The sequence below is a fragment of the Brachypodium distachyon genome, chromosome 4 (assembly GCF_000005505.3).
Source record: "Brachypodium distachyon strain Bd21 chromosome 4, Brachypodium_distachyon_v3.0, whole genome shotgun sequence".
In the NCBI taxonomy this organism is placed as follows: domain Eukaryota; kingdom Viridiplantae; phylum Streptophyta; class Magnoliopsida; order Poales; family Poaceae; genus Brachypodium; species Brachypodium distachyon.
In genome coordinates, this window is record NC_016134.3 from 29,931,345 (window position 1) to 29,994,072 (window position 62,728).

Genomic DNA, 62,728 nt, shown 5'->3' on the forward strand with positions numbered 1-62,728 from the left:
AAGTACATTCGGCTGTTTCTAATAAACAGACACAATTACAGTCTGTCCAATGAAATCTAGGGAGTAGTAATATGTTCTCATCGACAAAGTACAGCTCCATATACCATAAGCCATCTCAGATGACACTAAGGAGGATAATATTTTGTGTTGGTCACGGAATTCTGCAAAAGACTTTTAAACTGCTGAAAATGAGGACATGTATGCAAGTAAGAGCCAACCTGCCACACATTAAAAGCTGCTTGGATGGGGTTTATGGTATCATATGGCATCTGAAAGAACCAAAGAGATATTTAGACATCCCCAGAACGGGTCAGTATGATTGATAAAACTGTGTTTGGTACGTAACTGTAAGCTCGTCGTATAAAATAAGATAACTAGTTACCTTGGATGTCATTAGCTCCCAAAGTACAATAGCAAAACTGTAAACATCTGCAGCTGGGCCATATTGCTGGTGCTTCATAACCTGCACAAGCAAATTCAAAAAGATTAAAAGAAGTTGAGTTTTTCGTGTCATTATCATTGCAAAACTATAAAAATGCAATATGTTACAGACCATTGTGTACAAAATGGACTCCGAAATATTGATTTATTCTGAAGTATTCACTTCCACAATATAAGTATCAGGCAATCGCCAATTGCAGTGAAGGAAAAGCGTCAGCAGAAACAAAAACATATGGAGTCGTGTTCACAACTTCGATTAGCTTCCATAGATGTCCAATAACTAGAGTAATACCTCAGGAGCCATCCATCTGTACGTTCCAGTTTCAGCAGTCATAACACCCTCTCGATCCTGGTAACGAGAAAGTCCGAAATCTGCCACTTTCACAACCTAGAGAAATGAGCAGAAGATAGTTTATAAAATCGCAAAGGCATGGTCCAAACATGGCAACACGGCAGAAAACTCAAGTGTGCAAGACCAAATATCCTCCACATTCACTCTTGCAAAATAGTCATCATTTCTTAACATATGATTTAATACATATGGCGTGCATACATGATCTTTATCCATTAAAAGGTTTGCAGACTTTAAATCCCTATGAATAATGCCCTTCTGATGCAAGTAAGCCATCCCTCGGCATATGTCAAGTGCGAACTTCAGAATCATTGGGAGATCCAGGACATTATGCTTATTATGCAAGAAATCAAATAGGCTTCCTCCAGACATGTATTCTGCACAATATAAGAAAGATAAGTTACTCCTGAAGGGAAATAAGACATGTATGCTTTTATAGAGAAAATAATAACACAGTCTTTATCATAGAACGGGCACACAATTTCCTAGATGCTGGCGAGCAATTGATGTTATGATAGTAGCTTTTAGCGATGTATTATGCTATAAAATCATAGGGCATGTAATTATTATTTTTGGGGAAGTCAAGTATGAAAAATAAATATTGTTGTTTTCCCATATAAAAGATCTGGCCAGTCCTAAGCTCACCTGTAATTATGTAAAAGTGAGGTGGTTTTATGCATGAACCAATCGATCGAATAATATTGGCATGATAAACTTCCCTGAAAAAAAATGTGGAAGGTGAGGTGAAGTGCTGAGGTGTATATTTTTCATGGTATTTGCAGCATACAAGCAGGTGTAGTAAACTTAATCTCAGTTGTGCGGACTTCACTACTACCTAGTATGGTGATAGTGATATATTTTTGCTAACCGTAGGTACAGCGAGGAAATAGAAACATCAACCAGAGAACTGAACAATAATGACACCACAAGTGGTTTTGAAGACTTGTGAAATACCTTAACATGAGGATTTCTTGCTTAAATTCTTTCCAAAGAATCTGAGTCGCATCCGCAGATCTTAGAACTTTAACAGAAACCTCCTCACCACCATAAGTTCCAAGAAACCTTCATATAAGAGTAATATGCATAATTTTAAAGAACCTGTACCAGATACGACACGACAAATTAGCAACTAAACTCAGAATAGTGTACAAATACTCACGTATGTCCACACGATCCAGAAGCGAGCTTCTTTATTATGCTCAGAAGTGTTATGTCAATATCCGATTCACAATCTCCTGCACTGAATGGTTGTACACTTAAGGACTCCAAGCCAAACCATGAAACCTGTATTGAGCGTCATAACATAATGTTCATTTATGAATAGAAGATCAGCACATATTAAATAGGATTAAGTTATCATCATTAACAAGATAAAGGAAGTTGTAAATTTTGTATGAACAATCAATAATGTACCATGTTTCTTGAAATTGAGTCCTCTAGCACGGTAAGCAAGCCCACTGTATCCTGACCAAGTTGACCATACCATGCAAAATTATCATCACACTTAAGCAAAGCAAAAAAGAAGTGCTCATATAAAAGTAGATCAAAAACACCCTTCGGTGTAGATAAGAAGTGATATACCATTTATGGTCACACACAAATAGAATTACATTGCCCCTTCGTGTTCATACAGAAATAACATGAGACTTTTAGCTGTATATTAGTATAAGAATACATGCCCATTTATGGCAAACCAATTGATTGTCATGCCAAAGATACCATCATGCAGCAATGCTAACCCTATCACTGAAGCCATATAACTTCATGCCAAAGAAACCATCATGCAGCAATGCTAACCCTATCACTGAAGCCATATAACTTATTAGCGATCACTAAAACTAAGATTCTTTGGATTCCAGCAGAATTGTAAATGTTGCATAAAAGAAAACCTAGAGAGAAATGTTTCCATACATGAGTTTCACAACTTTGTCATCTAGTTATTTTTGTCAAAACATCGCACTAAGAAAATAATAAAGGGATAAGTTACCTCAACAGGCCAACCATCAACTACAAAAACATCAATTGAATAGCCATCTTTTGTTGAGAAAACATGCGCTTCTCTGATGTTCAGTCCATTCTCAGAAAGCAATGTAGACAGCTGTCAGAACAAGTTGTAAACAGTCAGGTGCTAAGCAGTTCCCCAAAAATCAAAGAAGCACATAGCAAAATAACAAATATAAGCTAAAACTTCAGTAATGTATCACTAGAAATATGCCTACCATACAAGCTGAAAGGCTAAAATAAAGTGAAAATGTTTGAAACAGAAAATTTAATGTACATTATAAGTATTAATAAACAGGTAAGTGCTTTAGCTTTCAAAAATTTAAGGATATTGCTGACCTTAATAAGGAGCCTGGGCCTGTCAATAGATGAAAAGACTATCTCGTGAATTTGTGTACGCGATCTCCATATCCTGAGAAATATGTAAGAGATATAAGGTTAGTCCAAGCATGAGTAGGTTGATCATTGTGATGTAAGTGGAGTCGTGGACAAAATGTGAGTACTTTTGTGTATATTGGTACACAGGTACCTTGTTTATTTTCCATTCTGCTGATGCACGCATCGTGTACGAATGTGCTTATGTACAAAACTTAATCCGTTAGTATGCTTAGTCTCTTATTGTTAGGTACAACAAATTTGTAAAATAAATCAAAAGATATAATGATTCAGAAAAGTACACAAATGGCTGAATTATTTTCCATTCTACTTATGCGCCGATGTATGCAATAAAAATAAGTGCACTCATGTATAAACCTCAGTGTCTTAACATGCTTACTATTCGGTACAGTATACAACAAAAACTGAGAACATACAGTAAGATATAAGTGAAAATATATATCAAAGAGCATGGTGCTTTCTGATACAATATAGAAAAGAGGTAAATAAACCATGTACACTTTGGCAGCAAAAGGCTACTATGTCAGTGCCTTAGAGTTTGGAAAAGGGGTTCTTATTTGATAAAAAAAAATGGGAGTAATAACATTTTGATCTACCATGAGTTTGGAACATCATATTCATGAATTACCAAACTAAGAGGAATAAGAAAACCAATGTAACCTCTTAAACCTCATCAACAGTTCTGATTTCCAATTATGTACATATATTCTATATCTACACCTTTTCCTTTTGTTTGTATGCACCTCCTGCTGATACACTGTATACTACAGGTGTATTTTCAATAAAATAAAAATAAAAGTAAAGGTATGGTTTGAAACAACACAGATCTGGTCAGTGTCAAGACTGCTTGAAGCTACAAAAGCTCCATACTAGTGTAGTGCATACCTGGTAGGAAGAGCATCACCAGCATCACCCCCTTGTTCGCGTGCACCAGAGGTAGTTGCCGTGTCCACATATAGCTCTTCAAACTATGATAAAATTTCTAAAGTTAATTCCAAAAATCTAATTTCTACTGGTTATGCTAAGCATTAACTTCTGTAACAAACAAGAAAAGGTGCAAGTAAAGAAAAGTTTCAGATTCTTTGACCACTATATATCACAAAATGGTGCGCTGGTAAAGTATCTTGTACGGAAAATTTCTCACTAGTCAGCACAGAACTCATCCAGGCTCAAATGATAGGGCATGCACATTCAGAGATGCATTTCTCTTACCGAGCATGGCATATCATAAAATACAATCATATTTGCTTTCCTAATACAGAAAGTTAGTTGAAAGTGGAAATTGCAGCATGACACATTGGTTTGCATGATGAAGTTAACGTTGAACAAGATCTGGTAGATTGTTTCACAGAACTTGGCCAATAGAAAACTTGCTTGATTATACAAAGAATTAACAGAAACATGACGATATGCGGGTGTAATGAGAAAGACGGTAAGGAAGATCTTTACCCTGAGGTAGTGGGCATGGACTGCTGGGCGAGACCTATCGGCCTTTGCTTCTGCCAAAACCTTCTGATGGATTAACACATACTCTGCTTTCCCGGCATCCACATACAGATGATAACTATACAGTGGGTGAAGAGCAGCATGAGGACATTGACAGAGTCATTGCTGATATTGAGAAACGAACCGCAGTAATAAATCCAAATGTAAATATCAACCTACATTTAAAAAAAAAATCTACAATCACAAGAATAGCAAGAAACCAGGTATCCAGCAATAAAAAAAAAGAAACCAGGTAATGCTTAAAAAGCCTAACCCAAATATTATTCCCAGAAATGGAATGGGCCCATCATACATAGTTAAACAATTAAGAGTGAACAATTAATCAGAAGTTCAGAACCATGTACTGTATACGGTTGTCCATCGACCAAGCACTGTTCCATCGGCAGAACAGAGTAAGCACAGGCGCACAGTTCCACCGCATGAGTCTTCAAGCATGCGCAGCATGGTTTCGTCAGGAAAAAAAATTAAAAACTAGTCCAGCGGCATGTCATGTGTGTGCACGAACCGAAAAGCTTATGCTGTGGCGGGCTCAGAAATTAATCTGGCAAATCGACACCGGCATCAACCAACGCACATCGTGCAGAATTTCGTGTATCCATCACCGTGAACTACTCAAACTCAAGCGAATAAGCGATTCGGTCGAATCCGGATCAAACGCGATGAACATATCCTAAGCTACCTTCGAATTTCGATCCCGCGATCGAGCTGCGAGCAAGCCTCACCTGATGGGAAGCTGGGCGAAGTGGGCCTGGAGCGCGAGGAGGGAGTCGGAGCGGGACGCCTCCTCCGCGTGCCCGCCGGCGACGAGCCGCTCGAACACGTCCGAGCAGATGGCGAGCGGCGTCGCTCTTGCGGCCCCGCCGTCGCCGACGCTGTCTTCGCTCCCGGAACCGCCGCCCGTACTCCCCACCGCCTCCGCCATCGACATCGCCACCGGTGCGCGCGCGAGGCCCCGGTAAAACCTCCTACCACTGCTAGGGTTTCCCTCCCGCTCTCTACCTCTCTCTCGACTCGCGGTTCCGGGACGGGAGGACGGTGGTCTCGGACCGAGGCGTGCTCTCCAAGGAAGCAATGCGAGAAGGGAAGCGCGGGCGCGGGGGAGGGGGGTATTTGAGCGGAAATGCGAGAGGGACACGAGGGGCAAAATGGTAAATATAGTCTTACGGGCACCAGGGGCTTGGAGTCCGTCGGAATATTCGAGAAGGAAAGGGGCTTTGAGGTTTTTGGGTGGGACTCGTCTTATTCTCATTCTCAAAAAAAAAAAGGTGGGGTTCGTCCACGGTGCACCAGGTCAGGTGAAGCCGGCCAGTCAGTCGGTGGGTCCCGGCGCATGGCGCATGAAGAAGGGGTCCCGGCGCAGGGGATTCGAGGGCAATTGTTCCTAAAACGGCCTTTCGTTCATCTCAATTAACCTCTACGGCCACTTTCCAGAAACGCTACGGCCCACGGGCCACGGCCATATTGATGGGTGTTAACTGAAATCGTGGAATCGGCTGTGCATGCACGTATCCCGAGGCATGCGAACGGGAGATTTGATTCCTGATTTGGTTTGAAGTTGAACTGTGCTTCCTGTAATTTTGTGACCATCCCAAATTTGATTGGCTGGTTAGTTAATTTGCGTCTGAAGTTGCTGATGGTGTGAGCAATCTCAGTGATCTGATTCTGAACCTGTTTGTTTCTCTGTATTGAGCCCTGCCCTGCGCCACCGTTGGAAGGTGTCGTCCACGAGCGGCGGCGGACAGCCAAAGGAGCTATGGCGGTGCTGCTGCCGCCGGAGGATCACAATGGCCGGGAGGTGCGGCGTGGCGCACGCCGGAGTCGGAGAAGGCGGCGAAAACTTTCCCTTCTAGCTAGTGAACTCAGAGAGGACTATTATACAACAACCATCACACTCCCAGCTGAACTTCAAAGTTAAGTTGACAGACACACTTGAAATATTGGTCAGTACAGTACATGATAGAACTCCCAGCATGAGATAATCTGACAAAAGTTCACATCATTGTTCCCCATTCTAAATACTGTCAGGACAACTAGTAAGTTGTACGTGCTTTTCACGTCATCAAAGCGCTACGGCAGAAAATGGTTATGGTAAGATATGTTAAAACATGGGGTAAAGTAATTCTTCTCATGATCAATGTACAGTTGAATTTTTCAATAGTTAAAAAAAAAGCACAATCTTCTGAAAATATCGCAACTATAGAGACGAATGTATCTACATGTGAAAAGCTCTTATATCCATGTTATTTACATAAACTTGACAAAACATCACCATAATGTTGCAATCTGAAAGTTTATAGACCACCAAAGGTTCATAAAATTTATTTACAACAAAAATTGCAGAAAATAAATTACATCTTCCGTTCCAATTTGGGAAGACAACTTTGCATCAAAGACTAACACAACCTAGAGAACGGTAGTCTTCAGTTTGTCGGATACCATCATAATGCAAGAGAAAATCAGAACATTTGATCTATGTATGCATATAACAGAAGAGAGGATCCAGGCTGCAAGCGCTCCATCTGATCTTCTAATCTCTTTGACAAAAAGAGATAATGCGCGGATCATAATACCTGCAGAATGGTACAATATCTAGATTAATTCAGTACTTCCCAGCTTTGTAAAAATGAGAAGAAAATAAGGGTTTTGTAGTTTCGGTTCTAATAATATAATGAGACATACCTATCCACACAGTAATAAACCATGCTTGTAGTTATTATGGAATATAATGCAGAGTTATATCTGCATTGGATCATATCAGAACATCCTTGTAGACAATATTTTTTGTGCTTTTCCCCGATGGGTCAATTTCCCTGTTTGGTTTAAGTATTCTAGTTGTTTTTCTCGAGGTGCCTCTTGACAAAGCAACATAGAGTTGACCATGAGAGAATACCGGCTCTGGAAGATAGATGCCAACATTTGGAATAGTTTGGCCTTGAGCTTTATTGATTGTCATGGAAAAGCTAAGACGGATTGGAGATTGTTTTCTTTTGAACCTGAAAGGAAGCACATCATCTTCTGAAAGGTACAGAGGAATTCTAGGAAGGAACACACGCTTTCCAGCATGCTGCCCATTGATGATTTTTGCATCAATAGCATTATCTTGAAATGCCCTTACGATAAGTCTTGTTCCATTGCACAACCCATTAGAAGGATCCAAATTTTGAATTAAGATCACAGGACAGTTGATTTTCAATCTAAGAGCATGTGGAGGCAGACTATGAGGTGTCAACGAATTAAGGAATTCATGTGGGTACTGGTTCTGTGTATCATCCACTGCTGAATCAAAACTGTAATAAACTTTTTCTTTTCCAGGAAACCTGTCTATAAGCATGTCATTTAACTCGTCCACATATTCATTTTTGGTGGAAAGAATGGCACGCTCACTAATATAAGATGGTGATCTTCCATTCTGGTCAAGTGAAGGAAAGATGTCATTGATCAACTTACTAATGGAGACCTCTGAATTTGTGTAATCTACAACTATCTCTTCTGGTAGATGTACATAGTCTTCTCCAATTGTATTTTCTGTACCATTGCCAATTCTGAGAAGAAAATCGGAGAACCATGGATCAAATTGTGCCCTCTCATATTGCGCTGGAGTTTTATTTGTTTTATATCTTTCCATAGATAAGATTTCTGAATAGAAGCATCTACAATCTGTGCTCTAGTGCCACGCCTCACAACAGGAAGAACTTGTCTAAAGTCCCCTCCAAAAACTATCACTTTTCCTCCAAACGGTAATTTATGACCAGTAATATCTTGGAGGGTTCTGTCCAGTGCCTCAACAGCATGTCGTTTTGTCATAGCAACTTCATCCCAAATGATTAAAGATGCTCTGTTAAGTAATTTTGCAGTTCCACTTTGCTCACTGAAGTTACACATGGTGTCCTCTTGAATGTTTATTGGTATCTTAAATCTGGAATGGGCAGTCCTACCACCGGGCATTATGGAAGCTGTGATGCCGGATGTGGCTGTTGCGATGGCTATTAGCTTAATGGAGCGCACTTTAGCTAATAAAGCTCTATAAAGATATGTCTTTCCAGTACCACCTGGACCATCGATGAAAAATACTTTACTCTTCTTTTGTAATACATGGTCCATTATTTCATCAAAAGCAAAGCGTTGCTCATTGTTTAGAGTTTCATACAACTCCAAGTCCTTCTTGTCAAGTACAATAGACATCTCTTCAGCCAGTTCTCTCTGCTCTAAGCTTTCCATATCATCAGTACCCAAAATATCTGGAAGATCGAAGGTCTTGATGTCTTTCCCCATTGAATAGAGTAAATTTCCAATATCTCTAAGAACCATCTGCTCAATTTCTTCGTTGCTTACACCCTTCTGTCGATAATCATCAGCCATGGCCTCAAAGTGTTTCTCCCATAATCTACGGACATTTGTTACCTCACAACAGACCAAAATCATGGCAAAAAGCCTTCTAAGTGCGGAAGGCATTTGAAATGTTGCAGCCTCATTGAGACAGTCTGAAATACTACCATCAGCTTCGATAAGACCCCTTTTCTCTGCAGCTTCTCTAAAAGTCAAAAAAGGAACGCCGTTAACAATGCCTAGATCTTCAAACGATGTAGCCCCTTTGACATGATTTACTTCGTTTGGATGTAGACATTGGGAGGCTTGGCATTGTATTCCCTCCAATGTCAATACCACAAGATATTGATATTGAGATTATTGACATTGAATGTCAATATTTCTGTTTGGATGTTTAGGTATTCGGAACCCAAACTTGATATTGAGGTTGAATGTCAAATCATGTTTGGATGGTCAAAGTGACGAAATGCACTTGTATGATAAGTATACACATTTCAAAATGTTTTTTCTATATAAGTATACACATTGCAGTCCTGGAAATAGGTGCTACTAGCAAGAAATAACAGACACGAGCCCGATCGTTGCACTCCTGCTCTATATATGCATGCATGTATATATACCACACAAACAAAAGAATTGAGAGCAGGCAAGCAGATCGGGAGTAATATACAGTTACAAACTCTGAATCGACATTTCAACACAATCAAGTTCCACCAGCAATAAACCAATCATTCACTCAAAAAAAAAACCCAATCATTCATCTTCTCATCGGCAGAAAACACAAATAAGTTAGCACATCTCCAGCTTCGACGCCTGAAAATATATATGCTCGATCCTAAACAGGTCACAGGTAACAACACCTTCAGTTGAAGTTTAAACTGAAAAAAAATTCAAGGAGGAAAAATGTTCAGTTTCTTGTAGCCTTGTAGGTGCTTTTACTTCGAGTCTCACAGGTTACAAGGCTGGTCCTTGCAAGCACAGGTGTTACCAATCATGTAGTGAGGAGGTGCGGAGCTGCTACTGCTAGCTACGGCGCCGCCGCTGCTCGGGTGGAGGTGCGCCTCCGAAGCTTCGTCCTTGTGGTTGCGAGCGGCCTGCAGTGAGCGGGGCGGTTGGAGGAGGGCAGGAGCCTGCCGGCGCTGCACCCAGTGACCTTGAACAGCAGATCGGGACCAAGTGGTCTGCTTGTTGACGAGCTTCACCTGAATAGCCGCGGGCGCGTCTCCGGCAGCAGGCGACTGCACTAGAGAGCAGAAACGAGACAGGTGAGAGGGGAGGAGGCTACCTGCGCAGCCGGACTAGGGGAGGAGGCTACCAGCAGCAAGAGGACGAAGAGGAGGCTACCTGGGAGGAGCGGTGCGCCGCCGGTCGCGTCCGCCCGTCACCGGGTCTCTTCCACTGCTGACGTGCAGTACACGCGCGCAAAGGAAGAGCGGTGAGAGGGGAGGGAGGCGGGGCGGGAAAGTACCGCCGGGAGCAGGCAGGTCGGCGGCCGGGAGATGGCCACCGCCGCCGGAGAAGGAGGAGGCGGGCGGGAGAAGGCTTACCTCCGCCGCCGCCGGGGGCTCGGTGGGTTGGATTTGGGGCTCGCTCGGGAAGGACGAGTGCTGTGTCGTTTATTTTAGAAGGGGAACGGAAAAGAATTGCGTCGGCGAGGAGTCGAGCCCGGTGTGGATCGATTGGAACGAGGATTCCCGAATATCGCACAATGTCGAGCCTTTACCCTCGACTTTGGATCAGACCCTGTTTTGGCTGATGGGCTGGGTGTGTAACACCGAGTCTCAATGCCAAAAGGTAATATCTAAATCACCAAACACCTTGAATTTCGGTATTCCGGTCTGGTAGAATGTCAATGTTTAATTTCAAGGCTCAATATCTACATCCAAACAAGGTGTTAGTAGTATTCTCAAGTAATAGCGCTTTCCTTCAGCAGGGTGTGCAGCCACAAGTCTGCCAATCTGGATTTTTCGTTGACGGCGTCTCCATGTTTAATGACTTTTATCCCATACATAATGTTCTGGAAATTCCTTATATAAGAAATTCCTTGCATAGCTATCAATAGAGTTCATTCCGAAATATTCTGTAAGCATTGTTTTTGAAGATAAGTCTTTGCGTAAAACTTCCTGTAAATCTTCGGAATCTTTATAACGGACAAGGTGCATATTTGGCAAATGAACCTGTAATTGTAGAACCGGTGGATACATCTCACTTAGATTAAAAGAATAAATCCCTCATATAGCCTCTGGAGGTGATATAAACCTTGCATCTCTATAATCGCGGACCTCATCTATAACAACATCATCCCCTACAGCTTCAATGACAAATGAGGCATGATCATGACCTTTGTAGATATATTTAAAAAGATATTTAACTGCCTTTATGCTAGAGCAAACTTCTATATTGATATGGCAGTTGTATCACATAAGTAGGTAGGGATTGTATGGGACAACCCATCTGTTATCCAAAACCTCACCTCTTACACGTACTTGACGACCATCATCCCTGCGCCTATAGATTGGATATGAATCCTCTCCTTGGAGTGTAGTCTCTGAAAATTGTCGAGGATAATGAAACCTGCAACTTCTTTTTTCCATGCAAGCATTATTTTGGTTCAAAACCCCACATGGTCCATGCATCATATGCTTAATAAGCAAGGAATGAAGCACTGGGTATTTGTCTTTGTCAGGAATCTCAGCTGATATTATCATATCATATTGATCAGGATTAGTTATTTTATAATTTGACTTCAGAATTATCAAGAAATGTGCATGTGGTAAACCCCTCTTCTGGAACTCTATTACATGAACATGTGCACAACTTCACCAAATAATTTCCTTTTAAACAGAATATCCTTAAGGTCCGCTAATTTTGCTTTGAAGACCCTTGCTACCAAATCTGGCCGATCCTGTGGTGACTGACCTGGCCCGAGCTCTCTTGTTATTTCTTCCCAGTGTGGGTTGCAAGTCATGGTAATGAACAAGTCTGGCTCCATACCTTTGGACCAAGGCCATTGTATCTAGATACCTTCGTCTCATGTCTCTTGGTCCTCCAATAAATGTTGGAGGGAGCACGATACGCTTTCCTATCATGCTTGCACGTGTCTCTCCAGCAACAATGCTATCAAGCAATCCTTGATACAGAACCGCCCATATGAGAACCTGAGTTGATGGTTGTAGAATGAATGCCAATCTTATTGATTCAATCTTTATGTACATGTCAACAACGTATTGTTGAGTTAACCTCCCTCCGAATAATAACACATTAAACTCTCCATCTCGAATTTGTAACTTGTAGCAGTAATATTCTCTCGGTGAAACATAAACACCAGAGGTACCTAAATATGAAACAATTTATTGTTAGACAGAAAAAAGAACATTTTTAATGTTATCCCAAAAAAATATAGTAAGCTATATATGACAAATACTTGCCTTCTTCGTTGACAGCGCCTGCTTGGTCATCTACATTGGTTCTAGCATGTGCACCAGCTTTTGGTAAATTTAAATTCCATCCGATTTCACCATTTGGGAAAAAAAGTGGATATGACAATGGATCATAGCAGCCATGGTATGCTTTTATGTATTGTGGTCGATCTGATACACCATAAACCATGATATTCCTGTCAAAATGGCTTTGAGGATCATTCCCCTCAACCCATATCGCTGCTACCTGTGATGTTGTTGGAGCATTATACACTCTTTGGTCTAAAGCAATATCTGTGTTAAGCTCAATCTTATATTCATCAAGGTTTGGAACATAACCAAGGCTTCTAAATATTTTGACATAAGGATTACATGAGAGGATATTTGATAACTTTCGGATGAGATCTTTGTCAAGGTTAGGTGAATGACGAAACCTTTGCTGCAAATCTGCATCCGTGTCATAGAAGTATAACTGTAGATGCTTGGGGCCTTCTTCTTTTGGGACCAATTGATCAATTCGGTGATAAATTTGGCCTTGTGCACGAAATGTGTATACTCCACACCTATTATTGCAGAACCGTTTGTCCAGGACCACACCAAGAGAGGCAAAAGAGAAGTGAGAGTTGAAGTACCGTATGTTGTCTCGAAAGTATTTTGCATTTGATTCTTGACTCGTGTACAGTTGATGCAATTCACCAGGAATTGATGGTGTCACAATCTTTATTTTTCCGCTCATGCAACAAAATGTTGGTGTCTCGTGTTGGAACCTTTTTGCATTGCAATATCTGCAATTAGGTACTTGCTCCAGGAAATGACAATTACTGGGCAAATTATGATATATATGGTCATATGGATCCTCGCGTATGCCATCTATATTAGAGTTCAGTTCTTGGTATGATTCAAATTCAGAACCTGTAGATTTTTCAGTACGTTAGAAGATCAATCAATATACAATGAAACGTTGTATGATTGATTAATCAAAAAATCAGTAAACGCTTACTCTGTCCATTGTAAGTAAGAAATTCGCCATCCAGGTTATCATACTCGATCTTGTCTTCACTTTGCATATTTTCTGCTAATGAATCATCTGTTCATATAGTCATATATAAACTGTTGAGACAATGCCTAAGGAGACAATTAATTAAATCATTGTTATTTAATATCAAAAAATACCTTGCATGGCAGGAAAAGAATCCGTTGGCACATAAATAGTGTCCTCATGCAAGTTGTTCCTATATCCAGTTGTGTCTTGTCTAATTGTGGTACTGCAACTTGCCTCATCTGACTTTCTTCTTTTTTTATAGTCACGGCTCTCTTGTAAGAATATTTCTCCATGTTCAGATGTTTGTTCTGAGTATACATTAGTGCCATGGTGCCGCTTAAGCGTCCCTAGATTTGTAAAGTTATTGTTTGCAGCTTGATCTTCTGATGAAATTAGTGATACATATATGCCAGACGGACTGATCTTGAACCGAGTTCCACTCTTTGGATGGCATATATTCAATTGATCAGGTGTAGATATGTCAGAATGATCACGACTTGCAGTATCATCTCGCCTTAATCTTTTGTAGTTACGATTTCTTTTCAAATAGGCTTCTCTTTGGGCTGGAGTCATTTGCAGATATCTTTCCCGATCACGATAATGCTTGCGCTGAGAAGGAGTCATTTGTATGGCATTCTTGTCTTCAATTGGATAAAATTTCACCTCTCCAGCAATAAGTACTATATGCACAGCAAACAAACAACCACAATTTATCATTGTTTATGTATAGTGAAAAAATGTTTACTGAAAACAATAATTGATGATTGTTCTAAACATATATGTACCTTGTTTCCCTTTTGACGATGACGAAGATGTGGAATCAACCTTCACAACACTTGTAGTATCTCTGAAAGGATCTTGGCTTTCCATGTCATTGGACCTTGATGGATCGATAATTCTTCGGTGTAATGTTATCGGTTCTAAATGCTTGGTCATGCATATGTTCTACAGGAAATGTCCTTGATGCAAAGTACTGAAATAAGTGTTCAAATTCTGTAGAGAAACATCAAATATTACTTTCGTGTATGTATACATAAAATAAAATAGAAAATGCAAGCATAAGGAACCCATCAATGAAGAATGGCTTTCTCTATACCCATATGTTTCTACTAAATAGGAATAATTAATTTTCCTGCAGCTAAATAACAATGTCTCTTTTCATGCACTTGACTCTTCTTAAACCCATAATGATGAACTTATTTGTGACAATCTATTGGGTGTCCGGAAGATAGATCAGGAACTCTTGATGGTCTAATGTTTTCCCTAACCTTCATTTAAAATGGTTTGGGTGTTTAAAAAATGGCAAGAGTGGGTATAAATAAGTAAGCAGAAGACAATTCAACTTGCAAGCATAGCTACCGTGCTCCTAAATTTCAATGTACTGCTTGCTCATGCTATAAATAAGTAAGCAGATTATTGATGCATATTGTGGTATGTTCCACTCCCCAAGTCCCAATTTTTTAGTCCGAGAAAAGCATCTAAGGACTCATAACCAATGTCATACAGGTATCGTTAAACTTAATCATTAAAAGATGAAAAGAATCAGAGACTATATTGTCTTTCAGATTTTGAGCAGGCCGTAGAGATACATTGAATTGACAAAAACACAAACATCTGGTGTGCTATATTGTCTTTCAGATTTTGAGCAGGCTGTAAAGATACATTGAATTGACAAAAACACAAACATCTGGTGTGCAATAAAAAAGATAGCCCGCCCAGCCAACAATCAATCTTTAAATTTATATCTTCTCCCGCAAAAACAAAACAGAATAAAAATCATCGAGATAGCAAGAGACTCACTGGCTGTGTCACTTTGGATCAGCCAAACGGAGCCACAGGGAAGCCAAGCTCCAAGGCGCCTAGTGTGGAATCATAGGTGATGTGTAACATTGACAAGTGTTTTAGATGAAATATTGATGTGGATACTTTAGATAATATGTATATTTATGTGATGACATGTATCTTGTTTGGACTTAGTGCTTTGCTAGTGGTGTGCTGATCCATTAGTTTCTTATGTGAAAACATGGCGTGAATTGTGTGAAACTTACCCTGAGTCAAGTCGTGGACTTGTGCTCGTACTGGTTATTTGTGTGTTCTCTTTCAGGTGTTGCCGGAGCTAGAGGAACGTGGTCGATGACGGGATCGAGGGACGAAGCTTGGGAGAAGCTGAGGTCGAGAATCAAGGTCATGCGGGACGTTCGTGCGAAGTAACAATGGAAGTGAAGGCTACGATGATTCGGGAGGGCACCGGTTTGTCGTACGTTGTTTATACCGGATATGTACGGTATTGGAGATATTCGATACGTGATGGTCGAGTTTTGAAGACATCACAAGAAGAGTTGATGGCATGGAATGGCATCGACGTGAAGATATGTAGGTCCAGCCGTGGCTGGATGAGAGCTGTTTAAAGATTAAACAGTAGCATCATCAAGATGACGTCGGATGGAAAAGTGGTCCACATGAAAGATGTGCGCGTCGTCGAGACGAACAACTTTGCTTTTGGAGTCATCTCAATCCGAGGTCTTATGCGGGCCCCACAGGCAAAATACCGACCGGGACAGAGGAGTTCGTGTTGGATTCGGACTCGGTTTAGGGTCGCGAATTTTCTCTTATAAATAGAGGGCATCCTAGCTAGGGTTTTAGCAAGGACGTGAGGGAACTCAGAGCTTTGGATCTAGATCAATTCTTGGAGAGTTCTTGGATGCATGGTTGCATCTTGTGTAATCGATCGACATCGTTGCAATAAAGAGATTCGTTGACGGTATCATCTCTGTTCTTCTCGGATCTTCGTGAAATCTTCGTGCTAGATCTTTCTAACACTTTGGTGCAGGTTCATCACAAGTTCATAATACTTTGCTGCAGGTTTATCACGAGATCAAGAGAAGATTGTGATTAATTCATATTTCTTGTTATTCCTCGAAATTGGTTTTAGATTAATCCTCGTAACTTTCTGTCAGCTGTTACTATTTTGATCATATCTTTTGATTGGTACATCCGATTGAGCTGATTCTTGTTGCGTTGGTTAGATAATTTGAATACCTTACTTTTTCATACTCATACGTATTTTTTGGTTCATCCAATCAAAAGTTACCGTTGTTTTACTATCACGGACAGAAAGGTGATTTAGAATTTGAATTTTCGGGAAAAGTTTTAATTTGCTTCTGCGCAATCATTCACCTCCCTCTGATTGACTATCTCCATCTCACACCTAGCTAGGTGCAGAGCGGACAGGGGCGGCAGCCGGCAAGCACGCACCAGACCAGATGAACTTTGCAGCAATGGCCGTCAGGGAATCGAGGTAGGGCAGGGCCGCTGCCCGCTGGGGACGGACGACTCTCCGGCTACGGAAGTTGACGTGCGTGTTAATTGGGAGCAACCGGCGTCCAATACTCAACGGCGGTGGAGATGCACTGATGCACAAGAATACGGAAGTAAGATGGTGGTGCGAATTGCAAATTTCGGATAGAGATCTTGTGGGATCTGCGGCTATCAGCAGAAAAATAAAATAAAGAGGCGTAGTGGGCGGGGGCAACTTAAACGCCGGAATAATCGCGAAACCCCTAGAGCTACCATCTCGTGCGCGGGAAACAGAGGCGCGAATCCCAGCGATATGGACCCTTGGATGACCCAAAATCAACGGCTTTGGAACATGTTTTAGAGGGTTTGGAAGCTAGTACTGTAGAGATTCAAAAGTTCAAAGTTAGGTCCATTATATAATAGTGTAGAAATATCACACTTGTACTGGCGGGTACAATCAGAATTCTAGAGTGGGTTTTCCAGAAGGGGGAACGTATGCTTTTCAAACAAGGTTCTAATCTTACTGTCGCGGGTTGGCAGGTGATTCTTCCTCCTTCGGACGCGCCGCGGCTTTGGCTTCACAAAGGTAGCTATGTAGTTGCGGAAAGGCAGGATTCGGGATCTCCATACCACTATATCGAACTTCTCGTCACGAGGAATGTTCTTACCGTCTTCCATCTGTGGTCCTTCTGGCGTTAATCTTGGCAGCTCCCTGATTTGGGCGTGGCCAGTTTCCCTTAGATCATATGCCAGACAACCACGGTACCGCAGGGACACCATCATAGCCGTGTCGACGGGGTCGTTCTTTGCGAGAATGTCATCAGGACACTGCTCGCCGAAGAGGAGGAACCGCATCTGTTCCATCTCCCTTAAGCTCATTAACATTTCATACCAGATTTCTGCATCAGGATTGGCCTGCAGCACGTTACCAACCATGTTTGCGCCAAGGAATGATCCCTGTAGTTGCTTCGCCAGTTGCATGCCTAGAGATGCTAGTTTCGGATGCTCGTCGGGGTTCATGGTTCCGAAGGCCAGCGCCTTGAAGTAGTACCAGTACTCTTCTTGGGACAAGCTCGTGAGCCTGATTGGTGGTGCTGTTCCCCATCTGGCAATCTCGTCTGTTCTGCCAATGATCACAACTTTGCTGCCGCTTGTCGCCGCGTTGCGTAGAGACGATTGAAAGGTTTCCCATGCCTGCACATCTGCATCCCAACTGAATTGAACAATGCACAGGTACTTTCTTGAGGGGACTAATGATCTGGCCCCAAGAATGAGATCATCCCCATGAACGAAAACAATATGCGGGAAGCGACCGCGCACCCGTTCGTCTTGGCAAGCATGATGGACAAGGGTTTTCTTCCCGATCATGCGGGGTCCAACAATTGGAAGGACTGCCAGATTCTGGTCATCGTGCAGTAAGAAGCTGATCACTTTCTCTTTCTCGACATTGCGACCGAACATGATCTTGTCCATGAACAAATATGTGCTGTAGAGTTTCTGGGGAAGACGAGGACAGCAGGGTAGTAGCATGATGAACTCCCTCACATCAGAAATTTTAGTCTCCAAACTTCGAAGTACTCTCTTAACCATGGCTGTGCTCTCAGTACCAAATGCTAATAAAGACGTGTTCTTTCTTCTGCTTGTACTGGAACAAAGCCGAAGGCGCTTGTGGCTTACCTGGTTATCTTCAGGATCAGGAGCACCATCTTCTTCAAGGGGCTGGAACTTGAAGGTGTCAAGAGCATAGTACCCGAGGTACATGCTCTCCATGAGCCCCTTGAGCTGGAGGACCATTCCCCGGTTCGTGATCTGCCGTGCCTCTGCCTCCTCGACAACTGTGTGGATCCTTAGCAGGACAGACCTCAGCCTCTCGAGGTCCTCCGCTTCCGTTGCCGCATGCTGCCTCCCACACTTCTGGCTCAAGAAGGAGATGAAACGCCCGACAAGATCGCTTGCAACTGCAGAGATGAGCAAGTCCATTGTTAGCCCTGCGCAGGAACCAAGCACCCGTATAAACAATTTGAAGTAGTCAGTCAAAGGAAGCTACCAGCCAGGGCTGTGATGGAAGTGGTGAAAGCGACTTGAACCAATCACGAACTGAAACCTAACTCCAACAATGGATATTCTAATAGGTAGCCCGTTCCAATTAGGATGCTGCTCTTCTGGACAGACCTACTACAACCTACCAGTAGGACAGCCCAGGGAGGCATGCATTGATCAAAGATAAGTATGACCTCCAAAAGTCCTTGTCTAACAAAGCATACCGATCTTACTGAAACAGGCAACTCAGGATGCTTAATTGATTTAGGATGTTGTCTTTCCAAGAGACTTGCTCGCCTGGCAACACATCTGCCGGACCATCTGGGATCATAAAACAAAAAATCATTTGCAAATTGCTCACTAACACCAAAATTCACTTACCCCTAAAATCTCGAGGCATATCCGCATATGCAGTTTGTAGAAGGCTCTCTCATGGATCTGCGTACACAGCTGCAGGCAGAAACTAAAGATGAACAGAAAATTAGAACAGTGTCATATGAATTGACATCAGAAATAATAAAACTTCCTTAGCCAATTGCTTACCAAAACCAAATATTCAGTTATTGCTGAAATATTTCAGTCGCACCTACTTAAAAGTTTTACAAAAACTTTACTTATATGCTAACGTGGATAGCACCGAAAACTTTACAAAATCTTTGCTAGGGGTGGGAGGCATGATTTACACACTCACAGGAGTCAACCACTCACTCCACATCATCACAGAAGTAGGTTTCTTGTAGAAGTTTTAAGTTTAGTATTATAAAATAAAGCCATACGCACAACTACTGATTTGTATCTATATCCAATGTTCTTCTCATCTCTGTCAGAACTTCTGCTTACCTGGAGTACAAATGCAATTTGAGGACACGTTCAGCATTGATCTACTTCCAGAACACATAAGCAGCAACAAATTACATTGTCCTAGCTCTATCTAAAATATCCATAGGGCTCTTCCATAACATAAACATTGCTGATTCAAAATGAACGGGAACTCACATTTCCTGTAATGATCCCAATGTTATTTATTGACACGTATACAATGGCCCAATTCTTGCTGGTCAATTTACATGTCAGGCAACAAGAGGGCCTTTGTCATGACAAGTTTACAATTAACACAAGACATACATACATTCACCATTATAGTTGTATACACAAGGAGTAAGCATTATCTCCTTATTCCAACATTCAACCAAAGATTTCAATTCCAGCATCGATGAGTTGCATTCTGAAGAAGATTACCTTGCGTCAGAATGATCCTTCGCAAGGCAATGAGCCGACCTTCATGCCTTTCATCTGCACAATTGCCTTCAATTCCTCCGATACCGAGCTCTCCTCGATGATCAAATGATTCAAACGGATGGCTCGCTGTGCAAAGAATTCGACACTGTTGCCTATGATGGCAGGGCAGCGGGAGATGTCCACGACCTCCACAGACCGCCCACAGTGCTTAAGCAACGAGACTAGCGATTCTCCAGTAAGGCTGCGGCAACCCCTAAGCCTGATGTCAATAAGATTCCGGCAAGACGACAGCATAGCACCAACCTCCTTGTCCTTGAGAGTCTCGTTGTAAGACAAATCAAGCCGGCGGAGGCGGCACATGCTCTGGCTGAGGAACGTGAGCAGCCCAGGCTCCCGTTCCACGACGTCGCAGCTCACCAGGGCGACCTCTTCGATACCCGCCCCATTGGCCGTGCGTGCAAGAGAACGGAGCCCATCCCCGGTGACGAGGACGCAGCTTTGAAGACGGAGCACGGCAAGACCGCCTCGGCTGTGACAGCCTTGGCCTGCACCAATCGCGAGGAGGTGGTCGTTGTGCAGGTCAAGAGGCAGGCGGAGGTCCAAGGTGTGCAGCATGGCGCCACGCTGATGGATGAACTGGAGGAGCGCCTCCCTGCTTCCACCGTCGTACACCAGGAGGGACACCAGCGCACGGCACCGGTCCGCAGCCAGGAGGAGCACGCGGTCCGCGACGGTGCGGCAGGCGCGGAGCTCAAGCGCAAGCAGGCCGTCGAGGCATCCCGGAAAAGCCAGCGTCGCGGGCCCGTCCCCGACGCCGTCGCAGGCGCGCAGCTGCAGCCACCGGAGGCCCCGGCAGCGCCGCCACAGCCACCGGAGCCCGCGGTCGCCCGACCGGAAGCCGCACAGCGACAACCTCTCCAGCGGCAACACCTCCTCCACAGCATCATCGCTCTCGTCGTCATCGAGGCCGGAACGTGCCGAGTAGGCGGCAGGGGAGTTGACGAGGGCGAAGGACTTGAGGCGGGGCAAGGAGGCGAGCCAGGTGAAGGAGAGCGGGCCGAGGGCGGTGAGGTGGAGCGAGGCGAGGCCGGAGAGGGTCACGGACGCTTCGCACAGGGCGGCGGGCGAGACGGGCGAGCCGAGTGAGAAGCGCAGCGCTGCTAGCCGGGCCGCCGACGGCGCGCCCGCGACGGAGAGCAGGACGGCGTCGGCGTCGTGAGCAGCGGCGGAGGAGGCGGGCGCGGAGACCACGGCCAGCGCGGTCAGGTACGGGTACCGCGAGAGCAGCTCAGCGAGGGGGGCCACCACCGACGCCGACGCCGAGGCTGGGGTTTCGGCTCCGGAGAAGGGCGCCGCCGCCGGCGGGGGAAGGCGGAGGGTGAGGCGGGAGGTGGAGGCCCGGAGGAGTGCGAGCCAGCGGCGGGAGACGAGGGAGACGGCCGGTGCGGCGTTGGGCGGGAGCAGGCGGAGCACCTCCTGCAGCAGGTCGTCGCACAACGCCGCCTCATCCCCCCCGCCTCCACCAGTGCCGGCGCGGCGGCCTCCGCCGCCGCCCCGGGGGCTCGTCGGTGCCGTGGCCGCCGCGCGGGCTCCGGAGAACGACTCAGGGGAGCAGCTCGGCCGTCGTCGGCTAGCTAGGGCTCCTGCTGCCCAGGGGGATCAATGGAATCGGGGCTCTGCTGGGCTTCCGGCGGGGATTGGATTGGGGGCAAAGGGGATAGAAGAAGAGACGGGACGGGATAGCTTTAGCTTGTGGTCTCCCGCAAGCCTCGAGAGGAGATTAGGTGGGATTGGGACAGGAAAGGAAGGGAAGGGAAGGGAAAGCCGGGAAAGCTTTAGTTCGTGATACTGAGCCGGGATTGGGATTATTTGGTCATTTGGGATTTGGGAAAGGTGGGGGCGGGTGGGGTTTCCTTGTCTTAGATTTGTCCTCTCTCGGAAAGAATTTGTACTGTACTACTGTATTTCTTTTTCCGGGACGTTGACTGGCCTTTACTAATTTGTTTGTTGGTTGTTTGTTTATGCCAGTATTATTATCCCGTGCTTGCAAACCACGCTCGATTATAATCTAACTAAATGCGAACTGGTCAAAAAAAAATCTAACTAAATGCGAAAGAAAGGTCCATTTTAATACTTCACAAGGGCATTTGATATATTTACCATTAGTTAAAGACGTGGCCAGCGCTACAATGCTTTGTGCGAAGGTACTCTCTCTAACGGCGTTGGAAATTTTGCACGAAAATCCTTGCTATTTACAGAAATCGACCTGCAGTCTATGTTTTATCAGAAATTTTGCAAAGAAATCCTTTAGTTTTTCAAAATCAATGCTACCGCAAGTTGATTTCGTAAATTAATAGTTTTTTTTGCAAAATAGTCGGCACCAATTAATTGGGAATCAAGGGAATAAGAACTAGGAACACCACCCGGCCGGCACACGACTTGGGTTTATGCACTAATTATCTTTGCTGCCAGGGCATTTGCCATTATGTATATTATTACAAGAATCTTTGCAGGACAGAGAACTAAAAATTCCTCAAAAAAGTAAAAAAGAGAACTACAAATTGAAAAGTCCAAATAAGCCAAAGCCTTAATTTCCCTGAAGAGAACGCCGATATAAGACAAAAAGTCATGACAAATGCCCTTGATCGCTCAAACCAGTAGCAAGGCATCCGTTTTGACATGGATTCTCGTCCTACCTCAAGTCGTGCTATAGATAAAGTCAAAATGCATGCCTCGGTCTCCCATGTAAGGGGCACTGGGTATGAGCTAAGGTAAGACACAAAGACTGAAGAGAATGATCGGCAAATAGGGGCAACAAAAGAGGTTGTGCCAGGGAAATTGAAACAATAAGACTAATCTCTTATGCATTGGGTTTGTGTACTGACTCTCTCTGTCCGGAAATAAGTGAATATATGAATTATATAAATCATAACAATAAGACTAATCACTTACATGCAAGATCACAAATGCATAAGAGAAGGATAGCCAAGGAAGCAAAAAAGAAGCTGCAATGTTATTACTACAAATGTCATGGACACCATCATTGAAGTTTAAGAACACTCCCAGTATGAAGGAGGCCATGTTCGAATGCAACCAGAGATGGCAGTTGGGAGCCAAAAATCCACTATCTTCATGCATGCATGCATTCAAGTAGCAGCACTGGTTTCCTTGGTTGGCTAAGGTGGGTTCGGTGGGTTTTGCACATTTAGTTTGTTTGTTTTTTGGGTGGGGAAATTATGACTTGGGGGGGTTTAAATGGGTTAGCAGGCTGCTAGTTACGTGGCTGGGTTGAGTTGTGTCGGATAGGTTGATGCGTTTAAAACGTGCGTCCGATGCTCCAACACACAAAGTGCTAATGAGTCGAATCGGATGGTCACCATCGCACAGTCTTGCCACCGGCCGCCGCGATGCGCTCATGCGCCTCTCTCGTGTTTGGGTGGGTGGTTTGTCGGTCTCGACCCAGACCAACTAGTTACGTTGGATATATAATGGGCTGTTTGGTTTACGGAACGAGCTCACCTAAAGATGACTTATATGGGTTAAAGTGGGCTGGATTGGTTGGTCCGGTTGGATCGGCTAAACCATGCTCAGCGCTACTCAAGAGGCTCTGAAAAAAACCTACAAACTATAAAGGAGATGCATCATGACAAAGAAGAAAAGAGAGATAAATAATTCATGAAAACATTATTGGAGCTAATGCTCTTGCCTAATCAAGTCACTTAGTTTCCGGACCCGGACGCGGGACGGAGGCCGGGACGGAATACATTCAAAGCGTGGTCGATCTTTTTTCTTTCTCCGCATGATTCGTCCAGATCTCCGTATTCAAGGCTGCAGCTCCGCCTGGCTCCAACAGACACCGCCTGCTAGCTGCACTTGGTAAAAAATTCGCCTGGTCCCCCACGAAAAAAAAATTCGCCTGGCCCCCATCCCTCCGTTTCCACAATTAATCAGAACTGGTCTGCCATTTGGAATACGCCGGGTCTCCATCGCCGCCATGAACAACAATATCATCGATGTTCCAACAGTGTATCATCATTCTGGGGCTCGATATACCATTACATAACATACATTGTGAACCAAACCTTCTTTTTCTTATGGAAAATAGTATTCCTCCGTCCAATAAAACATGTCTTAACTTTGACTAAATTTGAATGCATTTAGATATATTCGAATTTTGACAAACTTGAGACATCTTTTGTCGGACGGAGGGAATATATGATTACTATGCTGGAAGTCAAGTCAAGAAAGCAAGCAATTTGCACATATATATAGCCCTTAATTATTATGTGGAAAACAACATAGGATTTCTATGCTGAAAGTCGAGTCAAAGAAGGCTACTTACTAACTTCCATGTGTGACTTTGAAACTAATTTTACTCCATCAACACGTCTTGGCTGAGCTGGTTTAATTGAAAGAATTGGCCACACCACAGGCAGTTAGTCAGACGTTTTGAACTACCTGTTCATGGCACACACAGCTCAAAGCAGCAGATAGAAACTGACTGCATTTTACATATCCCCAATCTATCTAACAAGTGCATATACAGGCATATATGTAAAGTGAAACAATTCTTCTTGCTGACGCTACGGCACCTCAAGCTTCTCTGAAGAGGGGATATCGCAAATGTTTACTGTTTGTGACTAGCTGGAACCTAGTTTCACAATGAAGTGAACCCAATGACAAAATTCTCGAGGTCCGCCACTTGATACACCAGATATCCTTGAGATCGGCCGCCCACCAAGGCCAGTTTAGTGAAATTAACAGGAGAATTTCTCTCGAGAAGGAACTCCAGGTGTATGCCGAAGGCGAACATGTGCACGCGCACGAGTTCTTTCATGCTCAATAATACCTTTTGCCAGAATGGAGCGTTAGGGTTAGCTCTCAGTGCCTGGCCAAGTACATTTGCAGCAAGAAGAGATCCATTAAGTTCAGTGGCCAGCTGCATACCGAGGGATACCAGCTTTGGATGCTCATCAGGGTCCATGCTTCCAAAGGAAAGTGCCTTGAAGTAGTACCAGTATTCTTCTTGAGACAAACACTTCAGCCTGATGGGTCGAGCAGTCCCTAAGTTGGCAACTTGCTCTGCCCTGCCTATCAATACAATTTTAGTCCCAGTACTTGGCACCTTCAAGTATGATCGGAACTTTGTCCATGCTGCCTCATCCACATCCCGACTGAAATCAACAACAAACAAGTATTTCCCTGAGGCTGCCTTGCCGTTCACCAAGAACTCTCCTTTCCGTAGATCCTCACCTCTAAAGAAAAACATGTGGGAGAAATGATCGTGCACCCTCTTGTCCTTGCAAACATGTTGCACCAGAGTTTTCTTCCCAATTTGGTGCGGGCCGATGATCGGAAGGATGCTTAAATCTGTGAAATCGTGACTGTCATATAGCAAGAAGTTGATGAGTTGCTCTTTCTCAATGTGGCGGCCAAACATACATTTATCGATGTACATATATGTACTGTAAGGCTGATGAGGCAGGCGAGGGCAGTTGCCGAGGAGCATGACAAACTCTCTCATGTCTGTGATCTTAGTCTCTAAACACTCAAGAACACCTTTCAACTTTCTCGTGCTCTTTGTTCCGGCAGCATGAAAACAACGGCGCTTGGCAGTGTTAAAAGTAGAAACGGTGAAGGATTGGCTCTGACGACTCACCTGATCGTCGTCGATGCTCTCTTCTCGAAGGGACTCAAGTCTGAGCCTGTCGAGCATGTAGTACCCGAGATATATGCCCTCGATGAGTGTCTTCAGCTGCAGGAACATTCCTTGGTTTGTGATGTGCCGCCCCTCTGCTTCCTCAACCACTGTTTGTATCCTTAGCAACAAGCGCTCCAGCCTTCTACGATCATCCTCTTCACAAGTTTGACTGCCATAACTTTGTGCCAGGAAAGAGATGAACCGGCTGATAAGATCACCTGCGACTGCAGAAATCAGAACTTCCATGCTGAGCTGAGCTGAACCCTCCCTAGGAGCAAATGACCAAATGAAAAGTTAATTTGAAAAGACACGAGCCATTTCAGAGGTGAAACAATGAGGTCAACAGAGGCTGCAGTCTGCCACCAAACATACGACACAGGTAAAGCAATGACAGTGACTGAAAGCAGTTCACAAGTTGAACACTCCTAAACCACACAAAGTATTATTTTCAGTTTACGTATTTCCACCTTTCCGCTTTACATTATGGCTGGCAACAAACAGTGAATGACTAATAAACATTAGGAAGTCTCCAGGTCCTCCTAACTTCATAAATGAACCAGGCCAATAACCCGAAAACACTATTTGACAAGCGTCACTTTCAGGATATTTTGATGTTTCTCAATTTCGAGCAGATGGGCAACATATATCATTATGTGTTGCAAATGAAACAATAAAAAATAGGATAAACATCATGTTGGAGTCACCTATAAACCATTACCTTCATGCATCTTCTGCAGCGCGTGGCCTCTCTAGTTTTTTTTTTTGGCCAGGCCAGGCTCTGTATCTTTTTTTCATCAGAGGAAAATAAACATCAAGATAAATCTCAAGCACTCGTGCAGTAAAATCCGCACAGCGTAAGATCGGAAAGAGAAAATTTCATTTTCCTGCTGGCTACTTCATTCATTATTACAAGTTTTTCTAGGAGATATATGAGGATCCGACAAGAGCACCAGTAAACAAAAACTGAGATAGAAACCAAATAAGGTTTCTCACCAACCATTTCATAAAAACTCTTCATTGCAAACTACTACCTCTGTTCCATAATTCTTGTCGGAATCTTACATGTATCTAGACACTTTTTAGGAATAGATACATCCAATTTTGGGCAAATTTGAAACAAGAATTATGGAATTACATAGATGAGTCTTCACCAGAAAAGAGTTGTCCATACTTTCTTTTAAGAATTGACAAAATAAAAAAAGATAGGACTACTCTGGGGTGAATCAATTATGTCTAAGGCAACAACAAGGACAAAATAATTTGGTGAACAGCTTTCTTCCTGAGGATTCTATGGCACACACAGCTGAAAGTAGCAATAGTAATTGACTGCGTTTTACATATCCTATATATCAATTGCATGTGTATAGTTCGTTCCAGCAGATCCATTTGCCAAATTCACATTTGTCCTGATATTTTTCACAATGCCAGATTCTTCTTCTTGCTGACCCTGCGGGATGGTTTCTCTTTCTCATAAGTAACAACATAGTCGCAGTAAGGTGGGATCCGAGATCTCCACACCAGCACCTCAAACATTTCTTCAGCGGGGATATCGCCACCCGTCAGTAGCTCTTGTGATGTCAGTCGTGGCAGCTCACCTTGTGCAGAGCTAGCCTCCCTAAGGTCATGCACCAGATATCGTTGAGCTTGACCACCGACTAACGCCACTTTAGTGAAACTGATTGGAGAATTTCTCTCAAGGAGGTCCTCTGGGTGTGTGCCAAAGGACATCAAGTGCTCCCGCACTAGTTCTTTTATGCTCAATAATACCTTTTGCCAGAATGGAGCATTAGGGTTAGTTCTAAGTATCTCGCCAAGTATATTTGCAGCAAGAAAAGACCCATTAAGTTCAGTAGCAAGCTGCATGCCTAGAGATGCTAGCTTCGGATGCTCATCAGGGTCCATGCTTCCAAAGGAAAGTACCTTGAAGTAGTACCAGTATTCTTCTTGAGACAAACACTTCAGCCTGATGGGTCGAGCAGTCCCTAAGTTGGCAACTTGCTCTGCCCTGCCTATCAATACAATTTTAGTCCCAGTACTTGGCACCTTCAAGTATGATCGGAACTTTGTCCATGCTGCCTCATCCACATCCCGACTGAAATCAACAACAAACAAGTATTTCCCTGAGGCTGCCTTGCAGTTCACCAAGAACTCTCCTTTCCGTAGATCCTCACCTCTAAAGAAAAACATGTGGGAGAAATGATCGTGCACCCTCTTGTCCTTGCAAACATGTTGCACCAGAGTTTTCTTCCCAATTCTGTGCGGGCCGATGATCGGAAGGATGCTTAAATCTGTGAAATCGTGACTGTCATATAGCAAGAAGTTGATGAGTTGCTCTTTCTCAATGTGGCGGCCAAACATACATTTATCGATGTACATATATGTACTGTAAGGCTGATGAGGCAGGCGAGGGCAGTTGCCGAGGAGCATGACAAACTCTCTCATGTCTGTGATCTTAGTCTCTAAACACTCAAGAACACCTTTCAACTTTCTCGTGCTTTTTGTTCCAGCAGCATGAAAACGAAGGCGCTTGGCAGTGTTAAAAGTAGAAACAGCGAAGGATTGGCTCTGGTGGCTCACCTCAGCAACGTCGACGATCTCTTCTCCAAGGGACTCAAGCTTGAGCCTGTCGAGCATGTAGTACCCGAGATATACACCCTCGATGAGTGCTTTCAGCTGCAGGAACATTCCTCGATTTGTGATGTGCCGCCCCTCTGCTTCCTCAACAACTATCTGTATCCTTAGCAACAAGTGCTCTACCCTTCTACGATCATCCTCTTCACAAGTTTGACTGCCATAACTTTGTGCCAGGAAAGAGATGAACCGGCTGATAAGATCACCTGCGACTGCAGAAATCAGAACTTCCATGCTGAGCTGAGCTGAAGCCTCCCTAGGAGCAAATGACCAAATGAAAAGTTAATTTGAAAAGACACGAGCCATTTCAGAGGTGAAACAATGAGGTCAACAGAGGCTGCAGTCTGCCACCAAACATACGACACAGGTAAAGCAATGACAGTGACTGAAAGCAGTTCACAAGTTGAACACTCCTAAACCACACAAAGTATTATTTTCAGTTTACGTATTTCCACCTTTCCGCTTTACATTATGGCTGGCAACAAACAGTGAATGACTAATAAACATTAGGAAGTCTCCAGGTCCTCCTAACTTCATAAATGAACCAGGGCCAATAGCCTGAAAACACTATTATGTTGACAAGTGTGTCACTTTCAGACTATTTTGATGTTTCTCTGTTTCGTGCAGATGGACAACATTTATCGTTATGTGTTGCAAATAAATCAACAAAAAATAGGATACATATCATGTTGGAGTCACCTATAAACCATTACCGTCATGTATCTTCTGCAGCACCCGGCCTCTCTAGTTTTTTTTTGCCAGGACAGCCTCTCTATCTGTTTGCACAGGTTGACACCTGGTTCACAATTGGAAAACAAACATCAAGATAAATCTCAAGCACTCCTGCAGTAAAATCCACACAGCGTAAGATCGGCAAGGGAAAATATCATTTTCCCGCTGGCTACTTGACTTCATTCATCATTCATCATTACAAGTTTTTCTAGGAGATATATGAGAAGCCAACAAGAGCATTAGTAAAGTAAAACTGAGATATAAACCAAATAAGGTTTCTCACCAACCATTTCCTCAAAACTCTTCATTGCAAACTATTACATAGATGAGCCTTCACCAGAAAAGAGTCGTCCATACTTTTTTTTTAAGAACGGACAAAATAAAAAAGAAAAGGACTACTGTGGGGTGAGTTAATTATGTCTAAGGCAACAGCATGGACTAAATGAATTTGGTGCAACTGAACTCAGCGACACATGCTGGGGTGGGTACATTGAATTGGCCATAGACAGGGCATAAGTCAGAAGTTTGAACTACTTCTTTCATGAGGATTCTATGGCACACACAGCTGAAAGTAGCAATAGTAACTGACTGCATTTTACATATCCCATCTGCAAGTGCATATGTATAGTTCGTTCCAGCAGTTCAATTTGCCAAATTCACATTTGTGCTAATATTTTTCACAATGCCAGATTCTTCTTCTTGCTGACCCTGCGGCGAAGTTTCTCTTTCTCATAAGTAACAACATAGTTGCAGTAAGGCGGGATCCGAGATCTCCACACCAGCACCTCAAACATCTCTTCAGCGGGGATATCGCCACCCGTCAGTAGCTCTCGTGATGTCAGTCGTGGCAGCTCATATTGTGCAGAGCCAGCCTCCCTAAGGTCATATACAAGATATCGTTGAGCTTGACCACCGACTAACGCCACTTTAGTGAAACTAATTGGAGAATTTCTCTCAAGGAGGTCCACTGGGTGTATGCCAAAGGACATCAAGTGCTTCCGCACTAGTTCTTTTATGCTTAATAATGCCTTTTGCCAGAATGGAGCATTAGGGTTAGCTCTCAGTATCTCGGCAAGTATATTTGCAGCAAGCAAAGACCCATTAAGTTCAGTAGCAAGCTGCATGCCTACAGATGCCAGCTTCAGATGCTCATCAGGGTCCATGCTTCCAAAGGCAAGTGCCTTGAAGTAGTACCCGTATTCTTCTTGAGACAAACTCTTCCACCTGATGGGTCGATCAGTCCCTAAGTTGGCAACTTGCTCTGCTCGGCCTATCACTACAATTTTAATCCCAGTACCTGGCACCTTCTGCAAGTATGATTGGAACTTTGTCCATGCTGCCTCATCCACATCCTGACTGAAATCAACAATGAAGAAGTACTTCCCTGAGCCTGCCTTGTAGTTCACCGTGAACTCTCCGTTCTGTAAATCATTTCCTTGGAAGAAAAACATGTGGGAGAAACGATCATGCACCCTCTTGTCCTTGCAAACATGTTGCACCAGAATTTTCTTTCCAATTCTGTGCAGGCCGATAATTGGAAGGATGCTACAATCTGTGCAATCATTACTGTCATATGGCAAGACGTTGATGAGTTGCTCTTTCTCGATGTGGCGGCCAAACATACACTTATCGATGTATAGATATGTACTGTAAGGCTGACAAGGCAGGCGAGGGCAGTTGCCAAGGAGCATGACAAACTCTCACATGTCTGTGATCTTAGTCTCTAAACACTCAAGAACACCTTTCAACTTTCCCGTGCGTTTTGTTCCAGCAGCATGAAAACGAAGGCGCTTGGCAGTGTTAAAAGTAGAAACAGCGAAGCATTGGCTCTGATGACTCACCTCGTCATCGTCGATTCTCTCTTCTCCAAGGGACTCAAGCTTGAGCTTGTCGATCATGTAGTACCCGAGATATACGCCCTCAATGAGTGCCTTCAGCTGCAGGAACATTCCTCGATTTGTGATGTGCCGCCCCTCTGCTTCCTCAACAACAGTTTGTATCCTTCGAAACAAGCTCTCCAGCCTCCTAGGATCATCCTCTTCACAAGTTTGACTGCCATAACTTTGTGCCAGGAAAGAGATGAACCTGCTGATAAGATCACCTGCCACTGCAGATATAAGAACCTCCATGCTGAGCTGAGATGAAACTCCCCAGGGGAAAATGACCAAATGAAAGTTAATTTGCATAGAGAGGAGCCAATTCAGAGGTGGCAAAATGAGGTCAACTGAGGCTGCAGTCTGCCACAAAACATAGGACACAGTTAAAGCAATGACAGTGAGCAGTTCACACAGTTGAACACTCCTACACCACACAAAGTATTCTTGCTCCGTTACTTGCTTCGATCTTTCCGCTTTATGAATATGGCTGCAACAAACAGTGTATAACTATTAAACATTAGGAAGTCTCCATGTGCTCCTAACTTCATAAATGAACCAAGGACAATAGCCCAAAAAGACTATTATGTAGACAAGCATGTCATTTTCAGAGTATTTTGATGTTCCTCTATTCCATGAAGATGGGCAACATATATCGTTATATGTTGCAAATAAAACAACAAAAATTAGAATAATATCATTTTGGAGTCACCTAAAATCCATTACCTTCATGTAACTTCTGCGGCATCCAGCCTCACTCTTCTTTCGCGAGGCCATCCTCTCTGTCTATTTGCACAGGTCACACCTTGTTCATAAGAGGAAAACAAAAATCAAGATCAATCTCAAGCACTCCTGCAGAAAAATCCACACGGCTCATACGATTGGCAAGAGCAAATTTTATTCTCCACTGGTTACTTGACTTCATTCATCACTGTAAGTTTTCCTAGGAGATATATGATAATGACAAGAGCATCAAGAAAGAAAACTGACATAGGAACCAAATAATGTGTCTCACCAACCAAATAAATTTTCCTCAAAACTCGTCATTGCGAACTCTTACAACAAAAAATAAATAAAGAACATCATAAGCCCCTTTCTTTTCAGATTGGAGCCCAAACAGACACAGAGGTCAACGCCCTGGACTTCCAGCACAACACAAGCCTGCCCTTCTCATGCACAACCCCAAACCCCCTATTGAACAACCCAACCAGCATCCTTGCCTGAGCAACATTAGAAGCGCTCATCTCACAAGCCCCATACCTTTCCAAAACCCCAGGAGCATTTGGCTCAAGTGTCACAGGCCCATAGTGCTCCACGAAGTCTTGTATCCTTGGCCCCACCATGTCCCTCTCCACAAGTCTCAGGCACAACCCATGATTACCACCACTGAAGCAGCTAGCCAATGACTCGGACACAGTGGTGAAGTGGTGCAGTGCCTCGAAGAAGAAGTCGACGAAGGAGGTGTTACATACAGATGCTTCCTTTCCGATTCCAACCAGCTCCTCTTCAACGATGACCATTAACTTAGGTCTTAACATTTTAACACAGCCAGGTAGGATTGTCCGTAACTTCCCCAGCAACTTGTAAGTCATACTTGTCGTGTCGCATGAGAAGATCACTGGGCCGTTACAGCTTTTGGAGAAATCATGCAGGTCTTCATCACTGTGTATACGGAGAGAGTTGTACTGGAAGGGAAGTTTCAAGGAGTCGGCAAACTCCGAGAGCCGCCGCGCAGATGCCTGGTGAACGTCATAGCTGTAGTCAGCATCTGTTATGATCGCCGTGAGGTGGAATGACCTCCCACCATGGCTGGCAAGGTCTGACATGAGTGATGGCCACTGGACACCCTCGCCGATGTTCAGGTCGACGACGTGCACATCCGAGTCGCCCTTGGTGGCATCTAGAATGGCCTGGTTGGCAGTGAAGTGCGCGAACTTGGCGAAAGGCGACAGCTCTTGTATAATCTGCTGCACTGACATTCTATCAGATGGCAGTGGCTCTGGCGGAGGGCACCTGGTGTTTGCACTGGAGAGCCGGGACCGCAGACCTTGGGCAAAGTGGTATGCCAGGCGATCAAAAGAGCCGACTGCTGCATTTTCAGGGATGCCAAGGAGGAGGCCATCAAGCCTCGAGAACACTGCCGTGGCAAGTCTTGAATCCCCCGCCTCAACTGCCTCTGCACCAGTGAGAAGGAGATCAGTTAAACTGTTCTCCTCCATGAGCTCCTCTTGGATCGCCATCAAGTCGCCGTTCTCCTGGCCCAGAATCCGCTCATCACAATCGATGAACATACCGACATCAGAAGCATCTTGACGATGCCAGTCGTTAGAATAATCAAGAGCCATGGTGTCCAAGAACCCACAATCATGTAGCTGATGAGTGGAAGGATCAACATGGATGGTGGCGTCCTCATGGAGGGCTACTTGAGGAGACCATAGGACAAAGTTATTCTCTTCATGTGTAGGGAAGGAGAGAAGAGGGGAACAAGGATATGACATGGTCTCCATCGTAGTTGCTATCTACCGTAAGGATTGCCTTGGTTCGTGCTCTCCACATTGTGTCTTATATACACACAATGAGGAGGCGGAGACGGAAGAGATTATCAGTGGAGAATAGAGAATGGGTGGGCCCTGCCTTCATGGCCTATGCATGCAAAACTGTCCTGATCTTGGAGCCTAATGCGGCTTAGATCAAACCAGAGGTGAAAGGCTCTTGTGTAGGTCTCCACCAACTTCACATACATAGTCCCCCCAAAACATCAAAATAAAAATTAAAAAACAAAAGCATACGTGTACAGTGTGTCAATTTGCTGGCCTGACAAAATGAAGCAGAAGGAACTGAGAATACGCTGATGGTATATACCAGGAATGTTTCTCGCTACGTGTCAGCATCTAGTCAAGTATTGGACTATGTGCATAAGAAAATACATGTGCTGTTGCTATGGCCTGCACTCATGTGCCAATGAAAACGCAGGAAGGTAGGGAAAAAAATACAGCCCTAGAAGCAGCTTGTAATTTTATTCTACTTTTGCTCAGAAGTCAGAACTGGTTTTCTATTAGTGTTTCTTCTGAAATATAAGTACAGTTCACTCAATCTGGTCCAGAAAAACTGTTTAACTTTAGTACTCGACTACTCGGTACTTCAACTTTATTTATGATCATTGATCAGCCCAAAACCGGTTAACTTGGACACGCTAATCTATGTACAAATAATTACCAGTGTAATAAAATCATGCCAACTTGCTCCCAGACTTGATTCTTTATTTGACAGTTGACACCAATCAGGTGCCCATACAACCCATTATTGTAAGGTTATACAACTTGTTGGCAGATTCAAATGGAGTTATGAGATGTAGACAATAGGGTGGAACTGAAAGAGGACAAAGCTGCTTGTGTCAAGGAGTAAAGCTGTTGTAAAGTGGAACTTACATAGACCAGACGTGGGCCACATAGATTGTTTGGTTCCATGCTGCCCCTTGCTACTAATCTGAACTTTTCTTCTGGTTTCCCTACTGGCGATTCCAAAATGATCAATTCCAGAAACTAGCAACAGGAGGAGGCTGTGGATGGAGTGCAGCAATGTACAGCTTTCCACTGACTATTTCACAACTTCATGTAGAAATGCACAAATGGTGTGTTCTAGTGAGCTTTCAGCATTGTATGATTCTTTTCTTTCTCTCAAGTGTCTGGAATTCTGGATGATTCCATTGAGGTAAATAAGTTTGCCAGGATGTGTTTCATATTATGGGACAAGCAAAGCTGGCACCATGTGCACACTATCAAGCGTAAAATTGTGAATTCACTCAGTATTATAGTCATGCATTATTAACACCATGAATTATATTCGACCAGAAAAAGAAAAGGACACCAAATTACAACTGTAAGAGTGGACAATGGGAAGTAAAAAAAATTAATTATTAAAAAAAGGATCTTGGCAGCATGGTACTTTTCAAATCAATTAGCACTACTACTCCCTTCGAAACTGGATATATCAAGGACAACAAAACATGTTTACACAGAAGGAAGGAGAAGTCGCTAATTTGAAAAATTAGCGTATTTAAGTATCATATGCCCCCTTTTTGAGAAAAGTATCATATGCCCCCACCCACCCACAAGGTTTTGTCATAGAGGGCTTTAATTAATACCTTGAGAGTTGAGACTGACAGGAATAGCTGTATAGTCCATTTTGTCAACCATCAGTGTGGGAGCTTACCATGCTCATGAAAAATACTCTCTACGATGACATCAAATGAGTTAAGGACGGCAGGTGGGTATCTAATTATCATCATAATGATAGATGGTAAGCACTGCATCTGAAAAAGAACGAAACCATTTATTACATAATATTAATCAAGTATTCAATATGATATGGTAATGCATTGATGGAATCAGCATACTACCTCTCTATATATAATGTATTCATTTTTTCTCTTGAACTATTGTTGAGTGGGAAGTCCAAATATCCTATGAACAGACCAGGGGAGAATAAAAAAAGGGTATAACAAGTGGCAGAGGCTTCAAGCTGATAACAGGGAGCTTCTCAAAATACACTTGTCGGCATTTCGCTAGTCCAACCCAGCCTAACTTCTATCAAATTAAGTGAAAGAAGAACAGTGGACAAAAATCGCTGAGAATTTCCACCAATCAAAGGCAAATGGAGTATGGTAGTTGAGAGGAGCATCTCACAGCAATGACTAAAGACAAGAGCAGTAAAATAACCTGTTCTCTTCTGTTCTGTAGCATCAGCTTGATGGTCTCCTAATCCCCAGCTAGTTAGCAAGTCACTTAAAGTATCATCCTTGTCTATCAGTATATGTTTCCTAATACAGTACAAGATATACTACTCAAAATGAATGGCAAAGGGAACTACAAATGAAGACACACTGACACTGTATTGTATCTGCATGGCTTATCCGAACAAGAGGCAAGAAAAAGGTTCCAATGTTACCAATTAGGCAATTGTGCTAAAATAATGTGGTTGCCTGTGTGGCTGTGTGCTGTCCTCCTCGAAAGAGCAAAACACTGTACTAGGACAAGAAATCTAGTCTTCCTTCTAGGTAATGTTCAAAATTAGCACAAGCTAAAGGATATGCTACTTTGTGTTTTGTTGCATCACTGTCTAGTCTATCAATTCAGAAGTCGGCACTCACATCAGTTTACAATTCTGGTTTTGTCAGAACAAAATTTTCAAGGGGTAAAAAATAGCACATGATGGCCCCATAAATGACATAATGCAGTAGAAAAATAAACTACCGCAATATGCCTTACTCTCAAGATAGAATCACAAAGTCACAGTAGAAGACAACCAATGTCTCTTCTAGGTAAAGTTCAATCTGAGGTTTCTGTACATTAAAGCAAAATTCACTGTCAACTGAGGTCAATTATTTCATTAGCATCCTACCACATAGACCGCCACTTGTGTAGATTAAAGTAAAATTCACTGTCTACTGGGGTCAATTGCATCTTCCACATAGACGGCCAAAATTTCAGTGAGCAACCGATACATCACAGTCCAAGGACGGCAATGCATGGTCAACTGACTTCTCTTTCAGAAGACTGAGACATTACTGAAAGACAACTAATCTATCCTCTGGGCAGCTGAAAATTTTCGACAATTATGTGGAAGCATATTAAACTTTTAAATGGGGAGTTAACAGCAACTATAAGAAAAAACTTGTCGTACTCACCCGCGTAACCTAAGCTGCCTGACTGCAGAAAAAAAGGAGTTGGCAAGTTGCTGCAAGTGGGTAAGGTTCCTGTTAAAAAAAAGCTTGGCAAGCTAAGGTCCGAGGCGTACTCCAAAGCCAAGAAATTCGAGATAAAATATCTGATTTGTTTCAGTTAATATGAACCTCATGACTCACGACTCGGGCCAGGGAAAAATATTGTGGAAGACACATCATGTAGGCCGCATTCCTTTGCAAGCTTACCCTGGTCTTGCTGAAGATTCAGTAGTTCAATCGATTAAATTCGACATCATTTCTTGGAGCAATTATCCCTGCTTCTTGTATCCTTCCCCATCACCACTAGCAAAACAAAAAATGCGACAGAACGCTGGAACCCCCCATGATTATCATATGCTCATTAGCATGGTTTCCTTTTAACTAATGTGGCCAACTTAAACACGGCGACCACAAAAACCCAAAATTAGAGATACGCTAGGAGGTGCTGTCAGGCCCAGTGCATCACCACCATATGTGAACATAATCTTATGTACAATCATCTGCACGATAACGCCTTGGGTGTGCGTGCAAATGCTTGGAAATCGTCCTGTCCTGACATGGTGTACTCTCGAACCACTAAAAAATAAAGCGCTCTACCTAAGCAGCAAGCACTAGTAGCAGATAGATCCATGATGATTAGCATATGCTAATCAGCAATTTAGCATGGGTTTTGTTGACCTGACGCACGCGACCAGAGCTGCGCCCCTTGCTAGAACCCAAAATCCAGGCACCGCGCATCGTCATCGTGTGGTATGAACAGAATCCCCATGTAGAATAGTGTGTTTTTTCCCCCTAAGGGGGAGTGCGGCGCGCGGCGCGCAAATCGACATGCTTTGCACGCGCTGCGCTTTGCACCGGCCGCCAGATCGAGATGTTCGAGGCGGGAATCCCGCGGGCCTTCCATGTGCGCGCGCGCGGCCCTGCGCCAGCATGTGTGACGCCAGGCTCAGAGGAGGGGTCGCGTCAGTTGAGTGGTGGTGAGTACCTTGGTGACCTACCTCGGGAGGGAGCGGCTGCCAGTTGGTGGTCGGCGGCTGACTCGGCGCCGCGTCGGAATAGGGGACGGAGGGCCGGGGCATGGACGGGATCGGGTTCCTCTTCTGATAGGCGCGCTTCTCCGTCTACGGCTCCGGCGGACCGCCGCCGGAGACGACGGAGAGGGTGACGTCATGACGATAGGAGAGCTACACGTGTCGATGAGCCGAGTTAGGCGGCTTGAAGATGGGCTTTTTTGTTTGGTTATTATTTGAGCGTGATGGGCTTTCTTAGTTGGGCCGTAGTTTCTTATGGGCCTGGACCACGATCCAGGTCAGGCTGGGCCGGGGGATCTCCTTCAGCACTGGGCTGCTTTGCATTGCAGTCTGCAGTGTCTGGTGCCGCTGGAAACAGAGAGCGTCGAACCCCCGCTCAAAAAAAAAAAAAAAAAAAGAGCGTCGAACCTGAAGAACCGCCGCCTCGCTGCTGCACTGGTGCTCCGTCGATGGCCTCCCGCATCCCCGCCGGCTGCCCTCCCGCGCCCGCCGCCGCCGCCTCCCCGAATCTCCCCCGACGCTGCCTCCATCGAAACACCCACGTTCGATCTCCGTCGACGGTCGGCGGCGGCTCCTCCAAGGCTCCAAGCGCTTTCCTCATCCGCTCTTCTTCTCGTCGCCGGCTTCCAACAGGGACACCAGGTCGTCTTGCTCCACCAGATTGCACGTCATGTCTGCGCATTCCTCCTTGCCCACAAAACACCCACAGCCTCATGATAACTACTGTCTACTAACTAGTTTTGTCTGTCACTGTTTTGTGCTACTTTCGGTTCCGTGGATGGATTCTTGATGCTGTGCTGGTGGGTGTGATATCTGTTACTCCCTCCGTCTGATAATTCTTTTCAAAATATTATATTTATCTAGACCCTTTTTAGGAATAGATACATCTATTTTTTGGGCAAATTTGAGACAAGAATTATGGGACGGAGGGAGTATATTAGTACCTTTGTATGATTTGGCAAGGCTTGTTGGGTAGGTAGGATATTAGTCCATGGACTCTATCTTCTGTCATTGTCTCTTGTGAGTAGCTATTGCTGCTGTCATTTCCTGTTAGTCCATCAGGTCAAACTAGGTGTTATCTAGCACTAGTAGTTAATTGATCAGTGTAACCCTGGTGGTGTTAGAATTGCTCACTTGTATCATCAGGATTTTAATAGAAAAAGGGTTTCCTATTGTCTAGTTTCAGTACATCAGTGGTCCAAGTTGATGGTAGAACTGGAATTGCTATGGAAAAATAGCATTGCCAATCATATGAAAACTAGAACTATTAGGACATATCTAGCATTAAAACAAGGGAACAGGAGTTAGTAATCCATCATATTCAGCACAAGAGGTGGCTATTTTGGACTTTTGTTGCAGACTTATTTCTATACTCTTGAGGGACTGATAGAAAAATAAACTTACTTCTATTAGACTCTACGGCCGTGTGACTTCTATTTAATTAGAATACGTATCTGATTGCCAAGCTCTCTTAGCTTAGGAAGGAAGACACTAATAAATTGCACAACACTGGCCAACCGACTTCCAAAAATTATAAAAATCTGGGAACAAGTTATCTTACCAAATTTATCACCCTTAGCTAATGTGATGTTGCATAAAACTGTTGCTTACATTTTCCCGACATGTCCACACTAGGGTTTTAACAGGGTTTAAGTGATTCCAAGCACCTCTCTCCTAATCAACTCATGTGTACTACAACTTATACAAAGTCAACTCAATCAGACATCATCGAAGCAAAATTACTTGGGAGTTGAAGTATGACAATTACAGAATAAAACCCCCAGTTTTTCACACTTAATGTTTCAAGCATTGAACTAATGAAAGTTCCAACCGCAACAGGAGTCAAGCAAGCACTGCTATCATTGTCGGATAAAACGGACTTGGCCCAGCTTGGAAATGGTCTTCAGAGCTTGGGGTAATGGCGTAACGTTTTCATCTTGTGGGATGTCGACGCCAGATTGTGTTAGTCTTGTTGTATTTATAGCTGCACATTACCATGATGAATTATGTGGCACATCCATGCCTACTTCAGGAAGCGCTAATTTATCACATATATTGCATTTTCTGAAAGTTAGAATTTGTTTGATATAGTTATCTTATTAACAAGTTTTTCTTGCCTAGCTGTGTATTTTTCTACGCTGACAATTTGACCAGGGTTTGGATTTGCTGAAATATTTATCAAGCTCAATTTTGTACAGGAGGAATCATTATTCAGCTGAAATTACCTATATTGATTTTTTTTGTCCATTCTAGTTGTGAAGGATCTTATGCAGATTTTGCTCCTGTAGGTTTTCCATCATATCCACTGGTGGTACTGCATCAAGTCTGGAAGCATCTGGAGTGAATGTTACAAAAGTTGAACAGATCACACATTTTCCTGAAATGGTAATACTTAATTCATTTGTCAGCTGTTGCATTATTTCTTGAAATATATTTTTCAACCATTCTCTATCGTAGTCAGTAAAGTATTCCTGAATCAAATTTGTCGGAAGTGTTGTAAAGTTGCATTTCATGAAGTGTTTCTTCAACATGGAATGTGCATTTCTCATTCATGTAAAAAAATTGCATGCTCCATTTGGGATCAGATGAATAAGGATCGTTCTGTATTTTTCAAATCCCTTTTATTTTATACCTCCTGAATCCTCATGATAGTTATTTGAATTTTGAACAATTTATGGACAACACCTTCTGTTGTGCCTCTCTGTCTCCTATTGAGTATATCTTTCTTGGAATCTTCGTTTAATTTTCTGTTTTGGTGATTTCAGCTTGATGGAAGAGTAAAAACATTGCACCCTAGTATACATGGTGGCATTCTTGCTCGAAGAGACCAAGAACATCATCTGAAAGCATTGAACGAGCATGGCATTGGTGAGTTTATTAGTCCATTTGTATTATCTTCTTGTAGCCAACCATCATAAAAGTCTTCTAAGTGTCATACTATGTGACAATAACAATCATATTGTCAGCTAACGAGGACATTTGTTTGGGCACAGGGACATTTGATGTGGTTGTGGTGAACTTGTATCCATTCTATGATAAAGTTACCTCTGGTGCAATTTCTTTTGAGGATGGCATCGAAAATATTGACATTGGTGGGCCTACATTGATCCGAGCTGCAGCAAAGGTAACCTACATTAGTCGTTAGGAATTCTATGCTTATCAGTTATGAAGGCTTGCAGTTTTGTAAACTAATTTTATCTAATACTTGATATGTATGAGTCCCTTCGTTTCAAATTATAAGATGTTCTAGCTTTGTCCAAGTCAAACCTTTTCAAAATTTGACCAAAGTTACAGAAAAATTTACTAATATCTACAATATCACGTAGATGTAAGTATTTCTATGAAGATTAATATCATGATGGATTAAACATAATAATTTAGAGTTGTAGATGTTGGTAGATTTTTCTATAAACTTCGTCAAACTTTAAGAAATTTGATTTGGGGCAAAAGTTGAAAATCTTATAATCTGGAAAAGATGGATTATAATATCTTCGTGTGATATCGAGCACAGTAGACATATCTAGTACTTAATATGTACTATAATGTACTTACCATTCGATTATATTTTTGTAATATCTGACAGAATCATAAGGATGTTCTTGTTGTTGTGGATCATAAAGATTACCCTGCTGTATTGGAATATCTACAAGGAAAGCAACATGACCAGCAGTTCCGTAGGATGCTGGCATGGAAAGCTTTCCAGCATGTTGCTTCTTACGATTCAGCCGTCTCAGAATGGTTGTGGAAGCAGCCAAACAAAGGTATCACTCAACTTTTGGTGCACTATCTGATGCTTAATAGTTCTGCCAATTATTTTTCAGATGTCACATGGTCATGTTCTAATTTATCTAGGAGATATATTCCAACCAAGCCTTACTATCCCCCTTTCGACGAAGTCTACACTTCGTTATGGCGAAAACCCTCATCAAAAGGCTGCCTTTTATGTTGACAAGAGTCTTTCTGTAGTTAATGCTGGCGGCATTGCAACAGCAATTCAGCATCATGGAAAGGTGAGACGATCATGCTTTTCTTTTCAGTCTTTAGCTAAATGGGCACACCAATTTTTGGAACTTAGAGAATATTGTTTCTGGAACCTGAGTATTTGATTTACTCATGACACACTTAATACAACTTCTTTCTGGATATTCCTTCTTTTGTGTGCTAAATGGCATGAAGTTTGGAACTTGGAATGGAGCAATATTGTTTCCTTGACCTCAATATTTGATTTACTCGGTAGTCAGGACACACTTCATATAACTTGTTTCTGGATATGCTCTTTCCCCCCACTAAATGGCACACAAATTATTGGAACGGGCAACATTGTTTCCTTAACCCTAATATTGGATTTACTCAGGAGCCAGGACAAACTTCATTTAACTTGTTTCTGAATATTCCTGTTTTTTCATACTCATGCTCCTCACAATCACGTATGGAATCCTTCCTCTTTGTAGGAAATGTCGTATAACAACTACTTGGATGCTGATGCTGCATGGAACTGTGTGTCAGAGTTTGAGAACCCTACTTGTGGTGTGGTTAAGCACACAAATCCGTGTGGTGTTGCGTCCCGGGCTGATGTCCTCGAGGCATACAGGTTGGCTGTAAAGGCAGATCCTGTGAGCGCATTTGGCGGGATTGTTGCCTTCAACACCACAATCGACGAGGTATCCGCTAGACTTTGAATAGACTTATCTGTGCATTATTATTGCTAAATTCTCGATTAGTCATGAAGTGGGAGGAGAGAAAATAATCAATTCTCCCTTGTATAGGATCTCTCGAAGGAAATTCGTGAGTTTCGGATGGTGAGACGCGGATGTTCTACGAGATCGTGGTCGCACCTGGGTACACAGAGAAGGGCCTCGGGATCCTGAAAGGGAAATCGAAGACGTTGAGAATACTGGAGGCGAAGAGAAGCGAGAAAGGGATGCTGTCGCTCAGACAGGTCAGCGGTGGCTGGTTAGCTCAAGAGTCGGACGATCTAGCGCCTGAAGACATCACCTTCACAAAGGTTTCCCAGAGGGCTCCGACTGACGGCGAGCTCTCAGATGCCCGGTTCGCCTGGCTCTGCGCGAAGCACGTCAAGAGCAACGCCATTGTGATTGCTAAGGTTAGTGCATGGATTTCTCATGTTGTGCCAAGGAAAAGAGTTGTTACGAGTATGAGTTGCAGTTTGCACCACCAAAGATATGGTTCACTGAATTTCAATTTACTTGTTGCTGACCATGCACCATTGATACTTTTCCTGCGTACATGCATACAGAATAACTGCATGCTGGGCATGGGCAGCGGGCAGCCGAACAGGGTGGACAGCCTGCGGATCGCCTTTAGGAAAGCCGGAGAGGAGGCCAAGGGCGCTTCCCTAGCCAGCGACGCTTTCTTCCCATTCGGTGAGAGAGAATGAGAACAAAACAACCAATCGTCCTATGCATTTTAATTCCTTCCTCCGTGCTCATGTTATGTCAACCTGACTTGTGAATTGCAACCTACAGCTTGGAAGGATGCGGTGGAGGAGGCATGCGAGAAGGGCATCGGTGTGATCGCGGAGCCTGGCGGCAGCATGAGGGACAAGGACTCCGTCGACTGCTGCAACAAGTACGGCGTCGCCCTCCTCTTCACCGGCGTCCGCCACTTCAGGCACTGAACTGAAGAACTAAACAGACGGTGCAGACTCTCGAGATTGATCGCTATGCATCATCCATCATATCCATCCCCCATTATTGAAATGCAGTGTGCGCTGCTTTCAATTTATAAGGTAGTAATAAAAGTACTTTACAAGAGTGTATCAAAGGAGAGGAACTGTAAGGGTTAACCTGGGAGAGAGAAGGTAAGAAAGGAGAAGCAGCTTTCGGGGCTTGGAACTCGCCTAAAGAAAATTACAATGAAGCGTTGGCAAGGCTTCGATCTCCCCAAGCCTGACAATCTGATCCAACCAAGCATCGCTGTTTGCAGCGGCCGTTCGGAGCGAGACGAGTTCCTCGCAGAAGAATTGTACAGCAGATTTGCGCATGACAGTCTAGTTCTGGGATGTCATAAAGGGGATCTTATGGCTATGTTTGTCCAGTTGCAAACAGGGAGCTGCCCCTGTCTAAACTAAATTCCAGGGTCATAACCCTTTTACCCAAGAAAGAGGATGCAGTTCAGATTCAACAGTATAGACCTGCTTACCTTTTGAATGTTCGTTTTAAAAATTTCACAAAGTCGGTTTTATAATCATACAGTGTTATCAAACCTACGCAAACTGCTTTCATGCTTGCGCTGACACATCCTAGAAGGAATGGTTGTGTTGCATGAAACCATTCATGAACTTCATAGGAAGATGATGATAAGGTGAAATGGCCTTTAATACAACAGCTGTTGCGCGCATGAAAGGATTTGTTCACAAGTTGGCTACCTGGGTTGCCCAATTTATTCAGGTTAACAGTGTGAGTGTTCGGGTAAATGATGACATTAGTGGAAACTTAAAAACAAATCACGTTTTTTCTTCCAGAATACAAAAAAAATAACGTGGTTGACTAAAGATAACCTTGTCATGTGAAAATTGGTGTCCGTTCGATCGCCTTGTTTGGCTTGTCGTCCACTTTGCTTTTAATTGATCTACGCCGATTAATAGCACAAATGTATTTGGAAATTAGTTGAATGGTGTTAACAAGGCAACAGAAACTCAAATTCGTGTTAGGGTTTTAGCTTTCTGTTGGGTTATTTGAAATTGTGGGAACTATTTAGTTATTAAGATCGGAGTTGTTCATTTTTCAGATTATTCACAAGGCTACACATTGGATATATTTATGGTATTATCTTCTTCCTGTGGACCTGTTTGAATATATGTCCTCTGGGTGAAGCCGACTGGAGAAGATTGCACGGGTTTTGTTCAGCCAGGGTGGATGGCGATCCACTAATAGAATCAACAATTTTTAGCTTTTCTTAATTTGATATTGCTTTTTCGTTGGCTGATCTTTATATAAAAGTTGTGTGATCTTTAAATCGTAAGTTGTTTTCTTGAAATTTTGCATGAAATGCCCGTATGCATTAACCAATGCAGAGGCCGGACTGCTCCTTTCTAAAAAAAACTTGACACAAAGTGTGTTGTCTTCTAAATTAGTTCTTCACGGTTACCAATTAGTGATATCCTAAGTATCACCTGAAAATAGTAGCACATCTATTTTAATAGCTGCAAGATCTGAGATAAAATATGCAGTGAGTACAAATTTGACGAACGACAATAGGCATGCTTATAGCTGTGGTACATTGCTAGCTGTTCTTCGAATCAATTTACTCCCCTTTAAAAAAACTAATCAATTTACACTTTTTAAATTAAATTAATCTACTATAATTAATTTTAAAATGGAATTTAGTTATTGTAATTATATGCATCTTCTTCCTTAATCTGTGCACTTTGCCATTCGTTTGGAGTTACAGTAGTCTTTACTAGTATCTGAGTATTAGCTGGACTGCTGGAGCAATGTAATGTGAGTACCAAACTACCAACCCCAATCATCCGTTGACTAGTCCGTCGCCAGCCATAGCCATGGAGGGGAAGCAGCGGCCACTCCCACGCATCGTCGTCGCCGTCGCCGTCGCCCCCCTCCCCATCTCCGTCGCTGCCGCGGCGGCGGACGCTCCGCCCAAAATCGGCTTCTCTCCCGCGCAGCCCGAGTAGGCCGCCTTCTCCCATTTCCACCTCGCTGAGCTCCCAAGTCTCAAACTCCCAACCCCACTCGCCGTCGGTACACGATGGAGGCCGCCGTGGCGAGCGCTCTGACAAAGGAGGTGGCGCTGAAGCTGGTGTCGCTGCTGAGCGAGAAGCACAAGCTCTCCAAGGGCCTCATGGAAGACCTCCGCTTCATCCGGACCGAGCTCGACATGATCTCCAGCGCCAGGGACACCCACAGCCACCTCGGGAACCCGGGCGCCTCCGCATCAGCATCCCAGGCCGCGGTGTCCATGGACGAGATGCGGGATCTGGCGCACGACATCGAGGACTGCATCGACCGCTTCCTCCCCTGCGTCGCCTGCGAGGGGGAAGCCTCGACCGTCCTCCACCGCATGAAGAAGGCGGTCTCGAGCACCAGATCCCGGTTCGCGGCCGAGATCCACAAGCTCAGGAGGAGGCTCAAGGACGCGCACGAGCGGAGGGTCAACTACGACGTCCACCACCACAGCGGCGGGGCCTCGTCCTCCTCCGCCGCTTCTTCTTCTCCGGCGACGGTGGCGGATGCGGCCGAGAGTGACCCCGTCGGCATCGAGGGACCCAAGCAGGAGCTTGTCGACCTGCTGCTGGGGAGCGAGCCGGGGAAGCTGAGCACGATATCCATCGTGGGGTTCGGCGGCTCGGGGAAGACGACGCTGGCCAGGGCGGTGTATGAATCCCCTGGTGTGGTACAGAGCTACCCTTGCCGTGCCTGGGCCATGGCATCGCAGCACAGGGACCCCGAGGGGCTCCTGACGGCGATACTCCGGCAATTCACTGCCGATGTGCCACCCGACCGAAGTTCGATCAAAGAATTTCTGCAGGCTACAAGGTGATAATCTTCTGTATAATTGTCTACTGCACGGCAACTTGCTCCCTGCTTGCTTGCCTGTGAATTTCTGGTAGAAGTAGCGTTACATCTCTCTGTTTCCCAAAAGCAAGACGTAAGCCCTTCTTAAGTACTCCTACCTGTTATACCTATAAGCAATTGGTTCTATGTACATTTAAGTGCTAATGTATGTTTGAGTTAAAAAAAGTGCTAATGTATGTTCAGTGAATTGGCAACCAAATAACCAATTGCGTCCGGTCAACAGATATACTAACTTATTCATTTATCATTTTATTCTCCAGGTGTTTAATTGTAATTGATGACATAAACAAGCAACATTGGGATGCCATAAAGTCTATCCTTACTAAGGAAACAGAAAGCAGAATCATAGTAACCACAGCTCTTCAGTCAGTAGCTAATGCTTGCAGCTCAGATGATGGTTATGTTTACAAGATGAGCATTCTTAATGCGGAGCATTCCAAGGTTTTGCTAAATAAGAAGGTTTTCTTTCGAGGATGTTCGCCTGAATTGGAGCGGGGTTCAACAGCAATTGTGGAGAAGTGTGATGGCCTTCCACTTGCACTTGTTAGTGTGGCCAAATTTTTGCTAGGCGAGAATGAGCTAACAGGAAGTCATTGTGCGCAAGTTTGCCGCAGTCTTGGTCATCATATGGAGAAGGAGTCAGACTTCACAAAACTGCGACAGGTTCTTGTAAATAACTACAGCAATTTGTCTGGCTATCCTCTCAGGACCTCCTTGCTATACACAAGTTTGTTCCCAAATGGTCATCCCATTAGGAAAAATACTCTAATTAGGCGATGGTTAGCTGAAGGATATGTGCAATGTCAGTATAAACGCAGTGACCTGGAGGTAGCAGATGAAAACTTCAGGGAGCTTGTTGATCGGAATATTATTCGTCCAATTGATGCTAGCAACAACGCAAAGGTGAAGACGTGCAAAACTCATGGTATCATGCATGAGTTCATCCTGCACAAGTCCATGTCTGATTACTTTATCACATCTCTTCATGATCAAAATCGAAGCAATTTTCGTCACCTGTTCATTCAAAACCCTGCAAGTGGCAGCGCCTTGGGCCTGAACCAGCACCAGCACCAGCAGACAAGTCCAATAAACAATGAAGCATCCAACAGTGAGAAATTTCGTGCCCGGTCTCTAACGATCTTCGGGAATGCGGGGGAAGCTGCTTCTGAGTTTTACAAGTGCAAGCTGCTGCGAGTGTTGGATCTGGAAGAATGCAATGATTTGGAGGACGATCATCTCAAGGACATACATAAGCTGTGGCATCTAAAATATCTGAGCCTTGGGGGCGCTATCAGCGATCTTCCAAGGAAAATTGACAAGTTACACTGCCTAGAGACACTAGACTTGAGGAAGACAAAGATAGAGATATTGCCAGTGGAACTCATTGGGTTGCCTCACCTGGCTCACTTGTTTGGAAAGTTTAAGCTTGGGACAAATAACTTGAAAACGAGTGAACTAGTGAAGTTCTTGCCCAAAAAAAGTAAGTTGAAGACTCTTGCGGGATTTATTGCTGACGAGAACCCTGGATTTCTACAACTAATGGATCATATGAATGAATTAAAAAAGGTGAAGATATGGTGTGAATCCAGTAGTACAACAGACAACAATAGCTTGACTCACATTTCAAACGCAGTTCAGAAGTTTGCTCAGGATGGTATGGACACAACAGGTGTTCGTTCTCTGTCACTTGATTTTGGAAATTCTTTGGGAGACTTCCTAGGTTCTATACAAGAATATTGTTATCTTAGCTCACTGAAACTGCACGGTAGGCTGAATCAATTGCCTCAGTTTATTACATCCTTGTGTGGCCTCACGGATTTGTGCCTTTCATCGACTAATCTAACGGGGAGTGATCTATCAAACCTGTGTAAGCTGCGCTACTTGCTTTATCTCAAGTTGGTTGAAGCTAACCTTGGGAGCTTCATCATTAAAAAGGGGGATTTCCCAAGCTTGCGACGTTTATGCCTTGTAATGCAAGTACCCATCGCTCCTACGATTGAAGAAGGGGCTCTGCCGTATCTTGTCTCACTACAGCTGCTCTGTGAAGATCTTGTTGGTCTTTCCGGCATCAAGATTGAATACCATGATTGTCTCGAGGAAGTTGCTCTTGATTCAATGGTCAGTATGAAAACTGTAGAAATGTGGGAAACTGCAGCGAAGAAGCATCCTAAGAGACCAAAAGTTACGTTTCTCAAAAGGATTGATCCAAGCGAAACTCAGTATACTGTGAAATATGTTGCAGCAGATGGACCAGCACGTGAGAAGAAATCCTCCATTGAGTTCAATCAAGTTCAGTTAACACAGAATATGTCACAGAAGAAATGTATAATCCAATTGGGTACAGTGAATAAACTCAACTCAGCTTTGAAGCAAATGATAGTTTCAGAACCCGAGCTGTCCAGTGCTGGGAACGGTGTGATGCCCCCTTCTGCAAGGTGAGGAAACTGTTAGTTCTGTAAACTCTTTGCACGCTTTGTGCTTCTTTGTGTTCACTCATCTTCCATGCCAATGAGTATCTCAAATAGGATATACATTCACTATTCTCCATTGCTCAGCAGTATCTGTGGTACTAGTTGTAAGTGCCGCATTATTATAAGACAATGACACAACAATATTACACAAGTTTTTATATTTTTGAAAAAAATTTGTATTCGATAGTCAACTCTAATGGATAGGTCATAGGTCACATCTATGCATATTTCATGGATCTGATGTATTATCAGGTTATACCAAATAAACAGTGTAGATTATTTCTCTCTTGATTTTGTGGATTTTCTTTCTTTTCGAATGTCGCTATTGGGATTAAACTGAAATGCATTAAATTGATCTCCGACAAGTTACATACCCCAGATTATAGTGATTCCGTCCTAGCTGTTCCATGATGTACTAGGATTGAGTTCTCATCCTAGTACCCTACAGGACATGATGCTTGTTTAAGTCAGTTAACATTTGTATTAAATCGAACTACAACCTGATGTGATTGAGACACATTCGTGCACATTTCTTCTTCTTAATGTTGTTTGTCCTTCGTCCATGTAGGCCCTTTTCTAGAGGATTAATTCTAGTTTTGATTGAGAAGTATTTCTGGAAATATGCTTACAAACGGCCTCTGGTATTTGGCTAGTTATTGATTACAGTTTTAAGAAATAACTAGGGACCATATGTCACAAGCCATTCTTTAGGAAGATTATACTACTCCCTCCATCCCATATTAAGTGACATTCTATTACATGTATCTAGACGCTTTTTAGGCATAGATACATTCATATTTGGACAAATTTGAGTCACTTAATATGGGACGGAGGGAGTATAAAGTTGTATCCATTTTGAAATTCTAATTTAGGCATCTATTTTATATCAGATGAATATGTACTGCATGTATCAACTGGAACCCACCAAAATAAATGGTGCACATGTTTTTATTTGTTCTGATCATGTGGAAATTTCTAGACTGTCAGAGATTAATGCAAAATTTCTATAACCCACCAAAACAAATCGCTGGTTGGATAGCGGCTATCAACTTTACCATTCATGTAGACTAGGCTGAAATGTTGAACGGGACTGCCTATGATGAGTGATGATGATTTCATTGTTTATCTTCTCAAAGAATATATGTGATTTTTTTTGAAGAAAATATGTGATTATATTGTTGTACTCTAAGACTCCTTGGTGAAACCAATGATTTCATTGTAACACTTTCTTCATTAGGATCATGATGTAGCTTAATGCTAACCAGAGTCGGGTTTTTTAATATGCTTATGACATAGAAAAGCAAATTGCAACAGTGTATGTTGATAGAAGAACTTAAAACACTGTATTGCAATTGCGGCACATTGTTGCTGGTTTAAATGGTTGATGACATTATATCCATTTTCATTTTGCAGCATATGTTAAAGCAGCGTTGCTGGAGTTCAGGAACTTAGCCATGGGTTTCAACCTTATCTAGTTTAGTGTCTGCCTCCCCGGTGAGGTCATGCACATGCTACCTTAGCTTTGGGCTTGTACAGGAACTCTTTTCCTATCTATGCAAGGAGAAGTAAAGATTTTGCGTTTTCTCCGGTGAAAATATATTGCCGGAGTTCATCATGCAGGCTGCGAGATAAGCCTCCATCCGTGCCGAACAATGTCCGTCTCTAAGAATAAAGTTCGCCATGGTATCTACTCTCTCCGTTTCATAATTCTTGTCAAAATATTACATGTATCTAGACACATTTTAGGAATAGATACATTCACTTTTGGACAAATTTGAGACAAGAATTATGAAACGAAGGGAGTAGTTCGTGGCTGTAGAATTATTACTCGTAACATATTCTTGTATCATGTCATGTAGCACAAACACGAACTAGTGTGGTATGGTTGATTATCGGTGATTTTTGCGTGAACTGGATTTGACACGTACAGTGACGGCTTATTGAGATATAGCGTGGACCTGTATATACACGTCCATTTACTCATTTAGGGCTTATTTGCTACTCCTCAGTCTAATATTAAGTCTAATATTAAGTGATTTTCTATTACATCTATATTTAAACAAATTTGAGTCACTTAATATGGGACGGATGGAGCATGTGCTATTATTGTTGCCGAGTAGTTCAATGGTTACCACAATTTTGAGATAATTGTTGGTCGTGCCTTTGGTTCGTTTTTTAATTTGTGGACCGAACCAGCGGTGTCTTTTAATCTCTTCGTCCCATATTAAGTGACTTTCTATTATATATATCTAGACGCTGTTAGCGATATAAGTGCATGCATGCCAACCCTCTCATGTCCCTTCCTATTCTTCTGTTGTTGCTTCCTATTCTTGGTGCCTTCCGTCATGTAATCAATCTTTAAGGCTGAGTGGACATTAACCAAGGCTGAGTGGATATTAACTTGTAAGGCCACGCTAAGCGTTTTTCCTAGTTATAAATCAACCCGTAATCGCCACGGAGATCAAGGTGAGCGTTCCACCAAACAAATAGACGCTTCTTGAGTATATATATTCATATTTGGACAAATTTGAGTCACTTGGAACGGAGGAGTATTATTTATGTTATATTGGAAGCTAACAATATGCCGTTCTGTGAGAAGGTTTTAGACAATGAACTATTTGTTCTTGAGACGATCGAATCATCGCTTCGTATTGGTTCTCTATTGTTGATCACTAGATGTGATCAGTAGCTGTTCTAGCCGACTAAGGAAGGAATCAAGAGAGAAAGGAGCACTCGGAAAGGGAGATGAGCGTTTATAAAGCAGGGATGGAAATAAAAGAGTAAAATGCATCAGAAGTCCCAATTCTTTCGTAAAAGTCTCAAATTAGTTCTAATTCTTTGAAACTGCACATTTGAATTCTAATTGTTTCATAAGTGGTTCATCACAGGTCCTATTGTGGCTCGGGCGCGTGTCTGCTGCCGACGTGGCTATTTGGTCACACATGTCAGCTGACAAGTTTTTTGTCAGCTGACAAGTTTTTTTGCTAAAAAAAACCCTGCTATTTGCATTCTTCTCCCCGTCAACCCCTCCCCTTTCTCTTTGTCCTCCCGGTCTCTCTATGCTCCCGTCACTCGCCCGACTTGCCGCCTCCCGGTCTCTCTAGGCTCCCGTCACTCAGGTCGACCTCCTCGCCCCCGACGGCCCGACCACGCCCTCCTTTTCCTCCTCACGCCCTTATGCGCCTCTCCACCTCCCCGCGTCGCCGCATGCCTCGCCAGCTCTGCCTCCGCTCCCTACTCTCCCCCACCGCCTCTGACCTCCTCACCCTGTTCTCCAATCTCCGCCCGTCTCTCCTCCTCATCCGCCGCCCGGCCGCCTCTGCCGTCTGCCCCTCCCCCCGACAAGCTCGGCTCCTCCCCAACCCCGCCAGATGAATCCCCGAAACAACCCCCACCCCCAACCGGTCCGCGCATTGCAGCAGCCGCCCAAGTCGCCGCCAAGGACCGCCGAGAATCCCAACGGCAGAAGCATGGGGACGAGGAAGGGCTCAACCTGCTAACCCTCCTCCTCCAGTGCGCGGAGTCCGTCAACGCCGATGACCTCGACGAAGCCCGAGCGACTCTCCTCGAGATCGCGGAGCTCGCCACGCCCTTCGGCACCTCCACACAGCGGGCGCTGCCTACTACGTCGGGGTCGTGCGTTTCGAGGGCGCGGCGCGCGACGAGCCCAAAGGTCAGCTTGCCGTGGCCGTCGAGATCTTCAGCGTAGCTCCGTCGGTGGCCGCCGACCCCCAAGCCTCCGTCGCCCTCACCGTCTGACGCCGTTCCTGTCTCTGCAATTGGTAGTACTAGTATATTCCATTAGTGTGATTCTGTTTGTGTTGGGGGCTGAGCGGGGCGAGCTTGTGGAGCGGAGGTGGGGGGCGGGCCGGGCAGAGTGGCCGGCGAGGAGGTTGCTGGCGGCGGAAAAGGAGGGAAAGAGCAGAGGGGCTGACGAGGAGAATAAAGCAAGTGGCAGGGTTTTTTTAGAAAAAAAGCATCCACCTTGTCACTTCACATGCGGGTCCAAATAGTCACGTCGGCAACAGACACACGCCTGAATCATACTAGGACCTGTGCTGAACCACTTATGAAATAATTGGGACTCAAACGTGCAGTTTGAAAGAATTAGGACTAACTTGAAACATTTACAAAAGAATTGGGATCTCTGATACATTTTACTCGAAATAAAATTCGGAACTCACGAGTTACTCACCTCGCCTCAAGCTCGTCTCCTGGAATTGAGTTATAAAACTTGAACTCGTTAGCAAAAATAATACTTTCTTGGTTCCTGAATCTGAATATAAGAAGTCACATCTTTGTGATAAGTCAAACTTTTACAATTTCGATCAAATTTATAAAAAAAAATCTACCCATATCTAGAACTCTAAATTAATTTTATTAAATTTGACATTATATTTTCTTTTACTATTTCTTAATTTGCAGTTACGTCCTGCCACCCCCACCCCGAGCGAACAGCCGCACCCACGTAAATTACATCGATTGCCACCGCCCACCCATCGCTATCCTCAATTCCTCAGCCCCGATCTTCTCTTCTCTTTCCGTCGCTCGATCCCCTCCGCTAACCTCCTCCTAGGGTTCGTCGCCGCCTCCCTTCCCGCTGCAAGCTGCAACCCTCCCGTCCCCTTCCTCTGGTCGCCACCTCCTCTGGTCGCCACCTCCTCACGCTGTCCTCCACGCCAGGTTCGGGCGGAGGCCGTCCCGCACCCGCCCTCCTCATCGAGCCGCCGCTGCCGTGCCTCCTCCCCCACGTCCATCTCCGCACGGGCAGCCTTGCCGCCACCCCCGCCTGGCCTCCTTCCCTTTTTTCTCCCCATCTCGGCCTGTACCTTCGTCATCCGCTCCAGGAGGGGGGCTGTTGCCTCTGCACACCATCGCTTCGGTCCGTGGGAGGCCGCCGCAGGGCGCGATCTAGCCGCCGCACCCACAGCTAAGTTTCCCCCCATCCCCGATTTCATTCCTCCATGTGCTCTCCTCCCATGGCGGTGCCCTAATAGGCCAAGGGATAGCAGCTGGCTCGTCGTGGTTTTTCTCCGACGAGGCTCCTCACATATGGCAGCGGCAGACGGCAGTTGGATTGTAGTCCAAATCCAGCAGCTAGCAAGGCTTCTTGATTTTTGTCCGAGTGCTTCTGATATGATATCCAGCTTCCATCTGAATTTTCATGAGACGCGCTGTGTAGCTATGACAATGAGCTATTTTAAATTAGTTATTCTGGAGAAAATTGCAGTTCATTAGTGATTACTTGCAGCAAATTTATTGAAAGGTTGGATGGATCTCTGAGTTCAGTCCGTCTAATGGAAGTATGGAACTTGAAATTGTGCAGGATGAGCTCGGGTTTGACATCGTGCAGGGGCAAGCAATGTGTTCAAGAAAATGCTTGTGAAGAAATATGAACGTGTGTCAGGTTAAAAGTATCTAACTTATCCATCTGTCATTTCAAACTTCTACAGAATATCTGGAAGAATAAATTTTGAGTTGGCAGAATTTACGTCTCTTCCAGTAGTTTTTTTTATTCAACATGTAATCCTAATTTCTTGAAAGCATGCACATGTTCTTTTGCATATTTTACCTCTCTTCCAGTAGAGGATTCTCAGTAGTGTTCCCATTTGTATCTTGAAGCTTGTATAATGGTGATCTATGCGTGTGCCTCGCTGTCTAACCATGGCACGGGCCGGGCTCAAGCCGGAGCGGGTAGAAGGAGCTCCGCCTCCTTGCCGCCAACGGCAGGAACAACAAGGGATCAACTTCGACGAGTTTACCTACTGCAGGTAACATGTGTCTCCTTCTGTTAATGCAAGCACATTTTTTCTGGATCCCATGACTGGACTTAAATTTTCTTTCCCTTTGGCAGTACCTGTAACCTCCGCTTCTCGCAAGCAAGGCTGAATATTCATTCACAATTCTTCTATATGCGTGAAAAATGAAAATTGATTCTTTTGTAGATTACTTATTATAACTATTTGGTTCTGCAGATAGGAGGACAACCAAATGGCATTAATAATAGACATTCAGGTATATATCTATCTCATATATCTTGTCATGATAAAATCTAGAGTAGTTTCAGAATCCTTTTACTGAAGAAATTTCTTCACTAAATAATTTGTCGGTTGCACGATGCGCGTCAGTTTCGAACGCATCTCTGTTATGTTCAACTAATTTCATCAGATTAGATGTCTGCATCAGATGTATTTTTGTGGTCATTTTGGATCATGCAGATGAATAAAATATGGGAAAGTATGTGCCGCATAAAGTGTGTAATCACTGTAAATGTAAATACTTAAGCGTTTTAGTTGGTGAACTGAATTCCATGGTTCATCTCAGAAAATTGAAACTGTGGTTGAAATTTGAAATAAACGATGCAAACCATCTGATAACAAAAATAATCATGTTGCCTCTGTAATTCCTAATTTTCCAGTCAATAAGAGAGAAAATTCTTTCCGCACTTCAATCGTTCAACTCATTCCTTTTGGTATTGTCCTCAATAGTGTTCACAAGGTTACCAAAGTGCTTGTATCGGCATAATGGTTTTCTGGATATCTGGAACACATTGATTTTTGTTGCTGAACTTTCCTGTACCATATGTTAGTTGGTTCTATCACTGGTTGCCATGCTATACCCAGAAGTCCAGAACCAATGATAGCATATTAGGAGCTCTCCTAGCTCAACACCGGGTGCATGTTATCTTAACAGTGAGGGTGAGAATTATCATTGAGGTCTGTGTCAAAGTGTCCACTAAAGGCAATATCACCTTAGCTTGTTCCAGGATCAAGGTAAATAATGACTTAACATATTTCCTCTTGATTCATGAATACCCCTGTTCGAACTTAAATCTGAAATGTTCTTCTGTTGACATTTTACAGAAAGCTGCAGCTTGTGGGTATGTGTTCCTTTCTGCATTTCTGAAGATTTTTTTTGTAGCAGAAGCTAATGCACATTTGGTGAAGTTTATGGGTCATGAGATGGATGGATCCATGGTCATCAATAAACACCGGGTATCATCAAATGTGTTGTTACATCAGACCGGGCAAGGCATGTGTGATGGGGAATTGGGAGGAGACTAGCAGCTTCTACTGAGTGCCTTCTGTTCTGCCTTCTGCACTTTTAGGAAACTAATGTTTTTGGAGGCCTGCAAGTGTTTACTTCAATTTAAGTTACTTCTCGACTATTATCTTTATAGATTTTTTGAACCAAGAATCATTTATGCCATATGATACTACTTAAAGATATAACCAAAGATTTACTCCTAAATATAAAAGAGTGGTCGCTTGCTCCTCGCATCCTTTTGTGACAAAAAAAACACTCCTTGTCTCTTTCTAATGGAAGCAATTAAATATAATGTGAAAAACCAAAATGTTGGTAATGTTTGTCACCGGAATTAGGATAAATTTACTAGCAAGTGTTGTGAATACATAATAGTGGTTTTAGTCTAATTTATCTGTAGTGAGTAGTCTAATTTGGTTTAACTGTATCAGCGCAAATGTAAATGTAATATTGAAGAAAGTATGATTTTCTTGCGAGGATATTATTTGAGAAGTATGCCAAACTGTTCGCGAACCACAAATGACTTTATCATCAATTTATTTCGTCGGAACGAAGCATGTCTTCCATTTTTAAAAATAATATCAAAGTAATTTGCAGTGTCATTAGTCAACCATACATATGACTTTACTGAAAAAAAAAATCAACATACAAAATGTTCTTCCGTGGGCACCGGTAAAATGTAAAAAAAACAGTCCGACGAGCCCCCTTTTGACGAGAAAACCGAGCAAAAAAAAGAACCATCCAGTCCGATCCCGATAGGATTGCCCCGCGTCCGCCGCCACCCTTTCCCCGTCCTCGCCTCCGCCGCTGCTGCCGCCCTTTCCCACCTCAGCAGCCGCTGACCTCCAGCGCTTCCAGTGCTTCGCCGTTCTCGCCGTCATGGGGCTCCCTCTTCCTCCTCGTGCGGTCGCCGCCACTCTATATGGTTCCCCACCTCCGCCCTCCCATGGCGTCCCCTCCGTATCCCCTTCCCATGGCGCTCCCTCTCTCTGATGTGGTTCCTCTCCTTGCTCTTGAAACAACAACATGGTATCGAATCTAATCGTTCCTATCCTGCGGGTTAATTGGATTTCAAAATAGCACGTTGAAGCAATCAAGGCTGGAAAAGGTAACGCGAATTGATGAATTTTGTGTGTGCAGATTTAGTTGAAGTGTTCTTACGTGCTCTGGTTGTTTTGAACCTCTGAAATTCCTGGTCCTTCACTCATGCAGTGTACTAATCTGTGAGACATGTGAAGAATTAGTGGTCTCTAAACTGACAAGTGACGACCTGGGAGCGCAAGGACTGCGGAGGAGAAAGGATTCGGGGACGAGAAGGCCAGGGCCAGTTGTGCTGCAGCTGGGGAGAAGTGCTTAGTAGTAGAACAACAGGGAGGAGGACGAGCTGAGCAAGGAGAGTATGAGAAGTAGTAAAAGTGTTAAGGTACAGCCTTGGAGTTGAGAAAACCAGTTTTTGTTGTCCAAGAGAAAAACTGAATTTTTACTTGCTTTTGTGATGTTCTGATGCTTGAAGAGGGGATTAGGGAAACCTTGGCTTGAGTAATTGTTGTTCGCAGTGGAAACCAAGTGAGGTGTTTTTTCAGATGCTTAGTGTTACCATTAGCTCAACAAGAAGCAAAGAAATCAAGGATCGATTGTAGATTCGATTTTTGAGGGAGAGAGTGCTGGTGAACCTTTGAGAATTTAAGCTTCAGAGAAAAAGAGTTAGATACAGAGGTATAGAAAACTTATGTTCTTGTAGTTTAACCACTTGCATGGCTTGGTGAAATAATTAAGACCAGTGTATGTGTGCACATAGGGGCACTGATAAATCAGTTTCAGGCCTTGTGTGTAGATATAGCAGGTTGTGTCAAATTAGAAAATCATTAGTTCTATTAAATAGTAAAATCTGAGAGTATGTATGTCCAGTACACAAGCATGTATTTGATCTGAGAACTGCAATTGGTCACCAAATCCTTGACTGCTACTGTATGAATTAAGGTGGTGTTGCTTTTTATGTGTATGCGATGGTTGTATGCTTGTTCAGTAGAACAGATATGAAGTGTGGCAGCGGGCTTATAATTTTTTTTGTTCAGATAAATGGATGCACTGGAGTTGCATATCTGTGTATGTTCAAGTTTCTGTACAAGTAATTTCTGGTTCAGAGAATTGATGTTAGCTCTGTGTGGTCATTTCATTTTAAGACTTGTACATCATCAGATTCACTTGTAGTGTCATTTCTTTTTGTAAGCAGATGGGAATACTAATTCAGTGTGTTGAGATCTTTTTTCTACATGTATCATATTCTTCAGATTTACATACCTTAACCTAGCCCTGTGCTTGCTCCTAGCTCATATCAGATGAACTTTTTTCTATTAATTTTCATCTTTTTACCTTGCAGTACGTCACCCTTTTTTTTCCTTTGCATCATTTTGAGATCCATCGTTCAAATTCATGAATAAATGCTGTTCTTTTTTCAGATTGGGAAAAGCACTGAGAAAAAAAGGTTATTCATGAGCTCCTTATCTCTGTTAATTTTTCCTTATCTCTCCTTACCCAAGAAGGTGTGCATCAGTGCATGTATACATAATTATTTCGTTTCTTTAAGCATGTACTGCTGCAATATCATTGTATGAAAAATGATGTCATGAATGCGACAAGCTAATACTAATACATGTTTACTGTGTAACAGGTATGCTTTGGAACAATATATCCTGTGGAAACACCGAGGAAGGTGATGGAAGTGGAGGGATTGACTTCTTGAGGATGGAAAATTGGTATCTTAAGTGAAGGGAGAAAAACTGTATGTGTTTTGAACAGGAAACACCCATTCAGGATAGAGGATCCGATCTAGGCATTTTTCTTGAGGATGAAATTAATTTCTTTGTTGGTTTCTCACGCTTCAGTTCAGACAATGCTTTTCATTTGGAAATTTGTTCTTCTGGACTTAATTAATGAAATTGTGAATTTTAGTTATCTATCTAAATAGATCAGACTAATGCATTTCATTTATGTCTACTTGTATCGTGTTTCCAAGGTGGTACTGCATAGGGTAACCCGAACATGGTGAGACAAATCTTTATCTAGATTCTCCTAAAACAATAATCTTTATGCAAATTGGATTTTTGTTGTGATTCTTGGGTTTTAGCCGTTCCATAAACCTCTACACAAAGCGGAATCAGTTGATGTGATCGGAGGAGCCCATTGCAAAGCGAGATACATGCCTTACCTGAAGCCCGCAAGAGAAGATATACACTGCCATTTTGTATATTGATGTACTTTCATTGTTGTTTACCGTAGCAAAACAGAGACTTCAAACAAAATCTTGATAGTCTTGTTTCTACAATTTAATGGTGGTGTTTGCTCTGCATGTTATTACAAATTAACAAAATAAAACAAAATGGAATTGTCATGCTTTGGAAAGAAAAAATGCAGTCGCTCGATGTATAAGATACAAATCCAAGTCACTTATTTCTGACATGGAGGGATTCTTATACAAATTCAAATCACTTATTTCCGGACGGAGGGATTTGACAATGATGTGGATGGTTCGAATATTTATATCTCCGTTGCAACGCACGGACACTTAACTAGTACCAGTATAATGCTCATGCGTTGCCACGCCTTTTAATTTCTTTTGTTTTCACATGTCTATAGTAAAGACAACGACATAATTTGACATTCAATCGAAATGAATGAGTAAATTTCAACATTGCTTAGGGCCTCTTTGGATTGAAGGATTTTCATAGGATTCTAGTCCTTAGGAATTTTTCCTAAATGAGCCCTTTGGATCGTAGGAATGAACTTGGCAAAATCCTATGGAATCCATCCCTTTGGCCTCAATTTCATAGGAATTCACACATGAGTTCAAACCTCATTCTTTTTTCCTTTGAAAGTTTCAATGCATCTACTATCTCTCTCCTCTCTTACTCTATCTAATCTCAAAATTCCTATATTTTTCCTATGATAGCATCAAACACACTTCTCAAACAATGATTTTGGTTCCTATAGGATTCAAAATGCCATGACATCTCAATCTTATGATTTTCCTATTCTTAAGTTTTTCTAATCCTATGATCCAAAGAAGCCCTTATTTCTTTTAGAAACGTTAATACGAAATGTTCGAAGAGAGATTCTTCCCCTTGAACTTGTGAAATTTGTACCTAATGGAAGCAAAATCAAAAGATACACAAAAATGCATGGAAAGAACTGACACAATAGCATACACACACATACTAATTGGTTTGAGAAGTGTTGGCAAACGGACGACGAGAAACCTAACAGAGCATGAATCTCATGCATTACAAATAACATACAAACGCATACTAATTTCATCTCTACACTATGCTATGCACAGATTTTTTTTTTCTATTTTGATGCTATAGACATACAAAGGGCCTTCAAATTTCCATGCTTTTTTGAGGCAGACAGAGTAGGCGAAATGCCTACTGTGAATTCAGATTTCCATGCTCTGCACATACATACATGGTGCCTTTATATTCTCGTACTCTGCACATACACACATGGATCTAGCAATCACAGATGCTAATGCTATAGACATACACGGATCAGTCACAAAGAAGCCAAGGTTGGGGGAAGGACATGCACATATAAACCTAAAGAAGTCATGCTCCAATCAGATCGAACAGGCTGAACGACGAAACACAATTGAGGTCAGACCATGGTGTTGATCTGGCGGCTGCATCGTATATAGTCTTCTCTTCGATCTTGATTTACATCGCCAGCTTACTCTAGTTTCTGGGAGCCCGGATTATTAGAATTAAGTTAATTAACATCGCCAGCCCCCATCGCCCACCATCTCCTAGAGCCCGCATCACCTAGAAACTACCCATGTACTGTAAAGAAAATCTCTATGAACTGTTTGCCGACGAATCAATCTCACAGATTCACACGCAGGCCAGCGACGAAGGAGCTCCTCTGCCGCTTGCTGCCGATGCTTCGGCCGGAGTCCACGAGGGAAGGCGGGGCAGTAGGGGTAGGGAAGGACGGCGGGAGCGGCAGGTGGATGGGGGAGGCTACCAGCGCCTCCGGTGGCAAGAAGCAGCGTCCAACGGGAGCAGCGGGAAACAGGGCGGAGGCCAACGGGAGCATTTGGGGCGGGCGGGCGGCCGGGAGGTACGCGGACGCTCCGGCCAGGCAGTAGGCGGCGGCTGCAATTTTTTGGGGCGGCAGCGGGAGCAGCTCGAGGAGGGAGGCGGCAGCGACTCAGATCACGGCCTCGGCCTCTCGGGGACTCCGCATTGCTCCATGGCGGACCATAGGAGAAAGTGCAAAATTGCACAAAATCCCAGTTTCTACAAAACAATTCACAGTTTTGTCCGCAATATGACTCCACGTTGATTTCTTAAAAAAGAAAGGGGTAAATTGCAAATATGCGTGTGAGACGTCTTCCTGCTTTTATTATTAGGGGTAGATAGATATTTTCATACTATACTCATTTGATATTGTAATGTTACTATATTTTTCTATAAACCAAATAACACTTGAATAATTTTGACTCAGGACAAAATTAGGACTTCTAAATTATATTTAGGAACGGGGAAGAGTAAGGACGTGTACAATGGGGGTGACATCAGCTTTCTTTTAACGGTGCCATATAGGATAAAATCTGATGTGGAAAAGAGAGAAACGAAGAAAAGACTCAAGCCTTCTCTTAATTAAGAGATGATCTCTTCACAAGAATGATAAGGCAAAGATAAGGCAATTTTCCCATTGTACTAGATTTCATCTTTTCTTAGCATTTATTTAGTTAATTTATTCATCCAAGCATTAATTTTAAGATATAACATGAAGAGATAACCCATTGTATAACATGTTTTGTTGTCTTTTCTAAATGACGTTGAACACCTAAGATAAGACACTCTTATCAACCATTGTACATGCCCTAAGTGTGGTTGTAACAGCTCCAACTCCAAATCATTCGTAACTTCATTTTTTCGTGGAATTGGAACTGACGGTACTTAGGAGATTTTTGGCACTCCCTTTATTTTTAAATATATGTACATATGAGGTTGTTTAAAGTCAAACTTTGTCAACTTTGACCCACTTTCTAGTAAAAACCACAAACATATGCAATACCAAATTAGTATCATTATGACTGTTATTAAGTTTATTTTCATACTGCATTGGTTTGGTACTCTCTCCGATCCATACTAATTGTCTCAAATTTATCCAAATATGGATGTATCAATGCCTAAGAAGCGTCTAGATACATGTAATATTTTGACAATTAATACGGATCGAAGAGAGTATTACATATGTGTTGGTGTTTTTTATTTACAAGTTTGGTCAAAATTAACAAACTTTGACTTAGTATAACCCAAATATACACATATTTAAAACAGAAAATAATTGTACCTTCTTCTATTTTAGAAATTCAAATGGAAGTATGAATGATGGGCTCCCAAATCCGAGGAGCGATGCCCGACACAACTATTGCTTTTTTGCTCTAGAGGCGGCACACGTAGGGCTGAAAACCAAATCGCATTCGGTCGGATAATACTCATATCATATTCCATATTTTTTGTCAGATTTGGAAACCGTTCGGATGCGCGTTTGAATGTAAAAATGGATATGGTATGGTAGCAAAAGGGTGCCCGATTTTAAGACGGATAATGATCAACGGATAATGCGCGCCTAGAACACACAATCTAGTAATCAACGATGGCTGCACACACCGAAGATTCGATGTCACAAGGAGCCAGCGGCGCGAACCAGACGATTATCCGAATTATTAGTGTCGGGTTATCCGACGGTGATTATCCGCCAGATAACCCTCGTGTCATATATCCGTATCCGTACCCATAGATAATTTTCTTCCCATCGTCGTATTCGAAAACGGATTGGATCGGTGATTAGAGCATCTCCAATAGTCTGATTCAGCTGTTACTAAGGCATGATGTATCAGT

At 43.3% G+C, this 62,728-nt stretch overlaps 8 protein-coding genes and 2 long non-coding RNA genes across 20 annotated transcripts in view; 3 read left to right on the top strand and 7 right to left on the bottom strand.

The window, feature by feature from the left end:
- Window positions 1-5,746, bottom strand: part of LOC100831275 (serine/threonine-protein kinase STY46-like) — a 6,267-nt gene extending 521 nt beyond the window's left edge. Inside the window, exons 1-13 of the mRNA XM_014902528.2 lie at window positions 5,419-5,746; window positions 4,640-4,754; window positions 4,076-4,158; window positions 3,134-3,206; window positions 2,781-2,891; window positions 2,207-2,257; window positions 1,953-2,077; window positions 1,748-1,855; window positions 1,439-1,512; window positions 995-1,170; window positions 734-829; window positions 383-463; window positions 219-269 (exon numbers count right to left, since the gene is read on the bottom strand). Of these exons, the coding sequence (XP_014758014.2) occupies window positions 219-269; window positions 383-463; window positions 734-829; window positions 995-1,170; window positions 1,439-1,512; window positions 1,748-1,855; window positions 1,953-2,077; window positions 2,207-2,257; window positions 2,781-2,891; window positions 3,134-3,206; window positions 4,076-4,158; window positions 4,640-4,754; window positions 5,419-5,624 (1,350 nt within the window). The 5' untranslated portion in view covers window positions 5,625-5,746. The remainder of the gene's footprint in view (window positions 1-218; window positions 270-382; window positions 464-733; window positions 830-994; window positions 1,171-1,438; window positions 1,513-1,747; window positions 1,856-1,952; window positions 2,078-2,206; window positions 2,258-2,780; window positions 2,892-3,133; window positions 3,207-4,075; window positions 4,159-4,639; window positions 4,755-5,418) is intronic.
- Window positions 5,747-8,176: 2,430 nt separating this feature from the next.
- LOC104585058 (ATP-dependent DNA helicase PIF2-like) lies at window positions 8,177-9,055 on the bottom strand. Its single transcript, XM_010240991.1, has one exon. It carries the CDS (start codon window positions 9,053-9,055, stop codon window positions 8,177-8,179), a length of 879 nt encoding a protein of 292 aa, XP_010239293.1.
- A 624-nt stretch (window positions 9,056-9,679) lies between these two features.
- Window positions 9,680-10,752, bottom strand: LOC104584636. The gene is made up of 2 exons (XR_732470.3): window positions 10,367-10,752; window positions 9,680-10,265 (listed from the first exon to the last, which is right to left on the bottom strand). It is a non-coding gene; the product is annotated as an uncharacterized LOC104584636 (long non-coding RNA).
- Window positions 10,753-17,162: 6,410 nt separating this feature from the next.
- LOC100845847 (putative disease resistance protein RGA4) lies at window positions 17,163-18,970 on the bottom strand. 2 transcript variants are annotated; one of them, XM_024454782.1, is made up of 2 exons: window positions 18,828-18,970; window positions 17,163-18,738 (listed from the first exon to the last, which is right to left on the bottom strand). In XM_024454782.1, the coding sequence occupies exon 2, from the start codon at window positions 18,572-18,574 to the stop codon at window positions 17,246-17,248; it is 1,329 nt and encodes a 442-aa protein (XP_024310550.1). In that variant the 5' UTR covers window positions 18,575-18,738; window positions 18,828-18,970; the 3' UTR covers window positions 17,163-17,245. The 2 variants fall into 2 exon arrangements, with proteins under 2 accessions (XP_024310550.1, XP_024310551.1); XM_024454783.1 differs by lacking the exon at window positions 18,828-18,970 and having other exon boundaries at window positions 17,163-18,372; window positions 18,458-18,600.
- Window positions 18,971-19,031: 61 nt separating this feature from the next.
- On the bottom strand, window positions 19,032-21,718 carry LOC100831883 (F-box/LRR-repeat protein 4; the record flags this gene model as incomplete). Its single annotated transcript, XM_024454612.1, has 2 exons — window positions 19,032-19,283; window positions 20,060-21,718. A coding segment is annotated over one exon (1,653 nt), but the record flags the coding sequence as incomplete, so codon positions are not given.
- Window positions 21,719-24,298: 2,580 nt separating this feature from the next.
- Window positions 24,299-31,101, bottom strand: LOC100832178 (disease resistance protein RGA2). Its single transcript, XM_014902707.2, has 3 exons — window positions 30,965-31,101; window positions 29,105-29,187; window positions 24,299-26,028 (listed from the first exon to the last, which is right to left on the bottom strand). The coding sequence occupies exon 3, from the start codon at window positions 26,004-26,006 to the stop codon at window positions 24,717-24,719; it is 1,290 nt and encodes a 429-aa protein (XP_014758193.1). The 5' UTR covers window positions 26,007-26,028; window positions 29,105-29,187; window positions 30,965-31,101; the 3' UTR covers window positions 24,299-24,716.
- LOC100821863 lies at window positions 26,760-34,429 on the bottom strand. Its single transcript, XM_024454784.1, has 3 exons — window positions 32,247-34,429; window positions 31,040-31,269; window positions 26,760-28,631 (listed from the first exon to the last, which is right to left on the bottom strand). Exons 1-3 carry the CDS (start codon window positions 33,502-33,504, stop codon window positions 27,177-27,179), a joined length of 2,943 nt encoding a protein of 980 aa, XP_024310552.1. The 5' UTR covers window positions 33,505-34,429; the 3' UTR covers window positions 26,760-27,176.
- Window positions 34,430-38,141: 3,712 nt separating this feature from the next.
- LOC100832800 (bifunctional purine biosynthesis protein PurH-like) lies at window positions 38,142-43,894 on the top strand. The gene is given in 11 exon segments (XM_003576237.3): window positions 38,142-39,665; window positions 40,039-40,135; window positions 40,516-40,618; window positions 40,744-40,874; window positions 41,334-41,511; window positions 41,603-41,760; window positions 42,202-42,411; window positions 42,517-42,541; window positions 42,544-42,854; window positions 43,008-43,134; window positions 43,237-43,894. Coding segments are annotated over 11 exon segments (1,590 nt in total). The 5' UTR covers window positions 38,142-39,567; the 3' UTR covers window positions 43,389-43,894.
- Window positions 43,895-45,207: 1,313 nt separating this feature from the next.
- LOC100841375 (disease resistance protein RPP13) lies at window positions 45,208-50,759 on the top strand. Its single transcript, XM_003577754.4, has 3 exons — window positions 45,208-46,266; window positions 46,566-48,740; window positions 50,190-50,759. Exons 1-3 carry the CDS (start codon window positions 45,479-45,481, stop codon window positions 50,197-50,199), a joined length of 2,973 nt encoding a protein of 990 aa, XP_003577802.1. The 5' UTR covers window positions 45,208-45,478; the 3' UTR covers window positions 50,200-50,759.
- Window positions 50,760-53,278: 2,519 nt separating this feature from the next.
- LOC100822999 lies at window positions 53,279-58,811 on the top strand. Of its 10 annotated transcripts, none has more exons than XR_001407898.2 (7): window positions 53,281-54,547; window positions 54,752-54,791; window positions 55,265-55,549; window positions 55,640-56,928; window positions 57,033-57,243; window positions 58,280-58,305; window positions 58,492-58,811. It is a non-coding gene; the product is annotated as an uncharacterized LOC100822999 (long non-coding RNA). The 10 variants fall into 10 exon arrangements; XR_002966188.1 differs by having other exon boundaries at window positions 53,281-54,190; window positions 54,399-54,547; window positions 54,752-55,549; XR_002966189.1 differs by having other exon boundaries at window positions 53,281-54,183; window positions 54,399-54,547; window positions 54,752-55,549.
- Window positions 58,812-62,728: the final 3,917 nt, after the last annotated feature.

Bases quoted from the DNA above. Each gene is read 5' to 3' on its own strand.
- LOC104585058 (XM_010240991.1), bottom strand. From the start codon at position 9,055: ATGGCTGATGATTATCGACAGAAGGGTGTAAGCAACGAAGAAATTGAG.
- LOC100845847 (XM_024454782.1), bottom strand. From the start codon at position 18,574: ATGGTCCTCCAGCTCAAGGGGCTCATGGAGAGCATGTACCTCGGGTAC.
- LOC100832178 (XM_014902707.2), bottom strand. From the start codon at position 26,006: ATGGAAGTTCTGATTTCTGCAGTCGCAGGTGATCTTATCAGCCGGTTC.
- LOC100821863 (XM_024454784.1), bottom strand. From the start codon at position 33,504: ATGGAGACCATGTCATATCCTTGTTCCCCTCTTCTCTCCTTCCCTACA. The intron at 31,270-32,246 runs GTGAGATGAGCG...TCCCCTGGGGAG, and splicing joins TTTGGAAAGGTATGGGGCTT to TTTCATCTCAGCTCAGCATG. The intron at 28,632-31,039 runs GTATATCTCGGG...GCTTCAGCTCAG, and splicing joins TGAAGGCACTCATTGAGGGC to CTCAGCATGGAAGTTCTGAT.
- LOC100841375 (XM_003577754.4), top strand. From the start codon at position 45,479: ATGGAGGCCGCCGTGGCGAGCGCTCTGACAAAGGAGGTGGCGCTGAAG. The intron at 46,267-46,565 runs GTGATAATCTTC...TTTATTCTCCAG, and splicing joins GAATTTCTGCAGGCTACAAG to GTGTTTAATTGTAATTGATG.